Below are 72,089 nucleotides of genomic sequence, written 5' to 3'. Positions count from 1 at the left end.
TCTCTATGTTAAGGGTGGCAGTACACTTTAACTAATGACAGATATGAACACCTAATTCTTACTTATCTCCCTTATGTTTCAGGGCAACCATGGTATAATTCTGTGCTTACATATTTTCTGTCTGATTACAGTGGTAGTCAGTGATACTAACTCAATCCAGTATACTCACATGTTATTAGTGGTACTAAGGAAAGTTGATCTCCTTAATATTGGCAGACTATTGCTGGGCACTTAAGAGGGATAATCCTGAGGCAAAAACCACCCATTGCACATTTCATAAGTGTAAAAACAGCCTTATATATTTTAATGAAATAGATACATGTTATAATACTTTTTATAGAGAATCATTTTTAAACATTCTGTTTTTAGAATGTTTCTTCCATGGTTTTGGGGTTTTATGATATATATGTATATACAGTTTGAATAAAAAAGGTCAAATTGTGTTACCCAGTGTTTTTTAAATGTGTGTGCCTGCTAAAAGCAAGCATGTAAATATCCTGTGTAACAAATGTAAACTTTACTTCACAAACAGTGTTTCTTCATTTCTTTCTGTCTATGGAAGCTTAATAAATATTGCATTTAGTTTGCATTTAGCCTTTGTTTTGTTGCATTTACCCTTTGTCATATTTATTTTTTATAAGGCTTAACAGATGAGATCAGTCAGCAGTAAACAAGATAAGTATTTGTGTTTCTGTTTATGGAAAAAGATCTAGGGTCTCTGGTGGGAAGTGTGTCCTTGTGGTTTCACTGTCATGGGTGTGTAAAAAGAAAAGCCGATGGTCAGTTCTGTGACAGGAAAATAGTCAAACTATGACACATACACACACCCACACACTCATATTGGGCTTCTATGTTTTGAGTACGCTCTTGATACACGAAACATATTAATTGTTTAATGATGACTAAAATATACTTTTTTCCCCCTAATAATACAAATCTTTATTTGCAATTCTGTTTTATAACAGAATTAAAAATCTATATTTTACATGAGATGAACACATAAATCAGTCAACGTAAGAGTGTTTTATGTTGATGACCATTAGAACTGTTACTCTTTGGTTATGTGTCACTTATAAGTCTGAAAATATGCTGGTCCGCTGTAGTTCACCTCATTGGGTCTCACTGTGCACTGAACAGCTTCTTCCTGTCTCTCATTCAACAGGAAATGAAGGGCCACTTTCTGACAACTCCTTTTCTGTTATGCTCCACTCACACCTTCACCTTATAGGGGCATTTGCTGCTGTTATTTGACCAGCAGCTTGTGGTTTTTGAATTATATGTGAAAGCAAGACCTCAAATTTTATCTGATCCTCTGCCATTGACACACTGCTTTCCCTTAAAAACAAAAAATAATCACCATTTAATATGTGAATTTCAGATCTTGCCTGTGCTGTCTGGATGACAAGCTATATTTTTTATTGTTCCATTAATCTTAAATAATATATAGTAACACATGCTGGGGATGCTTTTATGTCAGTGCATGGACTGCATTTGTTTTTGTATTTTTATTATTATTGTTTTTTTTTGTATGTTTTTGTTTTTTTTTGTCAAAGGTGGTGAGACACACTCACCTTGACATAATGACAGGAAGAACTGGGAAAAAAATCTGGAATTATGAATCTATTGTGCAAATATTTTTTCTGTATATTCACTGAGTGAATACATTCCTGTGCAGGAATAATGTGTGCATGTCCCTGTCCATGGTCCTGAAATTCCCTCCTGTGAAGCTGTGGTGAACAATAATTTAAAAAAAAAAAGCTATGGAGCACAATTCTAATAAATTTGTGTCCTCATCAAAAACTGATTAGTGAACTTTTCATTTTGCTTTCATAGATTGGAAAACTTTTGTGTGACATAATTTGTTACAATTTAGAAGAATTTAGTAGAATTTAGTAAGAATTCTCATACTGATGCATTTTATTAGAGACAGTTCTTAAAATCTTATCCTTGGCACCAAGCAAATATGAACATAATTTCATTATACTCCAATTCTATAGTAGGCCTATGCTTTAAATTGTCTCCCTGTGTGAAGTACTATACAAATAAATTCACCTTGACTTGCCTTGCCTCTGTACACCAAATTAGGATAACTAAAGTTTAAATATATAAACGTGTTTATTTCCTTGTTTTAATGCTTTGTGAAAGGCTCTCTGCAGATCCTATACCACAGAGATGTTTATCTCTGAGGTTTATCTCTCTTGTCTTTCCATTACAGTTCACACTTACTCACAGTTCACAGTTGAGTTAACTCAAGATACATATGTGACTAAAATAAGTCCAAACAGGAAGCATGCATACCAGTTCACCACTTAAAGACTTTGTATTAAAACATTCTTTGGACTGACAAACTTATTAGAATTCACCTAAGCCTTCCCTAAACTTAATAAATGCCTTTAAACTTTCCTCTTTATAGATTTTTCACTGTGGATTTTTTTTTTTGTGTGGTGCTCAGCTACCCTATTTTTTCCTGCTGTCACCAGCAGGGAGTGGTGTTTGGTGAGAGCTCTATAAACCTATATCAGTCAAGCCTGTCCTCCCACACCTTGACTACTTTTCTCTCTTCAATGTGTTTACAAAAATATATTTTTTAAATGTGATATAAATGGATTAAAAGGTCATAAAGATGTGAAATAATGATATAATAGTTTGTTACAATGACAGATGCTAAAGTAATATTTAGCAGTAATATTTTAGGTACAAACATGTGTGAAGGTTCTAAACCAATAAAATATTTGAATGCCAACTCTAAAAAATCAAGCTACCAAAAGAGTGTTGAGTATGGTTAAACTCTAAATGCAAAACAAAAAGCATCATGTTTCTCCTTTGAGATGTTTTTAATTTAGTTGGAGTAAACAAGTCATTGTATTTTGGTCTGTGGTTATGGAAAGAGAAACAAAGTGCACTTTGTGCTGTAGCATGGGGTGTGAAAAAAGTCAGGCCTGGGCAATTTTGTGGGTGGAAACTCAAACCAAGATGCCCTCTCATGCAAGCCTGCATGTCTACCCATACAAATGCACATCTGCAGCCTGGGCCTTTGCTTTGTGTGTGCAATTGCATGCAACAATTTAGCTGGATGAATTAAACAGTGGAGAGATTATTATGATAATGTCAGTAATAATAATAATTCAAGTTCAAGTTCGGTTTATTCGTCAGATACATAGTCATACACAGTATAACGTGCAGTGAAATGGTGGAGAGTGCTCTGTCCAAACTGAGGAAGAGAACAGGGGTGCATAGAGAAAAATATATATATACAGATAAATATATATATTCTATGTATGTACAAAAATATATTAACAATGTATGTACAATATATGTATATTATGATTATATATATATATATATATATATATATATATATATATATATATATATATATATATATATATTAATAATAATAAGTTTTGGGAAAGTACACAAGTCATGTAATGATGTGTATTTGGAGATATCAATCAAAAGAAGTAACTGTCAAAAAGTAGCCACAGTATTTATAATCCCTGTTGATTGTACAAAAGTAAAAAGCACAAAAATACTTGCTTTTAAATGTCCTTCATTATCACAATAAAAAATATTGTGTATTCTATTATTATTGTATTATTCTATTTAGAGGACCTTAAAAATAAATTATTTTTCCCATTCAATAATTTAAACAATTTCTGATTTAAAGCCAAGAGTGGAGCAGTGTCCACAGGCGATACAACCTTAGATCTGTGTGACATTTTTCTGACCCTAAACCTGTTGATGTATGGTTATATAAAGCTTTTGAGCTTCAACATGAGAGCAACAGGTTGCTTTTATTGGCCAACTAAAAGATGCACTGTGCTATTAGTGGTTCAATTTAAAATTTCAGATATTTTAGATAATCCAGTCTCCCTCACCTTACGGTAATGAGGATGGATCCATGCAGCAGAAAGTTGTGGATGCAAAAACAAAAAAATATATTTGTGCAGTAAAATGAAAGCAATTCCAAATGGGAATACTATTAACTTTTAAAGTAAGACAGTTAAAAACATACTTAAATATGCCAATATGTATTTTAGTATGGTGACAAATATAATAATAAAAAAAAAAATCCCAAACAATCAAACAAAGTTACTTTCACTAAAAGAATAATATTGATAACAAGGCCTGTTTTTATCATAACTGTCAAAAATTGTCAAAAACAATTGTGAAAATCAACATTTAAAAATAATGTAGTTATTTTCTGATGACTGGTTACTGGTATACCTCTCCAATAAATCTACTAGCTGTTGTTCAGCTCAGCGGTTCTTGCTGTACACTGAACAGCTTCTTCCTGTCTATCATTCAACAGGAAGTGATGGGCCACTTTCTGATGCCTCCTTTTCTGTTAGGCTCCACTTACACCTTCGTTGCATGGGGACATTTGCTGCTGTCATTTAAACAGGAGCTTGTGGTTTTCTAAACAACAAAACCTCTGCCTCTATCTAATTGATCTTGAAAATAAAAATACTTAGTCTGACAAACAGAATATATATATATATATATATATATATATATATATATATATATATATATATATATATATATATATATATATATATATATATATATATATATAAAATCTAAAGGGAAATGTAAAATAGTCTAAATACTCTATACATAAAACTTAAAAAAATACTATTAATAATTTTAAAATACTCTTTAAAATGACAATTGTAGTCACTGAGAAATACACTCCCCCATGCTTTGTTTCTGCAAATAGATGTTTTGCAAGTCATGGTGAATTAAATGAGAAAATAATTTGTAGTTTTATTTTCTATCCATGACATAGAAGTGTCAAGAGGTTTTTGTTTGTTTGTGTATTTAGGCACATAGCTTACAGGTGTTATTCTGCAAACACCATGCAGCAGGAACAAAAAGCCAGCCTGGAGAAATGGAGCATAAAAAAATACCATAAAATCAAACAACTCCATTTGCATTATTATAGCATGTGGCAGAAAATGATCCTGCATTATGAATGTGTTGTGTAAATCATGCGCATGTTCAGAGAACTTTAGATGGTATTTAAGAGGCACTCTTGTACAGGAGTAGATTGCATATGCCTCTTTCCCATTCTTCCTGTCCCTCACTCTGCAGGAAACCACAGCTACATTCTGTCACCTAGTTTTCAGTTATGCCACTCTCCCTGCCAAATTGTATTGTCATGTGCTGCTGTCATTTGACCCAGAAGCTCGTAGCTTGTGGTAAAACTTCACAAGGCTTCAGGCCACAGAAAGGTCTTCAAATGCTATCAGAACTTTATAATGCAGTATGCACATGTTTGTTTGCTTGTTTGTAAAAAAATATCTTATATAGAGTTCTCAGTAGATTTGTTCTCAAAAGGTTTACTGTCTCTCAAAAAAGAGGAGGATAGTTTGTGCTCTTGAAAAGACATAAAAAAAGAGAACCAGAGATTTCATTTAGTTTCAGATTTCATGCTCAGTCTGAATTCAGGAGCATATCATAACCTTTGGTTCACCACAGTCAGCAAATGAAGTTGATCTAACCCAATAAAATATGTGACCATGCAACTAATTCCATCTCTCAATTTAAACAATATCAGTATCCTGGCAGGAGGAAGAAGAAAGCCAGCATGACAGATTGGGTGTCTGCCAGACCACTTCAAATAATGCCATGAATGGGGATGGCTCTTCTACTTTTTCAGATATCCTAGCGAAGGTCTCAAAGATGATTTGCCAGAATGCGTAGGACATGAAATTTGCTAGAATGTGTAAGACATTTCTAAAACATGTGCAGCAGAGAGGCTAGACCTGCCTGCACTCTTCACATGTGGGGTCTATGATGGCATTAGAAAGTCTGACTTTAGACCAGTGCAGATGGTATAGAATTTTTTATTTGCCTAACAGCATTCCTTGCATATATAGTAGTCAGTAGAGATCAAAGAGTGAGATTACACCTCTTCTAGACCAGACAGCAAATGCCTCATCTATGACTGATGGAACAATGTGAATGTTTGCAGTTGGTGCTGCTTGCCACAAACCCCTAAGTGAAACAGATTTTCTACCCTTCCAGTGCAAATACTTTGTGAATGGCAGGTTAGTACACAATAAGCATGCTGTAGAAATGGACCAAACAGATGCCCCTTCCAAAATTGACCATTCAGTGAGATCATTCTTTACCCAATATAGCAATGCTCTTATATCAGCTGCCTGTCATGATTGACCACCCTCCTAGCATCCCTGTCTCTATGGTTTCCCTTTCTTGTGTTTTTGTTTTGCTTTACTTCCTTGTTGTGGTTCCATTCCATAGTTTGATTTTCACTGCCCCTCGTTTGGTTTTCCTCACCTGTCATTACTTTCACCTGTTCCTCATTTCTAACCTTTTTATGTTCAGTATTTAAGCCCTGTGTTTGCCATGTTTCAGTTCTGGTCATTGTCCTAGCTGATGTCATGTACACATGCTTTGTTTATTCCTAGCCTATTTGTTTTAGCCAGCTTCCCTTCTGTCATCATGTGTTTTGTTTCATTTAGTTTTTCATGAATTCCAGAACTCTACATGTTGGTCAACTGACCTTGGACTAACGACTCTCAATATGGATTTGCCCATAATAAAACTTGCTCTTCTCCGCACTTGGCATCCGCCTGCTAACCACTCAACTTTACACTGCCCAGAAATAATACTGAAAATTTGAGAGTGCCATCTGTCTTATCATACAAGGATCAATATACGTCTTTTAATGTTTTTTAGTTCCAAATAAAAGTTTATATAAAATTATTTAATTTAGAAAATGAAGATTTTCATCTGTTTCTTTTTAGAAGAAGTTGCGGTCTTTGATACTCATAAATCTCATCTGTTTGGGTGAGCCCACAACTCCCGTCCTCCCTTCATTCCCACCAAGCACTCCCCTCACTCTCTACCTATGTTGTTTATGCCCAAGTCCCCCACATCACCTTCACAGGAGTGTAATGGGTAGCACCATGTGTTTTGCACCACACTACTTTGCTTCAAATCTTGTCCTAGTTGCCTCAGAAGGGTTTTAGAATTTATTGAGGATTAAAGAGATAATCCTACTTAGTACTTGTTTGACGGGATTTAGATTTTTAAGGATTTTGATGAAAATTATTTTTCACAGACTGACAGCAATAAAGGGGGAGGGTGATCTGCGAATATTTTGAAGAAGTAACTGTGTGGTCACTGCGATTTACCACTTTTCATATATTTGATTACTAAAGCTGTCTCCATAGCCAAGAGGTCTTTCTCCAGCCGAGCAGCTGTCCCCAGGCCTATAGAAGGTTCATGCTAAGTTTTAAAAAATATTCCAGTGAAATATTCCAATATTTCTAATTTTTAGGCATGTCCATGCTTTTTGAGTCTTGCACTTCATTGATTACTTGAATGAGTTGATTGGCAATTGATGAGCGAGTATCTGGCCAGCTTTTTCACTGTGTTCATAGGACCATGATTTAGACATAATGTATTCAGCCTGTCTTGTTGACAGGAGATCAAATTTGGTTTGCAGTAACTTATTCTTTTCCATTGTATCATGTGATGGATCATGACTATAACCTATCAAGCTCTTTAAGGCATACAGTGCTTTTTTGATTTGGGCAATTATGATATATGCATATTGGCTTTGGCATCTGCCATACAGTTAAAGAGGACACCACTGGGGTTTCATTAATATCAAGAAACAGCACAATCTCAGATATAAAGAAATTAGTGAAAGTTTCCACTGACAGTAGTAGCAGACTGAATCTCCTAGAGTGGTAACTGGACTGTGTATTATGAATATATATGTTCACAGATAAGGGAGAATGAACTGAAATAACTACGTGTCCATAATCACACTCATTAATGTGGGGTAGAAGACTTTATCTAAATGGGAATGGAGCCTATGAACATCCATATATCAGCTATACCATATGATTTAAGGAAAAACTTGCATGTGCAGATTTAGACAGGGAGATGTTCTTGAGGAAACTATGATCCAATACATGAACTAATACATGATCTAATACCCTCTTTAGTGTTGATTTATTAGAGTCAATTTGCAACAGGACCTGAAGCATAGGATGTCATAAATTGGATGCCTACACCTAGTTTGCCTGCATTAAACTCTAGCCCTACTGTAAATATATTACAGTACAGCTAAGAAGAATCAGCTGCTTGTAAACAAATCTCTTGCTGCACGTCTGATACAAAAACCATGCCTCTCAAAAATACAAAAAGCAGTTTGATTGTCTAATGCTGATGTAGAACCCTGCAAACCACAGCTCAAATATGCCTCTCCTTCCATCATGTGTACTTGTACTCAGTGGAATTTGTGAGTATATATGAAATATTTGTATTTATATCTTATTCTAAAGTATTTTTCTTTTTACCGTCATTTACTGTCATTGAAAATGTATAAGTTTAAGTAAAAATGAGTAACAATGTGTGTACAGCTATTCTTTTTTCTGTTATATAATCATGTCTTTAGCCTGAAATACTTATTCATTGTCAGCTTTACACTGGCTGATAAGGTTGGATATTAAACATTATCAATGACAAATTGTGAGAACATGATTATGAAGTTATCAAAGTATCTGTTTTCATTGTAATTCTTTATGGCTTTCAGGCTTCATCCTTAAATGGACAGCTCAGACCTTTGCACTTATGGTGAATTTTGGACAAAATGCAACTTTTACCTGTGCCAACATTTTAAGAGAACCAAGTTACCTAGCCTGGTTCAAACAGACCAATGGCTCTCTCCCAAATTGTATTGTAACTAAATATTATCACGATGAAACAACTGCCATTTATCTGAATGGATTTAAAGAAGAACATTATAAAATGACTCTGAAAAACAAAAGAACATCCTTGAAAATCATGAAAGTGGATTATTCTGACTCTGGCCTTTATTATTATGGAGCTTTTTCACGGGATTACATGGAATTCTATAATGAATCACATTTAGATATTAAAGGTAATATTGCATGATAAAAAAAAATATTTATTCAGAAATATTCTTTGATCTATGATATTCTATATGATCTATGCCTCTACTGTATACTGTATTATGTGGTTTTGTTTTACGGTTTGTCAACATACCTATTGTCCTGAGTACCTGTAGTAATGCATGTGATGATTTTTCATTATGATATCTTTATAAATAGATCATGATTATATACCTATAACTACACAGGAGTGTGGTGGTGATGACATCTTTTTCAAACTAACACTGCTCTTGAGTGGAATCATCATTATTTTCATCATGGCCCTGGTGGTACTGCTACTCCTCAGGCTAAAAAAGAAAAGCAAGCAGGCCCACGGTAAACTCAAGAATGACAGCTTATACATGTTACAATAATAAGCTTTCCAGAATTCATAGAGAATTTAATGTCAAAAAAACTGCAATCATGTTTTTATCTCACACAAAATTCTGCTGTCTTTGGCTAAAAACACGTTTATTTCTTGTTTCCTTTCAGATGCTCCTGTCCAAACCCACTGTCACCAGGTAGTGGTAAAATTGGTTACAAATTGACATTGCAGTGTATACCTGCATATTTAAACACTTGTGGCTTCTGTTTCATTTGCACCAAAAAATAATAACAAAAATCCAGTTAAATCTATTTTCAATTTCATAGTACAAGATCCCAATTGTACTAGGTAATTTGTTGACTTTAATCCAAATTGTTATGTGATGTTACAAGACACAAGTATTGTACAGCAGTTACATTAATAGTAACGTAGTAATGTAATCCATCTGCAACATTGTGTTCACCTGTAACCATGTAGTTTTACTATAGAAGCACATTCGCTCTAATACACTGGTATTGAAATAAGGCCACCAGTGTTTCACGGCAAGAATTTTCTTGCCAACCAATTAGCCTCAGTAGGCATGCTTTGTTCTTTTTTTTGTTCAATCACACAGAGTTGAAATATTAGCCTACAAAAGTAATTATCCTGCAAAAATAAAGGCTTTCAACAAGGCCACTCTACCACCATTTCAAAAATGGTGAAGTAACTGTTGCTGTAGTCAACAGTAAATCTAATCAGTAATTTAGCTATAGGTTGTGACGTAGGCAGCACAGAGGAAGCGAGAGGCAAGGTCGAACTGATATGTTCTTTATTCTCCATATAATTTGAACAAACACTAAGAGAAGTCTTGTTAAATCTCCTGGAGCAGAGTAGCGTTGCACCGAAGGACACTCGTGGTCTCGTCCGCTAATGTGCAGCATTTTCCCTCCGAACCTGTACGAGAATAAATAGGGAGATATAGAATGAGGAGCAGGTGTCTCCTTTTAAAAGACAGGTGACTGAGAGTGGGGCAGGTCCCTGTCTGGAGTGGGCGTGTCCCTCCCGGTAGGGGACCAGGCTACCGTGACACAGGTACTTTGTATATAGACTTTATATAGATGTGTATAAGGCTGACTTCCCACTGCATACATCATGATTTTATATTGTTGTAAGCCAAATCATGCATGGTGTATGAAAATCTTTGCTTGTGAGTTAAGATTGGTGGACATATAATGCATAGTGTGACATACTCCGTTTTGGCCAATTTAGTGCTTTTGAGACCGAAGAGGGATGACTTTTCAGTTCTGGTAGTGTCAGAAATTTAGAAAATCACAGTGAGACTGCTCCTAATCTACAAGCCACCAAAGAGAGGACATCATTGGGAGACGTGAAACCCATGGGTCAACTAAAATACTGGCTATAGTGGGCTCATTGATGATGTATGCTGAATGAAGCAATTTCATTTAATTTAATCTATCATTAGTGAACCTTTTTATATAGTCAGCTTGTAATGGTCAGTAAATTGCGTACTGTCCCCTTAAGTTACGTTTTTCGTAAAAGGCCACGCAGAAGAGTTTTTGGTTTTATACTGTACATGGCGGATCGGATGTTGCTGGACCCAGCTCTTCATTGTTATTGTTTATTTCTTTAGTAACACATTACGAGCTTTGGATATGTTTACAACTCATGTATGAGCTGTCTACTATACTCCAGGAGCGAGCCTATGTCACATGGTGAATAAACCAAAAGGTTTATATTAACTGAGTGAGTCCAGCTTGCGTCTCCACTGCATGCTTCATTGGCTTCTCTCTACCTGTCCCAAAGCCCTGCTCATCTGGGTTGGAGTGCAACTTAAATAGCCCTAACTCCAAGTGTTACAAACTTCAAAAACAATATCACACTGTTTGGCATAGAAATTTTTTTACTCGCATCATCTTGTACAGTCTGACATGTAACACACTTATAAAACCAATGAAATCAGACAGTGTAAACCTGGCTTAATGCAAATACACACAGTAATCAAACAAATAGAAACCCTGACCTTATGTGAGATATGAGCCTTCCCTTATCATTTATATATTTATAACTACAGATGCAACAGCAATTCCAATTCCACACATGCTTTGTATGTGTTGAGCATACTGAGAATTTTCTGAAATTTGAAAAACTGTAAAGACAGCATCCTAAAAGGTATAAAACAAATGGTCCAGGACCAAAGACAAATCATCAAAACATTTCCTGTGGTAGATGTGGCCCTTAGAGAAGTTGGCTGGCAATTTGCAGACAACATATGACAATTAGCATTACCAGTTCAGCCACACATGCCTGTACATTGGAGGCAAATGTGGTTCAATGCCATAAAATTATATATATATATATATATATATTGTGTGTGTGTTATTTCATGCTAATTTTAATTTCTTAATTTTCATGCTAATTTTAATTTACTATTACCAATTTTGATGTAGGTGGAAGATCCAGGAGTACTGAACTACTCCTCATTAACATTTTCAAAAAGGAATAGGAAGAGGACAAAGGGGAGGGAAGTGGTTTCAAATATTGTATATGCTGCAACAAGATAAAATCTATGATCTGACAATACGGTGTATATGTGACAGTCACACAGCCCTCCAGCCCTGTAGCCCAAGCCAACAAGCAAAGCACTCAGGGCCCATACCATTTCCAAGAATCTCCATGTAAGTCTTGAGGATCTTTACACCCAGCAATCACCGAATCAGATGATGTTCTCAGCATCATCTTCTCTGGAGTACTGATTGGATCCACCTGCTCCTCATTTATATGTATAATATTATATTTGTATAATAAATCTGGGTTTGTTCATTGACATTGCAACCTGTGGCCTTGTTATCAGAATTTTTTGTGTGTGTGTGTGTATTGTTCCCATTTGTGTATTGACTCATTTTGTTTCCCTTGACTCTGTTAATGTATTCTGCCAATTTGCATTTGTTTGCTCTTTGGATTGTTTTTATTGGTTTTCATCCAGAATGTCTTTGACCCTGCTCCCAGTGTTCCTTTGGTTTGGTAAATATACTCTTCTGGTTTGACCTTGGCTTGTCTGTTTCTAGTTTATATGTCTCTAATTAAAACTATGTTTTTGGATTATCCACCCTTCATTAAAATGTCACCCTCTATTATCTGAAAGCATCTGGCTGATCCTGCCTCATTACATTATATTTGACAGTCATTAGTTTGGATCAAAGACATTCACTTAAAATTAGCCTGCAAAATAAAATGTATGTGTATTGTGGGTGAAGTAGAAACATTTCACAACTTTGATATTTTAATCTTCATCTGATCAATATTCATCTTCTTCTACACTTAAATTATTTCAGAGTTGCAGAGGAAATCTGGTGAGCAGAGAACCCCATGTGTCTTCATCCACTTCCTCCATCTACTCCTAGAGGATCCCTAGGCACACCTGGGCCTGCCAAAGAATTTAATGCCAGGGGTCCAGGGTCTACATCAAGACCTCCTTCCAGTTGGCCATGTCTGGTATACCTTCAGTGGGAGGTGACCACTGGATCCTTAATAGATTCTCAAATGATCTTGAATAGCTTCGCTTAACGTGGAGGAATTGCAGTTCTACACTGAGCTCCTTCTAGATACTTGAGGTCCTCACCCTATCACTGGGCATGGGTTGCAGTACCCACTGGAGAAAGCTAATTTTGGCTACTTTTATCTGTAATCATGTTAATGAACATAAGTGGGGGTGGGGACATAGACATACATAAATGGAGCTTTGCTTTATAGCTATTTACCTTGACAGGCCAGTGCTGTAACTGCATTACTGCAGCTACTACACCTAACTTGTGGTCAATTTCATGATCCCTCTTCTGATGACTCCTGAATAAGACCCTTAAGATATTTAAACTCCACTTGAAGGTGGTTTCTCACACCCTATACAGAGGATTCGTGCTATCCTTTTCCAGGAAATAACAATGGATTCAGACTTGGAGGTGCTTATCTTTATACTGAGTGCTTCACAATGAGCTGCAAACAACTCAAGTGTGTACTGAAGACCTTGATACAAGGGAGCCAGAAATACAACACTGGCTTAATGCTGAGAATGTGTAACAAATTACACCGTGAAAGTAGAAAAATCAAATGGCCTACATCAGTGACCCAGACACCCTGTACTCCCAAAACACCTCCCACAGAGCATATTTGGACACATAGACATACGCCTTCTTCAGATCCACAAAACCATATACACCAATTACGTTATTAGTTACACCTGTTCAACTGCTTGTTAATGCAAATATGTAATCAGACAATCACACAGCAGCAATGTAATGCATTTAGGCATGTAGACATGGACAAGATGACATGCCAAAGTTCAAACCAAGCATCAGAATGGGGAAGAAAGGTGATTTAAGTGATTTTGAATATGGCATAGTTCTTGGTACTAGACAGGCTGGTCTAAATATTTCAGAAATTGCTGACTTAATGGAAATTTCACACACAACCATCTCTAGGGTTTACAGAGAATGATCCAAAAAAGAGAAAATATACAATGAGCCACAGATCTCTTGGAAACAAAATGCCTTATTGATGCCAGAGAACAGAGGAGAATGGCAGACTGGGTTGAGGTTATAGAAAGGCAACAGTAACTCAAATAACTACTCGGTACAATGAGGTATATAGAAGAGCATCTATGAATGCACATGTCAAACAGATTGGCTACAGCAGCAGAAGACCACACTGGGTGCCACTCCTGTCAGATAAGAACAGGCAACTGAGGTTATAATTCACATGGGCTCACCAAAGTTGTAAAATATAAGATTGGAAAAAACATTGCCTGATTTGGTAAGTCCCAATTTCTGCGGTAACATTTGGATAGTAGGATCAGAATTTTGTGTAAACATAAAAGCATGGATCCATCCTGCCTCGTATCAACATTTCAGGCTTAGGATGAACCTTTATGCCACCTTAAGACCAATTGAGCATAATGTTAACCATGTCCATCCCTTTATGATAAAAGGGTACCTATCTTCTGATGATTACTTCAAGCAGGATAACATGCCATGTCACAAAGCTCAAAATATCTCAAACTGGTTACTTGAACATAACTGTGAGGTCACTTATTCAAATGGCCTCCACAGCTACCAAATCCCAATGTAATAGATCGCCTTTGGGATGTGGTGGAACAGAAGAGTCACATCATGGATACGCAGCTTTATGATGCTGTCATGTCAATATGGACCAAAGTCTCTGAGGAATGTTTCCAGCATTTTGTTGAATCTATGCCATTACATTTACATTTATGGCATTTAGCAGAAGCCCTTATCCAGAGCAACTTACAAAAGTGTTTTTTCATTTACTCATAGAATACCTCCTAGCCAGTGCAGCAGGTTAGAGTTTAATATACAAATGATCTAGAATACTGTAGAAATACAGGGATCACTGCTGATACCTAGAAGTAAAAAATACACAAAGTCTCTCTTAAACAATGATAAGTGTAATTAACAAAAAGTGCTAGAGTTTGTTAAACAACATCAGTGTAATAAACAATCCCTACAATAAGTACTAATTTAGTCATTCAATATGGGAGCAGGGTCAGTTGTCATTTAAATATTCCATGAATAAATGGGTTTTCAGTCTGTGTTTGAAGACTGCAAGGGACTATGCTGTCTGGACAGCAAGTGGCAGTTCATTCCACCATCTTGGAGCCAGGACAGAAAATAGTCTTGATGCTTGTCATCCATGAGACCTGAAGCAAGGTATTTCAAGCCGAGCCATACTTGAGGTTCGAAAGACTCGAGGTACAGATCGGGCTTTGACCATTGACCTCATGTATGGAGGGGCTGGTCCATTTTTGGCTTTGTAGGCAAGCATCAAGGTTTTAAATCTGATATATGCAGCTACTGGAAGACAATGAAGGGAGCGCAGCAGCAGAGTACTGTGTGAACCTTGGAAGATTGAAGACCAGCTGCTGCATTCTGGACAAGTTGTAGAGGGCTGATGGCTCTCGGAGAAAGAGTGGCAAGTTGCAGTAGTCTATCTTTGAGATCACAAGAGACTGCACAAGCACCTGCATAGCTTCCTGTGAGAGAAAGGGCCGAATCATTTGTATGTTACAAAGGAGAAATCTGTAAGACCAGGTTAGATTTGAAACATGAGTTGAGAATGACAACTGGTTGTCCGAAGTTATGCCCAGGCTACAGGCAGCTTCAGATGGTGATAGCATGGAGTTCTCAAAAGAAACTATGAGTAAGGGTTGGGAGTACCTGGGATGGTAAGGGTTGGGAGTACCTGGGATGTACACAAGCTCAGTTTTACTGGGGTTGAGCTTCAAGTGGTTGGCTATCATCCATGACACAATGTCAGTCAAGCATGCTGAGATCTGGAGACCTGTGTTTCAGAGAAAAGAAAGAAATAATAGAGTGTCATCAGCATAGCAGTGGTAGGAAAAAGCATTAAACATTAACGCAATTAAGGCAAAAGCAGGTCCAATCTGGTACTGGCAAGGTGTACCTAATAAAGTGGCCAGTGAATGTGTACTGGAATGTCAAATTCCCCTGCTCCTCAACTATCTAGGAGAAGGTAAAGAGCTGGTCCACTGTTTCATGAGAACCGTATCATTGTCCCTCTTGAACCCAAGGCTCAACAATCAGATAATACTTTGCCTCGCCATAGACTTTCCTAGGAAGACTGAGAAGTGCTACCTCTATTGTTTACACAAATTCTCCAGATCCATTTCTTAAAGATGGTGACCATCACCCCTAGACTAGTAGAAAGCATCTAAAAAACAATTAAGCCCCACCTATAGATGAACTAAATTAGCCAGTAGATGAACTGACGTTGCCATGTCAGAAACATCCCACCCACAGACCCACTGGTATAACTAATGCTCCATCGACTATGTTTGGGTGGGCTCCCTTGAGTCTTGGTCCTTGCAAGGTTTCTTCCTTAATTCAGCCCAGGGAGTTTTTGCTTCCCAGTGTTGCCTCTGGCTTTCTCATTAGGTATCCGGACCCAGCTTTGTGACATGTTGACAAATGTCTTATATAAATACATTTGTCTTTGACTTTATTGTGAACTGGGACAGGACTAAAATGTGGCCTTTTGGGGGGGTTTCCAAGGTCTAGAATGGGGAAAACTGTTCTACGCTTATTAAATAATGAGAAATTAATTGGAAACATTACAGGACATGCAATCAGCAATTTGGTGTGGAGAGAGTTCAAATGACATATCTAAGGAAAACACTATTGCTGGTGCATTTTATGCTGACTTCAGATCAATATTGATCATTAATACTGTTATAGTTTTATAATTATCTGCAAATCACTCCATTGTTCACTTTGTCATAGTGCACCAGGCATCCAGCCCGAGGGACATGCCAACAGCCACACGCACTCCCACACACACCATACCTTCCGCAGTCTCCTAATTATTGATTACATGCACCTGTCCCTCATTTATATTTTGGTCTCTCTCTATTCAAGCCCACAGGAATGGTTAATCAACTGTGGCCCAGTGCCTTGAGAGTTTATGCAAGTGCTTTGCTTCTTTTTTCATTCACTCCTCTGCTTTGTGTTTGTTGTATTATGGAGAATATAGACATTCTGAATGTGGGCTTGCATCTCGTTCCCTCCCTGCACATGTCACACACTCGATCTGACAGTAGTACATCCTGTTTCTACACAGACTATATTAAAACAGAAGCATGATGTTCTATCAAGACATTGAAGTTATATTTTATATCTTGCTATTTAAACATCATTTTAACCCTCGTGTTGTCTTAATATTCTGTATACACACCATGTCCTAAGGGTCAAATATGACCCGCCTTCACTAAACCCCTAAAATAAAATAGCTGAATTGAGTTTTAAACCCCCAATCTACTTCGCTTGAAGAAGCAACCTTCATACAAGTTTGTCTTTATGAATATTTGAGTTTTCTCTTTTCACATTGCAGAAAGACTGCATTTAATCAGTGGCCACCACTAATTTTTTATTACAGTACACCTGCTATATTCTTTTGTGTACACTAAAGTAGAGATGCATTATCATTTTTATTTAAGGTTCTGCATAGGTGTAAACATTAACATTTTAGTAAGAGATGGCAATTATATAGCAGAATGTGCAGAAAGTAGTTTCTAATGCATTGTACTGAAAGGAAACAATTGCAGTCATCAACATTTTTTGTCAACATAGTGATATTTTCTTATGCACCATACAGTGAGAAGTTCAACTACAACATATCAATCTCCCATTTTTCTCCCAGCATTCGTGAAAAAAGCGTGAAACACTTTTAGTGGCATTGCGGCATGAAAAATCGCCGGTCCACTCTCTGCGTCCCAGAGACTAGATGTAGCCTCACCTCATGACCTATAAACACCTGCTAAAATTAGCAGCCATCTGTAGGCTGGCAGGTCCATTTTTTTTCAGATGTCCCCATATTTACAGAAACCTTCCAAATTTATCATTCCAGGATGATTCTTTTTTGATCACTGGTGTGATATACATGTAGAATGCTGAAGGGATGTCATGGGCATGAGCAGCTGCATATCTAGTGGGCCCTGGGGTCATCTTTATGACAATTTGAGCTGCCTCCCTGCCATGTATGCCATATGGTAACAGGGACCATGTTATTTTGCCATTTTTTTGACAAAAATGTCTCTCTGTTAACTTGGGGGATTTCTTCTTCATCTGAAGATGATTCATCATGCTCTGGGTTGTATTCCTCCCCATCCTCTTCTTCAGATACCTTTTCTAAATCATTGAGCTCTTGTTCTTCCTGAACATCTGAAAAAATCAGATCTATGAGCTGTTGGGCACTGAAACGTGTGGCTACTGTCAATTGCTGTACCTTTTATAGCCTTTCACTGCATTCCCCTTTAGTAAACAATGCTTTCAAGAAATGTTTATTTTGTCTGAAATTTAGTTTATTTTATCTGAATTTGTTTTTATTTAATCTCTGAACTTGATACTTTTGTGGGGTCATAGCCCCTCTTGCACAAGAAAGTTGTAGAAAGTTAGAAAGTTCTATCAGTAGCACATAATTTCAATTTCTCATTGTGTATGTGTGTGTGTGTGTGTGTGTGTGTGTGTGTGTGTGTGTGTGTGAACATGCTTGTGTGATTTTGTAGTTTTTGTGAAATATAAATGATTGACCCTAAAACAATCTTTGTACCCTGTAGGTGTACAGCTTTCATGGAAATATAAACAACAATATTTTTCACTTCTTCCAATCTTGGAGACACTGTAGGAAAAGTCATCAAATTTCATGTTGAAAAAAGATCATTAAAGGGGTTTTCTCTGCAGTTAAATGTGGTGGCGGGTCATTTTTGACCCTTAAGACAACACAACGGTTAAACACTGTAAAACTTGAAAACTAAGTGGCTAGTGAGTATTTAAAATGTTTTGAAACTGTTTTTATGTTGGTTTCATATCAATGAGAATACACACACACAAACATAAAGCAAAGACCTGGGGAAATTAGTGAGAGTGATACATATGCTGAATCAACATATTTATATACTGACTTGTGAACTCTAAAAATTAAGCTGCAATAAAAACATTTTTATTGTAAGGAATTTTATGTTTTCATTTGTACAAGTGTATTTGGACAAGTTTTACCAGATTTGTAACTGGTGTATTTACATGCTTACTTATAAGGAAAATCAAACCTACAGTTTTCACAGTCTGACTTGTGCATATACAGATTTGTCTTTAATGGGCTTTGCTCTTGATTTTTTTGAAGATGCCGGATCAGGAGAAAAACTTAAAGCAGCATAATTCAAGGAATCCTTCTCATCAACCTGCAAGAGCAATAAAATAAAAATAAAATTCATAACAACGCAAAAGTTTAGTTGTCAGATTTCAAATGTACATTCTGTGTCATACAGTGAGAGACCACTTTTTTTAAAGTAGGTTTATTGATTGAGAGATTTGAAAAACATCAATTTAATTCTGTGGCAATTCAGAAATTAACACTTACCTGATTCACTTGTATTGTTTGAGCAGTTAAAGAGTCTTGAAAATAATCAGAAAGTATAATTAACTGTAATTTCACATTTAGAGATACTGGATATTTATGTTCAAATATATAAGAAAACTTGACAACTCCATACCTTTTTGTCGATACTTTTGTAACATTCTGATTAGCATTATAACCACAGTTACAGTTATGATATTTGATGATGCAAGTGCTAAGACAGGGAATTTCCATGTCTCCATTTTGGGTTCTAAAAAAAAGTTCAGTTAAGATACAGATTTCAACAGAAAATACTATTTTTCTACATGTCTGCATTTAGGAAGTTTGATTTTGCTCTCAGGGCATACTTCTTATTCTGATTATTTCTGATTCACTGACCTGCACAACTAACCACACATATAAACAACCATTGTTGGCTACTTTTCTTAAGTGATCTAAGTCCACCTTTTATATTTTTATTTGACTGGTGCAGAAATACTTTCAGTTGATGCTTGTGGCAATGTATGAAGAGTGACTGTGGAATGGTGAAAACAGGAAGACTTCTGAGAACTCAAGCTAAAGTGCAGATGGCATAGAAGAAGGAACTATGAGCTTATTTGTGTTTATTTAACCTAGGGGCACTCAAGAGTGATCGGTTGGCAGGTACTTAGTGGCACAAACTTCAGTGGACTGGACTTTCAAAGAGCAAATTTTTAGTTAGGCATCTGATAATATATTGCTTTTTTCCTACAGTTAACTGTATTTCCATTTTTGGACATGCAGAACAATAGTTGCATTTAAATAAATTTCCAACTTTATCCCTACTCAATATTTTACAGTAGTCTATAAATATCTATAATTTTTTAAAGTATGCTATATCTAAGTATACAATCTAATATCTTTAATCTATCTAACATGGTGTTAAAACACCAAGTAGTAGTAATTGGATGTTGATCTAGGGTTTGCTTTTTTTCACCTGACATTATATTGCAATCCTTACCATTGAAGAACAGTGTAGTTCCATTCCCAAACAGTATCTCTCCACAAAGAGCCACAGCACAGTAGTAAGTCCCAGCATCAGAGAGGCTGAGATTCCTCTTTGTGAGCTCATACACACAGCTCTCTGTAGGAGAGTCAGCCGCAGAGCTCTTCTGGCACTGACCCTTGCTGTGTCCATTAATATAAATAATTCCTGGTTGAGACTCTTCTGAACCATGTCTGAACCAATAGACGTTGTGTCCGCCGGCACAGATCTCAGTGAGGACTGTACACTGCAGAGTCACAGAGTTTCCTGGATGAACTGGCTCTGACATAGGCTGCTGAAGAAGTGTGTGGCTGGAATAATGTGCGCCTTAAAAAGTAATGCATTAGAAGCAATAAATAACTTTAACAAAGAAGTAATCAACTAAGGTGTAACATAAAATATTACCAAATAAAATGTCCTTGATCCAAAATGTCTGAAAATAAATATCTGCAATAATATCCAATTAAAATTCTTATTTCTGCATTAGCATTTGGGTTGAAAGTGTGACTAACCTTCAGAATCTTTGATCACCAAAACGGTTCCATCTCCAAAAGTAATGATATTCATAAAAGCCACAGTACAGTAGTAGGTCGCTGAGTCAGACTGCTCTGTTTTCACAATGCTCAAAGCACAACTGCTGTCTTCAGTTTGTACAATATAATGGTTTTTGTCAAAATCATTATAAAATGTGGCTTCTTTTGAGTAGCGCTGAGAGTCTGCAACTAGTAGTGGTCTCATTCCGATAGTCTGCTTGTACCATGAAACTGTATTCATAAATTTGGAGGAATAATTACAAAGAATTGTCACATTGGCTCCAAGTTCAGCCATTATTAGAGGGTCCTTTTGCATAACCACGACCACCTGACATTGTGCATCTGAAAATGCAAAGAGAATATATGCATAAAAATTAAATGAAAAAGACACTGTAATCATATCAGAAACTAAAACAAAAAATCTAACTTACAAAAGCAGTTTGAGTAAAGGTATATAATCAAGAACAGGAACCTCATTTTTCAATGAAATCTGGAAGAAAAACATTTTTTGTAGAAATATATGTTTATGAAAGTGAATTTATGCCAGTGTGTTTAACAACAAAATCATATTAATAGACTGGTAGAATCCAAAGACAGATCCTCTAAACAGTTTAACCTTAATCTGTAATTTCACTTTTAAAAATATCCACATAAAATCATAAATACTTGATTATTGTGATGGTCACCTTTCATATCATTCCAGTACTTAAGAGATGCATCTGTTTTCAGAGAGGCATGCACAAAACAAATTTGTTCCACTTACATGCTCTTTGTATAAAGATTTGGTGGAATAATCCTTTAACTCTGCCCATGTATTCATTTGCACAGAATAATGACTAGTGAGAACATCAAAGGATACTGACATCACAGTGTTTAATTGGTTGTATGACAATGAGGGGCTGGGTCATATATGTCCTTAAAAACCTAGCTGCTTTTGTGATTTTTTAAATCACTCTCATTTTCTGGTGATTTTTCTGTTTCCATTTCACTAAATTATTAGTATTTAATAAGTATAGTATATTAGTATATTTTCTTGTCAATTTCAGATGCATCATATCAGGTGACAACTGTTGACAAACCAAGCTCCAACAGCTATGGATACAGTGCAGCGATTCTTCACATATTTATTGCACTGAATCTATACATAAGTTTCATTGTAATAAAATATATACAGCCTTGGAAACCCATAGAAAATGATGTGTCTGGTAACACGTGTATTTGAGTGTAGCAGTAATTCACTTCAAATGGTCTCGCATTGTGCTGAATGGCCTCTTCCTGTCTTTTGTTCTACAGAATGTCACTGACTCCACTGAATGTGGTGACTGCTGGGGACTCAGACAGTCTGAGCCAGTGCTTCTCTTATGTACTCCTCCATGGCCTTGCTTCCTAAGCATAACACAGTGGGCAAGCTTGACTGTGGGGAGACTGTGGAATCAGGCAGGAAATCTATAGTACAATCTTCTCTATTAGGTGGAAGAGTCGTGGCATAGATTTTGATGAAATCTACTGAGATAGCAGAAGCTGTAGTATTCTTGCAGCAGCTGAAGGAGTTCCAAAGTATTTGGAAGAGGAAGAGGCCAACCTCGTCCTTGAGGGAGTGGGAGAACCCTCCACACTGACAAGAAAAATCTTAATGTGAAACCAAAAACAAAATGAGAGATTGATGCACAATTCATTTTTAAACTGGCTTGCATAAAAATGTATTGTCAATGTTAAAATATCGTTTAACTGTATAGTTAAGACTGTGAATTTTAATCATTGCATTGATTCTTCCCACAGGAAAGTGATGGGATAATTAGTGTATAAAAGCCAACAGACCATCCAGTCAGAGCAAGCCCGTAGAGGCTGTTATAATTATGGAATTGAGAAAGGTGACTTACCATATCAGCAAGCAGGCTATTTTTATGTTCAGTCCTGTTTCCCTTTTATGTTGACACATGGAGAAGGGAAGTGATATGTATATACACAACTCTGGAAAAAAGTAACAGACCACTACAAAATTATCAGTTTTTTTAGTTTTACAATTGATGGCTATGTGTTTGACCAGGCTGAGCATTTTTGTTTTATTCTATAAAATACTGGCAACATTTCTTTCAAATTCCAGATGAAAATATTGTATTTTAGAGCATGTTTTTTTTTTATGAAAATGACTAAAAGTCAAAATAACAACAGTTACAGAAATAATGCAAAGAAAACAAGCTCATATTCATTTATAAACAACAAAGTACTAATATTTCAACATGGGATGAGTCAAGGAATCAATATTTGGTGCGTCTTGGCGTGCTTTCCACCAGTCTTTCACGTTGCTGTTGGGTAACTTTACGCCACTCCTGGCACAGAAATTCTAGGAGCTTGGCTTTGTTTGATGGCTTGTGACCATCCATCTTCCTCTTGATCACATTACAGAGGTTTTCAATGCAGTTCAGGTCTGGAGATTGGGCTGGCCATGATAGTGTCTTGATCTGGTGGTCCCTCATCCACACTTTGATTGACCTGGCTGTGTGACATGAAGCATTGTCCTGTTGAAAAAAAACAATCAGTGTTGGGGAACACTGTCAGAGCAGAAGGAAGCAAGTTTTCTTCCAGCAGTTTTGTAAGTGGCTTGATTCATGTGTCCTTCACAAAGACAAATCTGCCCGATTCCAGCCTTGCTGAAACACCCCTAGATCATCACCTAATTTCACAGTGCACCAAATTTCACAGTGTGTGCAAAACACTCTGTCTTGTAGGCCTCTCCAGGTCTCTGTGTAACCATTACACGACCAGTTGTTGGACAAAGCTGAAAATTGCACTTATCAGAGAAGATGCCCTTACTCCAGTCCTCTATGGTCCAATCCTTATGGTCTTTTGCAAAACTGTGCAACTCAGCCCAGCCGCTGCATGCCATTCTGTTGTAGATCACTTGATGTCATCTTATGGTTGTTAAGTGACATTTGAATGAGGTGGCATTCATCATGGTCAGTAGAGAGTCATTTTTTCGACCTCTGCGAGTCTGTAGCTGTTGTTGTCCCATGCGGTTGTTACTTCACCCAGTTCTTATAAACCATAATTTATGAAATTTTCAAGATAGAAACAAGCTGACACTCACTGTATCCCTCTAACAGTAAAGCTACAATTGAACCCTTCTTTTCCTCATTAAGGACCTTTCTTTTCAATTCTTTTGGCATGATCTGTAGCTGTATTTTGAGTACACTTACTTTTTGGGTAGTCCTAGCACTTCTTTTCTCATCCAGCTGGTTCTATAACAAAAGAATAGTGATGACAGCAGCAGTGGTTTAGAATAGGATTTTGTTAGTATCTCATTAAGTAGAATGTGGTGAGTCTGAAAAGGAATTCAACATACACTTGAATGGAATGGCTGCTGTACATGTGGAGATGCTGATTTAAGAAAAAAATCAGAGTGGTCTCATTTTTTGTCTGGAGCTGTATATTATATATATATATATATATATATATATATATATATATATATATATATATATATATATATATATATATATATAAAACACATACAGGAAAAGAGAACATGGTGTCCCAGTTCAGCAATCAACTGAGAAATTGTATGCCCAGCAAACAAGAGAGGAAAGGCTGAACAGATAAATTTTGTAACAGCATCATAGATGGCGAACACTGCACCATCAGTTTGAGCAACACTACATCTTTAACCTACACTCAATGTATGTGGGTTGGATAGGCCCCAAGATGTTCCCCCTCCCAAAAAATGATGACATAGAACATTACCTGAAAACCTTTGAAAGGTTAATTCACAAACCTGTAAATGACCTTATAAGGACTGGACTCTAGACTTCATCCCACTGTTGAGTGAGAAAACCCGAGCAGTGTACATCACCATACATCAACTGTGAGCACTCTAATGACTACAAGAGAGTAAAAGATGCTGTTTTACAAAAATACAAGATCAACAAAGAAAGCTACAGACTCAAGTTCCATTCAAAGTTGGTTCCAAGTGGAGAGACATTGAAAAAATTGCATGCCAAAGTGAAAGACCTACACAAGAAATGGATTCCTGTTCTATGCTGACATGAATAGATGTAGCATAGTGAGCTTTTGCTGTTGTATCCCATCTGCCTCAGCGTTCAGTGGTGTTGTGAGATGCTTTTCTGCTTACCATGGATATAAAGAGTAGTTATTTGAGGTATCTTTCTGTCAGTTTGAACCAGTCTAGCCATTCTTGTGTGACCCCACTCATCAACAAGGCATTTCCACCCAGGAAGCTGTTACTCACTAGGCTTTTTCTGTTTTTCAAGCCTAATCTAATGGTCAGGTATTTGGGACAAGACAAGTGGTTAATGTTTCATTTCTATTGGATAGGCATTTGTGGTGATGTACATCAGAGGCATGTACCATGCTGCAAATGTCAGTTGGATAATCCATTGGCCATCAAAAAAATTGGCAATGTACCAATCACCTTTAATCAAGGTCCCCTTCAAAACATGCTTTTATCCAAAGCCACTTACAATTATGACTAGGTCCAACTTGAACAACTGAGGGTTAAGGGCCTTGGTCAGGGGCCCAACAGAGGCAGCGGTGGGGCTTTAACCAGCAACCATCCGATTACAAGTCAACTACCTTAACCACTGAGCTGCCACTGCCCCATTGTATGATTTGGCCATACCAGAGTGTACCACTTTGCAATAGTTTTGCAAAAACTTTTCAGGTGGCACAGCAAATAAAAGGGGAGCACGGGATACCTGTGCAGGGGCATGGCACAGAAACCAAAACACAAAGCATGTGGAACTATAAAAGATTAAAAACAAAAGCCATGCAGTGGCCATGACAGCTAGGCAGAGACTACTAGAGAGGAGAAACCATCACATCACTTATATAAAATCTGCCAAGTCGAGTTATGACTTTGTGTTGTTATAAAGTACATTTTTAATGCTCCATGCCACTAAATACCAATTTTGTGTACTTCCATAATCTTCCATAATCTCTGATTAACAAATGTGACATTGTCCTTGAAATCTAGCTGTAGTTAACATTAGGTTTGGAGATCATATCTAAGATAAATACTTTAGACAAAATATATATGCAAGCCACGGATTGTTAAGGGAATGTCCACCAGCTTGATCACCCTAATTTTAAAATCTTTATAAACTTCCCCCCTGTTCATCTCTGATGTTTTCAGGTCTCATGACATAATTCCTTATATATTACGGTGTATTGAGTTAGACCAAGACCAGCTCAGGTTATTGATTGATTGGTGGTTTATTTTCATACAGTATTCATTGAAAACCATTAGAAAGAATCAGGTAAGCAAATGCATAGCTCTTTTTCTTTACATTTTCATATCCACCACTACTGATCAAAAAGGTTTTGTGGGTTGTGCATGTTTACTAGCTCACAGAGAAATATGTCTAGGAGCCTTAGGTTTAAAATATCTTGTGAACATAACATGAAATTAAGACTTAAATAAATAAGCTGGCATTATAAACATGATAGGATCTGTAGATCTGGTTGTTTTGCTACTGTTTTTTTAACTAAGAGTGTCGGTAAAAGTTGCGTTTCTTCATTCAAGTTGTTTGACAAAGAAACAAAGAAACGGTTGAGCACTGCCTGTCACAATCAGATATTCCGACCCTTATGCTAAGACTAAACATTCAAGATCTTGATTACTGTTACCACCTTCTCATGCTCAAGTTTCCAGACCTGATCATCAGCATCACCCTGCAAACCCTACAAGCATTAATAACATCTTTCCACAATACACACATGGTTTAATGTGGTAAATTAAATTATATGTGTATTGGCAGGATGGAAGGAGGGATGAATGAAAGGATAGATGTGTGGATAGATGAGTGCATCAGTATGAAGAGCAATTTGGTGATTTGGCATAGTTCAGTCAGTACAGCAAATGTAGTTGTTCTATGTTTTCCGCGTAAGGAGTTATAAAATGAATGGGTTCCTATGGGAGGATGAAGGGATGAATGAAAGGATACACTCATACTGAGTGCAGTCAGTATGACATTCTGTTTGGTGCTATGGGTCAGCTAGATTGATGGCTATAGTTTGAAAACTAGTTACACAATGAGTTACACAATCTATGGGTGCAATCTGGTTTGCCGTTGTCTGTGCCCCACCAAAGTCTAAATTTAACATCAGTAAGCATACGTTAATTTGCCATTGTTCTCTTTTCATTTTTTGTCCATAATAGTGTATGTTTAATTTTTCCCCTCATACATTTCTTTAAGCTCAACCCAGAGAGGGGATCAAATGCAAGCAGAGACAAAGTAATGAGCAAGAGGACCAGACAGCCTGTCCGGAAAAGGTCTTTGGCTATCGATCCACATGTCTGTTCCCTGATGAGGAAGCTTACAGAATGTGAGAGACATTTCATCTGGAGTACCTGTTGATGCTTGTTTATACCCTCAGAGTACTTACCTTACATTCATGGGCTATTTTCTCCTTTCTCTATTTTTCTGTCACCCTATTTCTTTTATCAAGACATATCTTAATCATAAATAAAACATCTTAGTATGATACTGTTTAATTAAGGTACTATAACATGATCTGATAGACATGCATGACATGAGGATATAAACAATGTAATCATAAAACACTTGAAAATATTATTAGTATGAAATGTTTCATATAGTCCTAGAGACCTTGGATATATAACCTAAATCAATATAAGATATCAAAACACCATTTTGCATGATTTATAAAGGACCATTTAAGCCAAAAATCAAATTTTCAGAATGTATTCTAGATGTAGTTGATCAGTCAACACATTTGAAGTCCAGGTTTTGCTAGTTTAGTTTAGAACTGAAACTGCAAGGCTAACATTACTATCAAACACTAGAAACCAATAGTCACAAAAGAGCACAAACTGTTTTTATAAAAACACATCACCAAAAAAAAGGAAAAAATATATTTGTTCATGAATTTGGCTCTAGGGTGAGTGGAAAATTAGGTTCATCAAACAGTTTGTTTAAACATTAATTAGTGTTATGAAAACCTATTAATTGAGTTTTGAAAATATTTAGGAGAAATAGGATAAGTCTTGATATTCCAGAAAGTCTTGATATTCCAGATATTCTGCTCTTTTCTATTCTAGGCTCCAGTGATTGTGGAGAAGACAGATCTTGATAAAAATAAAAATTGTGGAATTTTTGGTTGCTGTTGCTGAGCTGTTTTTCAAAGGTTTTAAGTAAAGTGGTCTTTACTTGCTTGTTGCCTCAAATGTTTATCACAGTGTCAAAACAGGACTCTACTTCCCATCCTCTGGGACACCACAAGAGACACCACATCTTTCACGTACTAAATTGTTGTACCTGCCTCTAATTAACCACTGTATTTAGGCCTGTTTCTAGCATTACCTCATTGCGAGGTATTGCCTATGTATCGTCAGCTTACTGAGCATGTATTCATGTACTACCTTGTTTGTGTAATGAAACCTGCTTCTTTGCCTGAGACTATACATTACTGGATTATCTTTTTACACTTTTGCCAGGTAATCACTCTTTTGGTCTGGACTATATAGACTATATAGTTTCCACTTTGGATTAGCCTTCATTTAGCTGTTTGTTTGGATCTGGTAACAACCCCTGCCTGCTGTTTATTTCCATTTTGGATTGTACTTGTGCTCACTATAATCATAAATATTAAATATTTGAAACTAAACATCTCCTAAATTAAAAACCAAAAAGAAATTACCACATACTCTGTAAAATTACTTAGATTAATTAAGTTAATGTCACGGTACGACCTCTCCCCCCCTCGTGTGTGTGTCTGTGTGTGTCTGTGTGCGTGTCTTTATTGCTACGCCCTCTTGTGTTGTGCACCTGATCCTTGTTGTGTGTAATTGTCATGAGTGTATATAAGTTTCGTGTCGTATCGTCAAAGTTGTCGGTGTTTGACCCACGTAGTGTGTATTGAGTTGTGCTTTTTATTAAAACGTATGTTCTGTTTAATGTGCCTCGTCCCCACATCCTCCTTAAATGTTACAGAAACACCAATCGACCAAGGATGCCTGGGAAACGCAAGAAGAAGACGGGGAGGAAAGTCAACGCCCTCCCACAGCACATCCAGCGAAGTCTCCTGTGTTCTTGGGCACCCAGGTGTGGAAGCAGGGGAGTCATATGGAACCCCGGTGGATAACTGGGACTGGTATAATGATTTCCAGTCCTCAGAGTCAGACTCTGTGGACCCCTACATTCCAGCAGTAAGACCTTCCCTCATCCTGGCCTCGCTTCATGGAGCTACCGGGAGGGAGGAACCCGCTGATCGATTTTGGGGTGGCCCTGTGTATGGGCTGGGATTGGACGGTGCGGAGTCCTACAGAGAACAGTCGGACCAAGAGGAGTGGTACTCAGATATGGACTCTGCTGGGTCCTATGACCCCTACCTGGATGATCATAGAGGAGACACAGATTACGGAGAGACAGAGGAGTGCAGTGATGTCTGTCTGCAGTCGAATAGGGGTTCCGATTGTGAGGATGAAGCTCCAATGGAGGTAGAAGAGTACCCTCATAGGGATCTTCCCTCCCAGGGTGACGCCAAAAGCTCAGAGAGCAAGGAGCCTCCAGCACCCAAGGCACCGCCCAGGTCACGCCACCCAGGTGCGAGCAGGCTCACCCGGGTGGGTAGCAGGGAAGCACCATTGTCAGATAAGGACACTCCCTCACCTGAGGCGAAGAGCTCCAGAGTGCATGCACCTACACCGAAGCATCATGCAGGCAAAAAGGCAGCGGCACCAGTACCAGAACCAGGACAGTTGCCGCTACCTAGGCTGGCAAGGGACACTTCCTGCCAGGCTAGTCAGTCTTCGATCCAGCTGATGACTGGGGGACAGTTTGGGGTTCCTTCCCCCTTCCCTGGACTATTGAATGTGTGTGGTGTTGTTCATGTGCCTGTCCCTGTCACCGTGTCTGTCCCTATTATGTTAATGTACCGGTCACCTTGTTCCCCTTTGTATCTGTGCCCGTGCCCGTTAGTGTGCATGTCCCTGTATCTGTCATCGTCTTAGTCCCTGTCCTTCCCCCCGCTGCCCTGCTTGCGCTGGCCCATGGCGGGCTGTCTGGTCCTCCGACGTCACCTTTTGGTGTTGGTCTCAGGGCCGCAGCCCGGTAGGCTGGCGCACCAGGAGTTGCACCCTGAGGGGGTGCTCTGTCACGGTACGGCCCCTACCCCCTCATGTGTGTGTGTGTCTGTGTGTGCTTCCGTATTGCCACGCCCTCTTGTGTTGTGCACCTGATCCTTGTTGTGTGTAATTGTCATGAGTGCATATAAGTCTTGTCATATCGTCCAAATTGTCAGTGTTTGACCCACGTAATGTGTTTGTGTGTGTGTTGAGTAGTGCTTTTTATTAAAACATATGTTCTGTTCAATATGCCTCGTCCCTGCATTCTCCTTAACCCGTTAAACATCACAGTTAATGCCATAGCAGTAGAGTGCTTTAAAAGCAAATGTAATTTTATTGTTTATAGAGTAACACACTGTAAAATGTGTTTAAGTTCTGTAAATTAACAGTGTCTTTGCTGGCAGTAATTTATTGTAAAATTCACAGTAGGCAAGAAAATACTGTAATAACATAATACAGTAACAAACTGAAAATTAGCTACTGTAAACTTACAGCATTTAGCTGACACTTTTATCCAAAGGGACTCACAATTATATCTGAGTACAACTTGAACAATTGAGGGTTAAGGGCCTTACTCAGGAGTCCAACAGTGGCGGGGCTTGAACCAGCAACCTTCCAATTACAAATTAAGTACTTTAACCACTGCTACCATTTTACAGTACTGTACTGGTATCTATGCTGCCAGTAACGTATTGTAAAATGTACAGAATTCTTTTTTACATGTATGCATTTTTGCATTAGTAACATGGGTCTAACCCCCAATTAAGGTTAAGTAAACCTGTCAGAAACAGGTTAGCTTCAGTGCATAAGTTCTCATAGTAACTGACACTCTCTTTGATCTTGGTTTCTGGAATGTAAAATCCAAGATTTCCATGAACTCTGCCTTAACATATTTGGGTTAGTCGCTTAACCAACTTCCTGGAATATCATTTTGGTCAGAAGATGTGTCTCATAATAGCCATTGATTTCCATAATGTTATCTGGACAAAAACAAATTCACTTTAATTGATTTAAGCTTTTTAAATTGTTTTTACTATGCATGACTGAAGGAGGATTGAACATCATGGACATTGGGGCTGTTCACTTTGTCTGGCTCATCTGAGTATTTGAAACAAGGCTAGAATCACCAAAACAGGAGTTCAGTTTTGTTGCCAATTCATGGCCGTCATGCTGCATGTAAATAGAGAGATTAATATGTCATTAAACAGAAAATAAAAAATGTTCTCATTTCAATTTTCTACTGTATTTTAACCTGAGCATAAACATCTGAATTGTTCATAACTAGATATTCCAGAGGTGTAAGGTTTCTGAGCAAATCTAAAAGCTGCATAGTTCAAGCCATTTGTGTCTGTGACCTGACAGAAAACAAAATGTGTTATAAACCATGCAGAAAATAGGAGTATGTGTTATAAACCATGCAGAGAATAGGAGTATAGTAAAATTAGTTTTGGAGTTTTTTTTAAGCCTACTTATATGTGCAGGAAAATTATTATTATTATTATTTTTACCTTATTTGGGTGTCGAGTGACTTGACCTTGTCCTTGACCTTGTAATGATGTTCAAATATATTTTTGAAAATATTATGTTTAAATTTAAAATGACTCCAGTATTATAGATTAATCTTTAAATACAATGTAATTTAACTAACGTTTCTGTTGGTTTTTATATAGCAGTCCACCCAGAACTGTGATGATAACGGAGATCACGTTACATATTGTCAGAACAGTAACAATCCATCTGGTATTTTCTGAAATTATCAAAAGCAATAGGTTAAAAGCAAATTCATTCATAGACAATGGTCTATTTTTCCCATTCATTAATTATATATATATATATATATATATATATATATATATATATATATATATATATATATATATATATATATATAATTAATGTATAATATACACAAATATATAGTTAAAATGTATTACAAAAAAAAAGAACTTATTAGTGGTTTTACACCTTCAACATCAACTTTAGCTCCATTTCCAAAGAGTATTTCCCCACATGCAACCACAGCACAGTAATAAGTTCCACCATCAGAATGTCTGGTGTAACTCCTGGGAAGATTGTAGACACAAGTCCGTGTAGGAGAGCCAGCATCAAAGTTTGTTTTACACTGATCACTCCTGTTGCCATGAGTATAAATGATTCCTCAGTGAGATTTGTTTGAGCCATGTCTGAACCAGTAGACATTGTTTTCTTCTGTGCAACTCTCAGTAACAGCTTGTAGTGAACACTGGACTGTAGAATATTGTCTGTTCTTAAAAAACATTTCAGTTTGAAGCTGCCACTTGATCTTTTCAGCTTGAAAAATTAATAAAAACAAAGTAACAATAGAGAACCATTAATCAGGCCAAAGTAGAAAGAAGCAGAACAGTAAATCTGTGCTCACAATTACCTTGAAATAGCAGAAAGGTTCCAGATCCAAACTCTACAACATTTGCCTTCACTGTTCCACAGAAATATGTTCCTATGTCATCTTCTGAGATTTCATTAATGTTGAGGTCTAACGTTTCATCACCCAGAGCAACACTGAAGTGGCCAATGTCAAATGCTCGAGTAAATTTGTGTTTTGTACCATCTTCAGTTGTTCTTACAACCTGCTGAGGCAACTTTCCTAAACTCATCTTAGACCAAATGAAAATACCTTTGCTATCTTTGATCTTCTTTTGGCCACGTTTAATTGCCACGCTATGTCCCTGTCTAAATGTTTGTACGTGAAGCTACCTGATTGTAGATCTTTTAACTGGAGAGTAAAAAGAAAGTGTTTATTGCCTAGAATGCAAGTTACTTATATGCAGGCAATATTGTAGCATAAACATACTGGTTATTAAAAATATAACTTACCAGTTATCAAGAGGCAAAGAATGAAAAAAAAATACTAAGCATTTCTACTGTTTAGTAGAATCTAGTGAATCAGCAAAAGAGGCTTTGTGTTATTTGAATGGATATTTTAAGATTATAGAAGTTGTTTCTATAATTATAATTCTTTTTTTTAAAAGCTCATTTGATTGGTCCAATAGTTTTGAGGAAATGCTATGTTGTGGTTTCATATTACAGATGATGTATTGCAGTGTTGCTATTTAAAGTAGTAAAGAGGTTTGTCAAAATGAGGCACAGAAAATATTTTTTATAGTTGTCCTATAATGCTGTTACATGAAACCTTCAGGTCAGTTTATTTGGTTCAGTTTAACACAGGGTATTAAGGTATTAACATGTTTAACATGCAAATCAATAGTCTTTTGTTTTACACTGATTTTGACTAACAAACTCTAGTACAAATTCTAGTTCATTGGTATAATGGACTCTAACCTACAATACTGTATAGGATATATTCTTTGAGTAAATGTTTTCTAAAATCTGAGTGTGATATACAGGCTGAACTTATTCCTGTAGGTCAGCATTACCCATTAGCTACTGAAACATGATTCAAACACTGATGAATAAATAAACAATAGCATAGCTCAAACAGAAAACATATCTCAAACAACATATCTTATGGCTAAATCAAAGCCCTGACCATTATTCCATTTTATTGCTTTCATCTGAACCACTTAAATCCTAGGCAACTATCCCAAAATTAAACTATACATTACTATACATTACTATGCAAAACTATACATTGCTGAAAGAAGTTTGTATAGAGAAATACAGGTTACAGTAACTCCTTACACACGAACAGAACTGATCAGCAGATGGAAAACTTGTTTGGTGGAGATTACGTATAGTAACTCATAACTCTTTTAAATTCTGGATTCAACATGCCTTTTCAATTATTGTTTAACATTACATTGACTAAGATGATCATTTTGAAATTGCAATTTGAAATTGAAATTGCATATAATAGCCTTAACAAAAAACAAAACAAAACAAAACAAAACAAAAAAACACCATGTCTTCCAATAGGTTACCTATATTGGTGTATATTTTGGTTTATTAGTATTTTGGAGTACAAATATATTATGAGCAGTTCTACTTTGAAAGGCCATAGCATTTACATTTACATTTACGGCATTTAGCAGACGCTCTTATCCAGAGCAACTTACAAAAGTGCTTTGTCATTTACTCATAGAATATCCTAGTACAGTACAGTAGGTTAGAGTCCAACATTCCAATGAACTAGAATACTGTAGAATACAGGGATCAGTGCTGATGACTAGATGTACAAAATACATAAGGTCCATCTTAAACAATGATAAGTGTAATAAACAATAAGTGCTAGGGTACATAAACAATAACCTACAATAATTACTAAATTAGTCAGTCAATATGAGAACAGTGTCAGTTGGCCTTTAAATATTCTGCAAATAGATGGGTTTTCAGACACTTTGACTGTATACAATATTAGATTTTGTCTTGTTTCTTATAATTTTCTGCTATTCCGGAGCTTTGGATGCATTTATATAATAATTGTCATGCTCCCTAGCCTGAACTCCATCTCCCAGAATTTACCTGTTGCCAGTCCCCTTGACACCCAATACAGCTCCTCAAATCACTTACTGTTTTCAAATGTGTTCATCATCATGTACCTGTCTATTTAAACCTGCCCATTTCTCCATGTCTCTTACAAAGTATTGCCATGAGTATCACATGTGTATTGAGTGTTCTCCTTGTCTGACTCTCTGGTTTTCAACTGCTTTGTTGCTTGATTATCAACTCTTCCTTGCTCCTGCCTTAGTTTGACCATTTACCCTGCTCTCTGATTTTGTACCCTCTGCACTGTTTTCTGGTTTATTATGTTTCACTGTGCTATGTGTACAATTTCAGATATCTAGTGTTAAAGTGAACAAGTACAAATCACCTGATATGGTGTGGACTTGAGTAGGTAAATTAATATGTGTTTTACATATATATAGAAATATATAGCCGCACGTATCAGATTTAAAACCTTGATGCTTGCCTACAAACTTAAAAACAGACCAGCCCCTTCATACATGAGGTCAATGGTCAAAGCCCAATCTGTACCTCGAGTACTTCGAACCTCAAGTACGGCTTAGCTTGAAACACCGTGCTTCAGGTCTCATGGACGACAAGCGTTGAGACTATTTTCTGTCCTGGCTCCAAGATGGTGGAATGAACTCTCACTTGCTGTCAGGACAGCATAGTCCCTTGCAGTCTTCAAACGTGGACTGAAGACCCATTTATTTGCAGAATATTTAAAGGACAACTGACCCTGCTCCCATATTGACTGACTAAATTAATACTTATTGTAGGGTATTGTTTATTATGTTATTTAACAAACTCTATCACTTATTGTTTACTGCACTTATCATTGTTTAAAAGAGACCTTATGTATTTTGTACTTCTAGGTATCAGCATTGATCCCTGTATTCTACAGTATTCTAGTTCACTGGAATGTTGGACTCTAACCTACTGTACTGTACTAGGATATATTCTAGGATATATTCTAATATATGTTCTATATATTCTAAAGCACTTTTGTAAGTCCCTCTGGATAAGAGGGCCTGCTAAATGCTGTAAATGTAAATGTAAATGTTAACTTGCCAGTGCTCTATTTTTATTCATGATAGTGTACGTTTCATTCTTTTTTCCCCCCCATACATTTCTTTAGGATCAACCCAAAGAGGGGATCAAAGGCAAGCAGAGGCAAAGTAATGAGCAAGAGGACCAGACAGCCTGTCCATAAAAAATATTTAGTAGTATAAAATGTTTCATACATTCCTAGAGACCTTATTTTTTGGTTATTTGTAAAGCAGCAGTTTGGCCAGTAATCCAATTTGCGCAATTTACCTAAATTTATTTGATCAGCCAAGATATGTTTGGAGTCCAGAGTTTGCTTCTTTAGTTTAAAAGTGAAGCTGCAAAGATAGTGTTGCTATCAAACACTGGAACAAATAGTTCACCCAAATAGTCACCCAAATAGCTCAAATTTCACTACATCTAATGTGAGTGGAAAATTTGATTCATTAAACTGTTTCTTTAAAAATTATGTAGTGTTAAAAACCCATGCGTTGAGTTTGGAAAGATATTGTATGTGAATATGAAATAAGACAAAAGTCTTGATATTCAAGAAAAGGTTTTTTTTTACTATATGCTTGATTGTGGAGAGGACAGATCTGCATGAAAATCTAAATTAGTTATAAGTGAAGTTTAAAAAAATATTTAGTAATCTTAATTGTTTTTATGCTTGTTGCCTCAAAATACTTATCACAGCAGTTACATAATTAATTTAGTCATCAGAGCTGTGAAGATGGAGTTTCTGAATAATGTAATGTCAGTTGTGATAGTAATTTGCCTGTAAGTATGCAGCAACAGTCTCTTAAAAATAACCACAGATTTTGTAAAATTACATTAATCTCATAGCAGTAAAGTGCAATATAATGCAATGTAGTAATTTTACTGTTTATACAGTAACAGAATGTAAAATTTATTTAGCTTCTGTAAATGTACAGAGCTATACTGAAGTCTTTGCTGCCAGTTAAAAGTAGGCAAGAAAATACTGTAATAACATAATACAGTAACAAGCTGTAAATTATATGTACAGTTCAGATACTGTAAATTTAATATACTGCCGGTAATTGTGCTGTAGAATGTACATGTTGTTTTGCATTTTATGCATTTCTGCATGTGGCTGTAACCCGCGGTTAGGATTAAATATGCGTCTCAGAAAGCGGGTTAGATTCAGAGCCACAGTATGAAAAGGAAGCTCAGTTTTATTAACAGTTCAAGTCTGTCCTACAGAATGTAAATTTAAACATATCAATAGCCTATTGTATTCTGACCCGGGCATAAACATCTGAATTGTCCTTAACTCTGGAAATTCCAGAGGAGGAAGGTTTCTGAGCAAATCTCAAAGCAGCATAGTTCAAGCCATCTGTGTCTTCAACCTGACAGAGAAGGAGAGGTGTTATAAACCAAGCAGAAAATACAAGTATAGTAAAAGTAATTTTGTAGATTTTAAGTATATTTTTATTTGAAGGCCAATTAATTCACAATTTACCTTATTTGAGGGACTTGATTGACCATTAACTGAGCCTTTCAAAAAAATGTAATAATGTTCAAATATTTGTGACAATATCAAAAATGTTTAAATCAAAAATAATTCCAACATTAAAGACAAATCTTTAATTACATTGTAGTTTATCTAACCTTTTTGATGATTCTTATATAGAAGTCCACACAGAGCCATGATGATGATAACAGAGCTCACATTACATATTATCAAAGCAGTAACAATCCATCTGTTATTTTCTGAAATTATCAAAAGCGATAGGTCAAAAGCAGATTCATTCATAGACAGTGGTATATTTTTCCCATTCATTATAGTTAGGTATACAGTTAAAACCCATTACAAAAAGTATCATAATTTATTATAGATTTTACCTTTAACATCAACTTTAGTTCCATTTCCAAAGAGTATTTCCCCACATGCAGCCACAGCACAGTAATAAGTTCCACCATCAGAATGTCTGGTGTAACTCCTAGGAAAGTTGTAGACACAAGTCCGTGTAAGAGATCCAGCATCAGAGTCTGTCTTACAGTGATCACTCCTGTTTCCATGAGTGTAAATGATTCCTGGATGAGATTTGTTTGAGCCGTGTCTGAACCAGTAGACACTGTGTTCTCCTGTGCAACTCTCATTAACAGCTTGTAGTGAACACTGGATTGTAGAATATTCTCTGTTCTTGAAAACCATTTCAGTCTGAAGCTGCCACTTGATCTTTTCAGCTTGAAAAATTTGTAAAAACAGCAAGTAATGAAAGAGAAACATGAATCAGACCAAAGGAAAAAAAGAAGCAGAAGAGAAAACCTGTGCACACAGTTACCTTGAAATAGCAGAAGGGTCCCAGATCCAAACTCTACAACATTTGCCTTCACTATTCCACAGAAGTATGTTCCAATGTCATCTTCTGAGACATCATTAATATTGAGGTCAAACATTTCTTCACTTAGAGAAACAGTGAAGTGGCCATTGGCAAATGCTCGAGCAAATCTGTACTTTGTACCATCCTCAACTGTTCTCAAAATGTACTGAGGCACCTTTCCTAAACTCACCTTATACCAAACTAAAAAATGATTTTTTCCATATTGAACTATGTTTTGGCCACATTTAATTGCCACACCAAATCCCTGCCTAGCTGTTTGTACTTGAACTTCATTGACTGTAGAGGTTTTAACTGGAGAGAAAAAAAGGAAATGTTTAATGGCTAGAATCCACCAGTTATTTATATGTACCATGTACTTAACAGGTAGATTGTTGCAAAAACATACTGTTTATTTCAAATATGACTTACCAGTTATGAAGAGGCAAAGAGTGAAAAAATGACTAAACATTTTTACTGTTTAGACAGTGAGATAGTAAAATCTAATGAATCAGTACCTTGTTCAACTGTTCAACAGCAAAAGAGGCTTTGTGTTTTCTGAATGGATGTTTTAAAGTTATAAACAAATTTGATTGGTCCAGTAGCTTTGAGGAAATGCTATGTTGTAGTTTCAGATTACAGAAAGAGTACTGCTGTGGTGCTATTTAAAGCAGTAAAGAGGCGAGCCAAAATGAGGCACAAAAAAAAATTTAGAAGAGTTATGTTGTCCTGTAGTGCTGTCAAACGAAACGTTCAGCTTAGTTTATTTGGTTTATTTATGTCAGCTTAGTTTATTTAACAAGATTTAAACCACTAGACTTTTGTTTTACGCACGGTGAGCCTTGAAAACAATCATGTCAGGTAATCCATAACAAAGTGCTCTAATTACAAAGCATTTTAAATGTTGAACTAAGATCTGCATGTGATGTGGTGGTTGACCTCATTCCTGCTCAAAGTCCTGACATTAATCCCATTTTGTTGATGTGGTCTCTTCTGAAGCACTGAAATCCTAGGCAATTATCCCCAAACTATACATTTCTGAAATAATTTTGCATATTTGAATGCAGCTTACAGTACCTCCTAACTGGGAACAGAACTGATCAGCAGATGCAGGACATGTTTGGTAGAGGTTACTTATAGTAACTGATAAATTCTGGATTAAACATACTTTTCAAATTAATGGCCTTGCATGTTTAACAGTAGAATGACCAAGATGATCATTTTGACCAGTTTGAAATCGATATAATTGAAATTGAAATTATATCAGTAACTGATTTTTATATAACAAAATAACCCCAACCATGTCTACTAATTATTGATTTATATTAGCGTATATTGGTCTATCAGTATTTCAGATTTAAGAGTATTTAAAAAAAAGAGTAGTTCTACCATGAAGACCATAGCAGACACCTTGACTGTATACAATATTAGATTATGTGATTAAGAATGGACACATTTTATGAAACATTCTCATGTATGTCCAGATGGATGTAAAGGGTTCTCAAAGCTGTTGCTGTGATATGCTGTGGTCATGAGTAGGTCAGTAAAATGTATTTATAAAAGTTATTTATGAATATGGAATGGCAAGATTTGGTAAATTGCAGTAAAAGGAAAAGGGACAATGTGTAGTGAAGTCAAGATGGTATGTAGAAACAGTCTGATTCAGGAATTAAGGTATCTTAGAAAGCAATGAAGGCTTGCATTGGAGGAGGAAATAGAATATTAATACACTACAGAAAGAGTTGAGTGTGCTAGTGCAGCCTTCTTTAGGAATTCTTTAAATTATGTGACCTTATTTAGTAAGGAGAAATAAGGAGTTGAAAAGTATGAAAAAGTTAATTAGCGGGGTATTTTGAGGGTGTTTATAAAGATAACAATAAGTCAAAGGAGATGGAGTTGCCACTAAATATTCCAACTGGGGGTTAAACAGAATAGCAAATGGATGTTAGCCCACCAAAATGGAGTGAGGTTCAAGACAAGGTGTGTCATGCAAAGGCAGTTTCTGCACAAGGACCTAAAGGAGTGCCGTATCAGGTGTATAAAATGGCATCTGAGGTCTTGATATTTTTGTGGAAGATGATGTTCATAAACTGGTAGAAAGGGATTATTAGAGTGGAGAAGTGTAGGAGGTATCCTTATTCCTAAAGAAAAGGATTCCATGGGTATAAAATATTTTCAGCCTATATGTCTTCTTAATGTGGATGATAAGATTTCTTTTAGTGTGAGAGTGTGGAGACTGGCAAAATACTTGAAGAGTTGGTTACATCCAGCAGAGTTGGTTACATCCTGGCTGAGATTGGTAATGGGCATGATGACTGGTTGTTCCAGTTCACCGTTAGCATTTAGAGTGGAGACGGAGGTAATAATTGTAGCCTCGAAGTGGGTTGTAGGTGTGGAGTGGCTACACAACGGCTTCCGGTTACCTTAGGTTAGGGCATACATGGAAGACATGACATGACATGACATGACAACACTGACAACTACTGTGCTGTGTACCTGGTGGTTGCTAGGGAAGATAAATGATCATTTTAGGTGGGCAAGGATGAAGCCTAATAGCTGTTCACCTTCACACTTCAACTGCTTTTTTGATCCAATAGTTAATCGAGGAAATTCTATGTTGTAGTTTCATATTAGAGGAAAAAGTACTGCAGTGTTGCCCTTTAAAGCAATAAAGAGACATTCTGGTTCCTGAGAATAATGACATAGCATATAGTGCTATGTTAAACAAGACTTAATTTCACAAACACAAAATTACACATTATTATCCTCTCATGAAAGCAAATTTATACAAGTAGGTTTTAAGACTTGCCTTATAAGCAGAAATAGAAGAGTCTTGGTGAACAGTAAATGGTAAGGTCTTCTTGGGCATAGACAACAAATACATAGTCACATCTAAGCTTAGAGCATGCCTTTGGAACAGCCAACAAAATCTGTGAAGAAGGCCTCGGGGTTTGCTGCATGGTTGAATAGAATAAATTAGTGATATAAGAGGGAGCTGGTTTGGTAAGTGCTTTAAAAAGAAACAAAAGCATTTAAACTGAATGCTAAACTGAACTGTAGCTAGAAGGTGGAAAATAGGACAGGTGTAATATGATCTCTTTACTTAGTGCTAGTAAGTAACCTAGATACAGTGTTCTTTACTATCTATAAGCTATGCTATAGGGAATGGTTGATCCCAATATATGTTACAGTATCCAATTCATGAAGAAACGATTGCATGAATGACCTCCCGATGGTTGCAGAACACTTAAACTTCACAAAAGGTCTAAATTGGAAAATATTGCTTTTCACCACATAATTGATTTGTTTATTAAATCTGAGATCAATCAAAGAACACACACAATTTTTTCAGTATCATCTTTGCATGGGAAGACAAGATTCATGACTTATGGGGCTGCTATTGTCAGAAACGACCAGAGAGTCAGGATGGAAATATATATATATATTATTGGGCAATATTCCAAATGCATAGACAAACTCTAATCAAAAGGTAGGTTTGTTATGAGCAAACAAGAGTCCTGACAGGCATCCAAAGAGGGTAGTAGCAATATGGTGGGTCATTGCACAGAAAGAGAGAATGGCAGAAAACATGGCTCAGGAGAGGCTCAGGAGACTTCAAAACTGAAGATCTTGACTTAATTAGGGCAGGTAATTTAAAAACAGATGCAGAGGAGGGAATCGCAATCACAACAATGGGGATATAGAATGAGGGAGTTGAGAGGGTTGAAGTAAAGATTGTGACCCTGGCTTCAATTAAGAAAAATGCTGTGATTACATTCTGTGGGAGTTTTGTGACTTTTACGACCACAGCCTCATTTCGGAGTCAGAATCCTTCAGGAACTTCAACCAACAAAGTGGAAGGTTGGAGGAATTTGACGATACACATTTATCCAACAAACAGTTTTGCCATCTGTTGGACATGATAAAACTCCTGGTCCTCTCAAATGGTCCATTCGCTGTTGACAGAGGTTTTTCAGGTAAGAAGATGGTAATCGTGGAGAACCTTAAAAGAGCATTCACTGATTTCTCAGTGGATCATTCATGACCATGTGAATAATGTTGGAGGGCTACTCAACATAGTCAGCATGAAGAATCTACTCCTCTCTGCAGTTGCTGCCAGCCAGAAATATCACATGTATCTTGATAACCAAATACATCTAAAGCAAGATGAGCAGAAAACACAGAAGAGGAAAGGACTAATGGAGGAGATAATTGAGATAAAAGCAAAAAAGAAGAGAATAGAGGAGGATATAAATGTGCTGCTTAAGACTGCTGATGACAATGCTGAGCTGAGTCAGAAGGAAAAGTGTGCTTCGTCTCAAAGTCCAAGGGACATCAAAGAGGTGCAAAAGAAAAAGAAAAACAATCTGGAGGCTTTGGAAAAACAGCTGTCAAATCAAGGAACCGGAACACGCTCCTTAATAGGCTCTGCCCTAGTTGACGTTACCTTGCAGAATTTTGTGGTGTGTTGTGCAGTTTTTGTTTGTTTTTTCAACTGAATGGGATAAAAGCTAATAACATCAACTTAAGTTGATTTGTTTACATTTACGCATCATCTTTCTGAGTTAATGTGAGGTGAAATAAATATTTTGAGTTTATACACTGTATACTTAGAACACAATGTTTTGCCTAACATGGGTTTCACCAACAATGTTGAAATTGTTAACAAGTCAGGCACTACTATTCAAATTGTGTCTATTGATGTGATTTTTATTTTATTTTTTGCATTGTGCTATGTTCATCCTGCTGCCAGTTACCATGTGCCTGTACTTTGACAGCTGACTTGGCTGAAGGTAAGATTTAGCACTCAACAATATACCAATTGAATAGTGGAAAACAAATATTATGGTTATAACAAAGCTATTCTCAGCTTATTGCTTCTTCAACCCAAAACCCTCCACCCAATGAAATGCTACATAATCATATGAATTAAACCAGAACCAGTCTGATTCAGGAATTATGGTCTCTTAGAAAGCAATGAAGACATGTATTGGATGAGGAAAAAGGGTATTAATACACTACAGAAAGAGTGGTGTGTGCTAGTGCAGCCTTCTTTAGGAATTCTTTCAATTATGTTAAAATCTTATTTAGTAATCTTCTTAATGTGGAAGGTAAGATTCTTTCCTACATTGTGGAGACTGGAAGCATACTTGAAGACAAATAAACTAATTGGTATATCAATACAACTGGCAGGCATTTCTGGATTTGCAGGTTGTTTGGAGAATAGTAGTATGATTTGGCATCTGATTCAGGCAGGATAGAAATAGAATAGGGACCTACATGTGGTTTTCTTATATTTAGCTAAAACATTTGGTCCAGTGCTGTATAACTTCTTATGTAAAGCATGTGAATTCTTACAGGTTGCACATAAAATTACTAATGGTTAAGCAAATCCTGGCTGAGATTGGAAATGGGCATGATGGCTGGTTGTTCCATTTTACGTTATTGTTTACAGTGGAGATGGAGCTCTGAAGTGGGTTGTAGGTGTGGAGTGGCTACACAATGGCTTCTGGTTACCTCAGGTTAGGGCATACATGGAAGACATGACAACGCTGACAACTACTGTGCTGTGTACCTGGTGGTTTCTAGAGAAGATAAATGATAATCTTAGATAGGCAAGGATGAAGGTTAAATCTAACAAATATAGAAGTCTAATAATTGTTAATGGAAAACTTGTGCAGGAAATTTCATAATGGAAGGAGAAGTGATGAGTTTAGGTAGATGGTACCGTGCAGCACTAAATGCTAAAGAACAGGTTTGTCAGGCTAAAGGAAGAATTGTTGAAGGCTATTAATAGTACTGAGTAATTACATTTACATTTATGGCATTTAGCAGACGCTCTTATCCAGAGCGACTTACAAAACTGCTTTGTTATTTACTCATAGAATATATTCAAGTACAGTGTAGTAGGTTAGAATTAAACATACCAATGAACTAGAATACTGTAGAATACAGGGATAAATGCTGATACCTAGAAGTGCAAAATACATAAGCTCTATCTTAAGCAATGATAAGTGCTATAAACAATAAGTGCTAGCGTTTGTTAAAAAGCATAAATAATTATATCTTACAAGCAAATTGAAATTGTGGTAGTGGTGTTTCCAGTTTGGCATACTGTCACATATTAGATGGCCACTAACTAATGTGTGTATGAGGTCCCAATTACAGTAGTAGAGAAGCTGTAGAGGATTCTGAATAAATTAGAAATAGGCTGCATTGTTTATGTAGTATAGCATGGTATTGGATGGGAGTGCTGGAGATACCACTGACAATCTTAACTGAGGAACTTAAATGTGCTAAGGTGGCTCTTGAGTTAATTTTTTTTATGGATTGAATGATGTAGTGATAAAAACAGTTGCACTAGTAATGAAATCAGGGAGGAAGTGGAATTCACAACTGGTGGAGCAGTTAGCTAAGAGTTCCTTAGAGTAAAAGGATGCCATTGGATGAGTGCAATGGAAAAATAGGCCTTGGGTCAAGTGATTCCTGAAAAGCATTTAATAAGGCCACATTGCCTGAAAGAAGGTGTATGAAGGATCATTTTAGCAAGAAGAAGATGCATGGTGCACAGCAGAGTATTGCATGGAAAACAAGGCCAATGGATTTACTGGGAAAGTGTGGAGAAATAAATAAAGTGTTTAAAGTATTAGAGTGTTTATTTGATAATAAGCATCTATAAGTTAACACATCACAGAGTGGTAGTAGTAATAAAGCAATTAAGTTTGTGCGAGAGGGGCAACATGTTGGAGAGTGAACGCAAGCTATAAATATGAGTAGATAGGGTGACGTGTAAGACTGGAAATTGGTGGTGGACAGAGGTCAAAACTACAGGTCCCACAGTATTATTGCATTAACTGTGCTGAGGCCAAACATGGTGTTGTACTCTGAAAGTAAATGGATAGTTGATATTCTTGAGTTGATATTATCAATTCCATTTGAGGATTCTGTAGATGAAGCTGGAGATCACTTACCTCAGCTTGTTTTTGGGACAACACACAGTGATGTCCACCTTCACCATAAATGGTCTAGAGGGATCCAGGTCCTTGAGAAGAGGGGCCATTCTGAACCTCTTTGTTAACATAGAGAATGCTTTCTCTGACTCGGGGGTCCAGTCCAACTTCTTTCCCTGCAACATGGAAGTGATTGGAACAGCAATCTAAATTTAACTTTGGATGGACCTGTGGTAAAAACTGATGGACTTTTGGTAAAAAAGGAAGTGTTACAGTGCTTTCACAGAGAGCTTTTTGGGTCATGAGTGCACTGCCTCTATCTTGTGCTCATCCATCTGTATTCCCTCAGATATAATCCAGGAAGGAGATGTAATCTTGTGGGAATTGGCCCTCTCCACTTTTCAGTGGAGATTCCATGCAGTATAGACAGGTACTCAAAGTGGCTTCAGATTGTACTGAACTCTTCCTTCCACTCTTTCCCTTATGAAGATGAAGTTATATATAATGTGCAGGTGAAGCTTCACAACAGTCTATGCATGGCCTTAGAGCAACATCCTTCTTTTTAACAAAAAACCCTGTGGACAAAGGGGAAGTGAATGGTCAAATGAAGCCTTGTTTATAGGCTTCGTCAATGTAGCCCTCCGTGGCCTGAGATTCTGGTAGAAAAAGAGAGGTTAGAACCTAGCCCTAATAGGAATTGTATTTGCACTGAGATCAACTGAAAATTCCAGGGTTGATGTGGGTGCTGAGGTGGCTTTGGTTCTGTAAAGCCATCCCTGAAATCCATGTAGGTTGAGGGAAAGATTGGTCAGTGATTTTTACCTTTTAGGTTATGCTTGCTCTAGCAGACCATGAGTCCACTGGATTTTGTGGTTGATGTTCAATGCAATGGGGTATATGTGATAAAAATGATCAGGTTTCAATTTTTGAATGGGGATTATGTTATGAGGAATATAGCTGTTACACTCCTGGAGTGCTGCAGTGTGCTCCTTATTCAGTTCGGGATTTGGGGCTGTCTGTGCACCTTGTCGCTAGCCCTGCCCCTCGTTGAGTGATTGCTGGTCTTGCTGTGACTTATATAGGGACCCTGCTGCAAGAAAACGGCGTTTGCCCAAGCTCCTTTTTGTGTTAGTGTTTTGCTGTGCTTACCTTGTCTTGATATGCCTAGTTAGCTTGTGTATGTGTAGATTTGTATGTTAGTATTCCCTGTGTTTATTTATGATTGTGATCCCTGTGATAGTTGTAAGGTTTTTCTGTATGTTTACATATAATTACTGATTGTAGGAAGTGGTGCCTGTTGGTTCGGGTTTGGGGTTATTGTCTGTTTATTGTCAGGGAGTTAGTGTAGGATTGTATTTTATTTTTGTCCTGTAAAGTGTAGTTAGTTGTGGTGTTTCTTTTGGTAGTGTGGGTTTTGTTTGCTATGTTGGCAAATAACCACTCCTGAAGCTATTCAGTGTTTGTATATAGATGTGTGTCTTTGTTCACCATTTAAATACACAAATTCACTCACCAGGACTAAAAATGGAAAAATGTAGCATACACTGCCCTGCCAAACCAAATTTCAAACTAACAAGCTCTACCTCCTTTTTTCTTTTTTGTCTTTGAATCTCAGACTTCTTGTGACTGATGCAATGATGACACACAAAACAATGACAAGGGTAATGTTAATGTTAACGTTTACATTGTAGACACTATTGTAGAACATTCATTTTTCTTACCATGAATAGAAGATACTTGCCCCTACACCATTGCCATTACATGTATAAAGTTAGTGTTACAGAGAACCTATTATTAATTCACTTTTCTGGTTAAGGTTATGATGTAGTGAGGTTAGAAGTGTTGCATTTATGATGATGTTCTTGAAAATAAATAGTAGAATCAATCTAGTGTAAAAATGAAGCTTTATTCTACATTATGCTAATAACTATTGGTTTTGGCTAACACTAGAGTCAGAGCCCTGACCTACCTAAACTGGAATAAAATTGAATTACCCATCTCTTCAAGCCTGCTTGATGGCATTACTTGATATAATAATTCATATTAAAATGGTGTGTGAAACTGTGGATGTAGGTTAGTAGTGAATAGAGAAAAGCAAGAAAAGAAAATTAAACCAAAACTAAACATAATGGTAGTTATTAAAACTAGCTTCACATAAATTTACTGGCAGAAAGGTACACAGGCCACATTTGTAGCTGATTCATATTATTCTCCATTTTTAAAAGATCCTATATGTTTTCTAGGTGGACATAAGACATTTTTTCAGTAAGCAGGATGGAGAACAGAGCAGTGTTGGTTTTTCTAAAGGTTTTTTCCTCATGTTCTAAGGAGTTTTTCCTTGCCACTGTCCCCCATGCTTGCTCATTGGGGCTTGAACTCAGACATTTATAAAGCTGCTTTGTGAAAAAAAACTGTTGTAAAAAGTACTCTAGAAATAAATTTGACTTGACGTGACTCATTGATTGTTTTGCCAGACTACCCTTTCTGTCACTCCAAAAAGTAAGGTAAGATCAGATGTGCGTAATGTGGGTGATAATGTTAATTTATCTTATGATAAGAAGTAATAGTGTCAGCCTCAGATGGCCTGCTCACACTCTATTGTTGGTCATCTTGCATGTTAGATAAAAGTACACTGAACAATATCAAATGCGTGACCCTAATGTGGGTATTTTATGCATCATATCGTGCCTCTATTGCTTTTTGTAAATTGTATCAGAAAACACATTACCTGTGAAAACAATAACAGGCAGAATAATTTGCTTAGTGTGTTTAGCAAAAAATTCACAGTACTGCACGTGTTTTCTGAATATTGCAAAATTTGTCAGATATGCTTGTATGTTTCAATTGACATCATGGATTTTTAGCTTGCTATTTAGGTGTACTGGTTAAGTACTCACACATTAAATTAATCTCATATTAAATTTCCTCGTGCAACATAGTAAAAATGTATAGATTCAATATAGTTGTTGCAATATATCAAAGCACCTAAAAGTAAGATCAGAGTTCATTGAGGGTGTGGTTTCATGAATATCTGGTAAAGATTTCACAGAGCAACATTTCTTATTTGGGTGAGCCTCAGGTCTCTGTGCAGTCTAGGCACACTTCTGCATACCACAGTTGAGACTCCTTAAAATGATAGTTATTCCCTGATAATGGTTTCTCACAATGGGCTATAAGTTTATTTACCTATCTTTGAAGCTGTTATATAGTTGTTTACATGAACCATTCAAAGAACTTGACTCATATCATTAAGCTTTCTTAAAATGTAGAGATACCTGTCCATGCTGGTGATGATTTTGATGGATAATCATTTCACTTTAATCTGTATTTCAACATCTTGACTGTCTTTGACTCTGGATATCGCAAAGGTTTCTGTGTAAATCTCACAGCCGTGTAGTTTGACATATCAAAGTCCTCAGCCTGAGGCAGAACAAGAGTCTTTACAAACTAATCACAGGACAAAATACACACAGAGCTAAAAATATAATTCTGTATTTTGTACAAATACATTATTGTGGACAGATCCATGTATATTATTAAGAAAATGAACGCATGAATTGGCATGACAGATTACTCAGTTACCTGATTTATGTGACTTTGATTGTAATTGGAAGCACCTTTATGAAAAAATAGGACTATTAGTAATATTCCTGGTAATGACCTACTAATACTTACCTTTAGTAAGTGTTTACATTTAGCAGATTGTTACAAAATAGCAGTAGTGAAAGAGAAAACTTACCTTTCTGTTGAATTTTAAATAGAATTCCAACCAAAACTAGCATAATAATGTTAAATATACTGGATGTTGCCAGTGCAATAACAATCCAGAGATTATATTCTGAAATCATGAAAAATATTGTGGATCAATATCAATATGTAGGGGCAAAGGTGCCCTCTAACTAAAACTATGCAATGTAGTCATTATTTCGTTATTCTGGGATATCTCCTGTTTTATCAAAATTCAAACCTTCATCATCAACTTTAGTTCCATTTCCAAAGAGTATTTCCCCACATGCAGCCACAGCACAGTAATAAGTTCCACCATCAGAATGTCTGGTGTAACTCCTGGGAAGGTCGTAGACACAAGTCCATGTAGGAGATCCACCATCAGAGTCTGTCTTACACTGATCGCTCCTGTTTCCATGAGTGTAAATTATTCCTGGACGAGATTTGTTTGAGCCATGTCTGAACCAGTAGACACTGTGTTCTCCTGAGCAACTCTCAGTAACAGCTTGTAGTGAACACTGGACTGTAGAATATTCTGTGTCCTTGAAAACCATTTCAGTCTGAAGCTGCCACTTGATCTTTTCAGCTTGAAAATGTGTAAAAACAGGAAATAATGAGAGAGAATCATGAATTCTGATTCATGGTTCTCTCTCATTACTTGCAATGAAAAAAAAAGTAGCCGAACAGTAAACCTGTGCAAGCAGTTACCTTGAAATAGCAGAAGGGTCCCAGATCCAAACTCTACAACATTTGCCTTCACTGTTCCACAGAAGTATGTTCCAATGTCATCTTCTGAGGCATCATTAATAATGAGGTCAAACATCACTTCACTCACAGAAACAGTGAAGTGGCCATTTTCAAATGCTCGAGCAAATCTGTACTTTGTACTATCCTCAGATGTTCTCATAATGTACTGAGGCACCTTTCCTAAACTCATTTTATACCAAACAAAAAAATGCTGGGGATTTTTTCTGTCTTGGACTATGTTTTGGCCACATTTAATTGCCACACTAAGTCCCTGCCTAACTGTTTGTACTTGAATTTCATTGACTGTAGAGGTTTTAACTGGAGAGAAAAAAAAAGAAAATTTTTAATGGCTAGAATCCACCAGTTATTTATATGTACCATGTACTTAACAGGTAGATTGTAGGATAAACATATTGTTTATTTAAAATATGACTTACCAGTTATGAAGAAGCAAAGAGAGAAAAAATGACTAAACATTTTTACTGTTTAGACAGTGAGATAGTAAAATCTAATGAATCAGTACCTTGTTCAACTGTTCAACAGCAAAAGAGGCTTTGTGTTTTCTGAATGGATGTTTTAAAGTTATAAACAGATTTGATTGGTCCAGTAGCTTTGAGGAAATGCTATGTTGTAGTTTCAGATTACAGAAAGAGTACTGCTGTGGTGCTATTTAAAGCAGTAAAGAGGCGAGCCTAAATGAGGCACAAAAAAAATTTTAGAAGAGTTATGTTGTCCTGTACTGCTGTCACACAAAATGTTCAGCTTAGTTTATTTGGTTTATTTATGTCAGCTTAGTTTATTTAACAAGTTTTAAACCACTAGACTTTTGTTTTAGGCACGGTGAGCCTTGAAAACAATCATGTCAGGTAATCCATAACAAAGTGCTCTAATTACAAAGCATTTTAAATGTTGAACTAAGGTCTGCATGTGATGTGGTGGTTGAACTCAATCCTGTAGGTCAACTTTACCTGTTGGCTCTTACAACATGATCCAAAACACATGAGTAAATCAACAATAGCATAGGTCAAACAGAATAACAGAAACATCTCTTATTTGGAGTGGCCAAGTCAAAGTCCTGACATTAATCCCATTTTGTTGATGTGGTCTCTTCTGAAGCATTGAAATCCTAGGCAATTATCCCCAAACTATACATTTCTGAAATAATTTTGCATATATGAATGCAGGTTACAGTACCTCCTAACTGGGAACAGAACTGATCAGCAGATGCAGGACATGTTTGTTGGAGGTTACTTACAGTAACTGATAACTGTTTTAAATTTTGGATTAAACATACTTTTCAAATTAATGGCCTTACATGTTTAACAGTAGAATGACCAAGATGATCATTTTGACCAGTTTGAAATCGATAGGTTGCAGAACGCTTAAAGTTCACAAAAGGTCTAAATAGGAAAATAATGCTTTTGACCACTAAATGTATTTGTTTATTAAATCTGACATCAATCAAAGAACACACACAATTTTTTCAGTATCATCTTTGCATGGGAAGACAAGATTCATGACTTATGGGGCTGTTATTGTCAGTAACGACCAGAGAGTCAGGATGGAAATGCATATATATTATTGGGCTATATTCCAAATGCATAGACAAACTCATGATCAAAAGGTAGGTTTGTTATGAGCAAACAAGAGTCCTGACAGGCATCCAAAGAGGGTAGTAGCAATATGGTGGGTCATTGCACAGAAAGAGAGAATGGCAGAAAACATGGCTCAGGAGAGGCTCAGGAGACTTCAAAACTGAAGATCTTGACTTAAATAGGGCAGGTAATTTACAAACAGAGGCAAAGGAGGGAACCATAATCACAACAATGAGGATACAGAATGAGGGAGTTGAGATGGTTGAAGTTAAGGTTGTGATAATACCCTCCCTCTCTGGAGCAGCCAATGGCAGTTTGTGGTCTCTCTGGAGGGTGACCATTCAGACACAGTGTAGGACATTCAAGGTGACCTGCATGGTAATCCTGAACCAGCCTGACAAACCCAAGCTGATTTTATGTGCTAACAAATATGCTGAGAGAAAAGACTGCAACTACTCCTCTCTTTTTGCTGAAGATGGTCTCAAAGCTTTTTTGAAAAGGCACCACTTAAATATCTCCTTGTGAGAAGACTGTCTGTTCTGGATCCAAGGTTCCTGCTCAAGAACAAAGAGGTAAGTGCCTGAATACACCACTATTCTCCTTGCAGAAGCTGGCTTCAATTAAGAAAAATTCTGTGATTAAATTCTGTGGGAGTTTTGTCACTTTTATGACCACAGCCTCATATCGGAGTCAGAATCCTTCAGGAACTTCAACCAACAAAGCGGAAGGTTGGATGAATTTGACAATGAACATTTATCCAACAAACTGTTTTGCCATCTTTTGAACATAGTAAAATCCTGCTCCTCTCAAATGGTCCAGTCGCTGTTGACCGAGGTTTTTCAGGTAACAAGAAGGTAATCATGGAGAACCTTAAAAGAGCATTCACTGATTTCTCAGCAGATAATTCATGACCATGTGAACCATGTTGGAGGGCTACTCCTCTCTACAGTTGCTGCCAGCCAGAAATATCACATGTATCTTGATAAACAAAAACAACTAAAGCAAGATGAGTGGAAAACAGAAGACGAAAGCACTAACTGAGGAGATAATTGAGATAAAAGCAAAAAAGGAGAATAGAGGAGGATATAAATGTACTGCTTAAGACTGCTGATCACAATGCTGAGCTGAGTCAGAAGGAAAACTGTGCTTCATCTCAAATTCAAAGGGACATCAAAGAGGTGCAAAAGAAAAAGAAAAAAAGCTGGAGGCTTTGGAAAAACAGCTGTCAAAAAAGCTGTCAGCTGTGGAAAAACAAGGAACCGGAACACACTCCTTAATAGACCCTGCCCTATTTGACATTACCTTGCGGAAATTTGTGATGTTTTGTGCAGTTTTTGTTTGTTTTTTCAACTGAATGGGATAAAAGCTAATAACATCAACTTAAGTTGATTTGTTTACATTTATGCATCATCTTTCTGAGTTAATGTGAGGTGAAATAAATATGTTGAGTTCATACACTGTATACTTAGAACACAACGTTTTGCCTAACATGGGTTTCACCAACAATGTTGAAATTGTTAACAAGTCAGGCACTACTGTTCAAATTGTGTCTATTGATGTGATTTTTATTTTATTTTTTGCATTGTGCTATGTTCATCCTGGTGCCAGTTAACATGTGCCTGTACTTTGACAGCTGACTTGGGTGAAGGTAAGATTTAGCACTCAACAATATACCAATTGAATAGTGGAAAACAAATATTATGGTTATAACAAAGCTATTCTCAGCTTATTGCTTCTTCAACCCAAAACCCTCCACCCAATGAAATGCTACATAATCATACTAAATAAACCAGAACCAGTCTGATACAGGAATTATGGTCTATTAGAAAGCAATGAAAACATGTATTGGATGAGGAAAAAGGGTATTAATACACTACAGAAAGAGTGGTGTGTGCTAGTGCAGCCTTATTGCTTTCCTCAACCCAAAACCCTCCACCCAATGAAATGCTACATAATCATACTAGTTAAACCAGAACCCCAAAACTAAAATAGATCTCAGGCAGGCCTGAGATGTTGCTCGGGAACACTGAAGCCAAAACTACAATGGCCACTTCACTCTAATAAGCACAAAAAAATAAAAACAACAAAAGAAAGGTACCTTTCTAAAGTCAGTTCTCTAGGTACAAATGTGAATCTCTCTCCTGAGTAGGATCTGCAACACGCTATCACTCGGCATGCAAGTGCGTCACACTCACTCTGAGCCCATCAGTGACCCAGGACATTATTCAGAAACTACCTTTAGCCTACTAGGCTAATACATTGATATGCTACTTCTCTACCCTAAGTGAAAAAAAAAAAAAAAACTTCCCACAACATACTCATAAGAAATTGTTAGACACAAATGGCAGTTATGCAAAGATTCTCAAATCACCACTGTGCTTTAGTAAATTTAATTTACCAAACTGGAAAACCATCTTGCTACCCACCACATACATCTTCACATTCCTCCCGCTCCAAAAAACTCTTAAAGGGGCGGTTACATATACATCACTATTCATCCCTGGATTACCAGATCATGTTTGCAATACATCAAACCACTACTAAACACATTTTCAGATGGGCTACATTAGTATTACTGTTGCCTTTCCATCAGCTGGAAGCAGTCTAGCCATTCTCCTCTGACCTTTGACATCAACAAGGCATTTTTGCCAAGATAACTGCCACTCACCGGATATTTTCTCTTTTTCAGACAATTTTTAAAAACTCTAGAGAATGGTTGGGCATGAAAATCCCAGTAGATTAACAATTTCTTGAATACTCAGACCAGTGCATATTCAAAGTCACTTACATCCTTTTTCTTCCCCATTCTGATGTTCTGTTTGAAATCCAGCGGGGCATCTTGACGTTGCCTAAATGTTTTCATTTGCTGCCATGTGATAAGACATTTGCAGTAATGAGCAGTGTATGTAATATATATACACAGCATCTAAAACCACAATACCACCACATAAAATGGTATATAAAATAATATTTAATTCAGTATTTTTGTCAGTTTAGATTATTTAATGTCACAAAAGTTATGCATTTAGAGTGACATTCATTTAGTAGAGTGTTTAAAATACCCAAACTTTTTGATCATATAATAGAAATAGAAACATGGTATCAGTATGTGGGTGGTTTTCAAGAGTACATAGCTACTCATAGAAACGTGGTATGAGTACGTGGGTGGGTTTCAAAGCATGAATTTCTTTGGGTGCTTCACAAACTCTAGTATGTAATTTATGTAGGTGCTTAGCCATATTTCTATTCCTTGGGGTTTCGTAGTTCTAGTGTCCTTTTGTGACTTGCTTATGCCTTTGTGTTACCAATTATGACAGCTTCACCACTGATAAGTGCCTGCCTCTGTTTTAACATAAACTAGAAGCATACCAAGCACATTAGCACAATCATGATTTTATTGGAAATATACAGAAAATACATTTTTAAAAAGCACAAACTTATTGTGTGGTAGGACACTACATGAACCTGTACTACATCTAGCTATAAGTTGAAATTAATCCTTTTCAAACCTTAATGAATTCTGCCATGTCTGTTTTAATAACATTTTAAAACTGAAATAATTTGCTGATTACATCTGATTGCGCCACACAGAGTACTGGACTCACATCGTTAACCTCTCTTAACATGTGGGAGTCCATGTCCATGTTGGTGATGATTTAAATCTGTACCCATTTCCCATGAGCTAAGAAACTTTAATCTGTCCATAAATATCTTGACTGTCTTTGACCCGGCATGTTGAGTAAATCTCACAGCTCAATAGTTTAATATAGTTGAGTTCTCAGCCTGACAGAGAACTAAGAGGTGTTATAAACCTTTCACAAGATAAAATACATGTAGAGTTTAAAATTGATGTTTTTTTAATCTGCACTTTTTAGCTATAAATATAACAAATGCATTGTGGATTCTAGGACAGAGCCATCATTACCAGTAGGAACATGAATGTGCATGATGGGTGACCAGTTACCTGATTTGTGTGATTTGGGTTGTAATTGCAAGCACCTTTATGAAAAAACCCCAGAACATTTTGTTCTGTATATTTTTATACTTTGCATACTCTTAGCAAAACTTTAGAAATGTCTACATATAGCAAGTTTTTATATTTGTCAGATTGGTACATAGTAAAGTGAACTTACCTTTCATTTGATTTTTAAATAGAATTCCAAACAAAACCACCATTATGACAACAAGTATTATAGTTAATGCTGCCAAGGCAATAACAATCCAGTGGTTATTTTCTGAAATTATGAAAAATATTTTGAATTAATACCACACAATGTATTTATAGGCAAATGTTGCCCCATACTAAAATTATACAGTACAATGAAGTTCCATTATTCCCAATGTGTCTTCAATATTATGAAAAGTCACACCTTCAGATGCACCTTCAACTGCAGTTCCATTCCCAAAGATTATCTTTCCACATGCAGCAACAGCACAGTAGTAAGTTCCAGTGAGGATGAGGTTCCTCTTGGGGAGCTGGTACACACAACTCTGTGTAAAATAGCCGGCCTCAGATCTCTTCTTACATTGATCACTGCTGTCTACATGTGTGTAAATGATTCCTGGATCAGATTATCCTGAGCCATATTTGAACCAGTAGACACTGTAGTTTCCTATACAGCTTGAAGTATCAGCTTGTACTGAACAATGCAGCATGGGAGATTCTCCCCTCTTGATAACCATTTTAATCAGAGCACTGTGGACATTCTTTTCAGCTTTAAAATGAATTAGGTAAAACAGAAAAGAGCAATCAAAAAACTAAAAGTGGTGTAAAACATAAAATATAAATGTAAACAATGTTGGCCATGGTGTAATGTTGGAGTGAATTATGTATGCTGACACAGCACAACTATATACCTTCAAACATCAAAAGGGCCCCAGATACAAACTCTATAATACTTGTGCTTATTTTTCCACACAAATATGTTCCTGCATCATCTTCTTTAATTTCATTAATGCTGAGATCAAAAACACCATCCACATTGATACTGAAGCGGCCACTGTTAAATGCGGGCTCAAATCTGTACTTTTTATTGTCCCCAAATGATCTCACAATATTATCTGGCAGCTTTCCAAAATTCTGCTTGTACCAGGCTAAATCATTATTTGTGTTTTCTTCAGCCATGTTGAGGTCACACTTTATGGTAATATTGTCTTCGTGCTTTACTGTTTTCATTTGAAGCTCGGGGATGTCAGATGTTTTTACTATATAAAAAAAATGTTAAGTTGAAGTGTTTAAAGGTGAAGAAATGTGTAATGACCTTATTCAGTAGCATGAAACATAAATATATTCAAGCAGAATGACACTCACCTGTTACAAAAAGACAAAAGGTGATAAAGAACCCAGCCATTGTTCCTGCTGAAGACAATAGTGAGGTTTAAAAGATTTCTTGTCAGTTCAGTAGAAAAACAGGCCACATACGATTGGACAGTTTAAAGTAGGGGGATGGATTTGATTGTTTCAGTAGTTTTGAGGAAATACAATGTTTACTTAGAACTAATTCACAAGCCATTTTAGATAAACAAAAAAAATAATATTGCAGCATTTTTAAACCTTATCTCTTCTCTATATATCAAATTTGATACCTTTGTATGTGCTTATAAAAGAATATAAAACCCTTTGACACACTTAATATTAAGCCTTCACAATATTTTAAACAACAGAATGAATAATAAAACTACATAAAATGGCCACCATTATCACTCAGCCAAGCCAAGAAGAGGCAAACATGAAAAATAAGGCAACAGGGATTCAAATTGCACAGGTACGGCAAAGTGAAAGAATCCATAGATTATTTGCCACAGTGAAAGTTTTTAGAATAACAAACTTTAATTTAGGTTTATACATACAATATTAACATGAAGAGCTCAAAGCATGTTTATTTTCACACCTGACTTAATTAAATATAATATACAAGAACAATTTATCAGGACTGCTACCATCTCTCAAACTGTACTGTAAATGGGAATTAAGTGTGTGTGTGTGTGTGTGTGTGTGTGTCTGCTTATCTGGTGTGATGATTGCCTCTAGAAGGCCTGCCAGCTGACTCTATCCAACCATGGGGCCCAGGGTCACCATTGAGCATGTCAATGCTTCTGGACCTATGCATTAAGTCATGTCACAATTTCCTCCTGGCTTATTTCTTGCTTAATGACCATAGACTATGATTTTGGGATTGCCCTAAAAGTAACTCACTACACACTTGAGTCTGGCTTCACTTCTCTACACGTTACAATTGGTGACCACAGGACCACTGCTGGCTAGATATTTTTGGGAAGCATACCTTTCTCAACACCGCACTGACAGTCATGGTACTGGTATGAATGTGTAACCCTAGTAATTTGGAGAAAGCAAGGAGGTGATTTTTTCCCCACAGTTTCCCTGGCATATTTAAACTGTGCAATATAACAAGGTTACTTGAACAATGATCTCTGTTCTAGAATGGCTAAACACATTTTAAAACCCTTACAAACATTTTTTTTCTGCAAACCCAGTTGCAGGCTCATTTTATTTTACAGTTATAGGAAGAGTAGACAGAATGCCCTGTCTGAATATGTAGTCCATACAGGTTACACAAAGACCTAACATAAATGACAATCTAAACCAAGCAAACATTAGAAAGGGATATTTAAACACACTGGCAAATGAAGAGCAGGTAGTAGACATTAACTCAAGGGGGATTAGAATTCCAGTCAGGTCTCCAGGTTTCAGTGGCTGGAGTGGCACATGCCAGGAGCCAACAGAATAGCACCCTCTTAGGTGGCTGCAATGGAACTTCAGAATTTTGCCCTCACATTCTTGGAGCCTGGGCAGTATGTCATAATGAAACTGAAACAAGAAAATAATAATGCTCACTGGGCCTAGGCGGGGTTTAGTCTTTTAGTAGTATATACTGTGGTCTGTGATGGATAGGAAAGGGATGCTCAGCTCCATGGAGCCAGTGTCCACAATCTTCAAGAGCATTTTTCATAGCCAAGAATTCCCATTTTACATTTACTGGATTTAGTTGATGTTTTTCCCCAAAGTGACTTACAATTATGAAGGAATACAACTTGAGCAACTGAGGGATAAGGGCCTTGTTGAGGGGCCCAGTTTCTTTCAGATGTACTAAGCATCCTTGAATAGGCACATAGATACAACTTGTCTGAGGTGCCCTGACATTGGGAAAGCACAGTCCCTGCTCCTGTTTCAAAGGCATCCACCTTGCCTACTAAAAGGAGTGTGGGGTCAAGGTGTTGGATATGGCAGTGAGCATGATGCATTCCTAGAGGTCCTGGAATGTCTGGTTGACAGAATAAGAAAACAAAATCTCTGGTAGTTGAATAAATGGTTGGCCACTTTATCACAGCTGTCTCCTGGATAAAGGGAGGATGGAAAATCTGTTGGACCTTGAGAACTGTGATTTGAATACCTCTGTCCTAGGTAATCCACACAGAGGTGAAGCCCCCCATCCTTCTTCACAATAAAAGAGAGTGGTGCAGCAGCAGGGGAGGGACATCCCTGAGATAGCAGCCCCATGAAATTTGTCTATGGCTAAAATTTCAGGACATGGCCTTGCTAGTACTCAGGCAGAATTTGTACGAGGAATTTTGTTTTGGGACTTTTGGGCAAGGGTGGGGACTTAAATTATGTGAAATACTCAGTGAGCTCCCCTCAGTCCCAGGGTTTTGTTGAGCTAGTCAGGGACATCAAAGAACAATAGTGCTATGCAGGAAATGGGTGATTAGAAAAAATGTGCTTGTGACGCTTGTGTCTCCACCATAAAAGCATAGATCATGAATGTGAAGGGCATTCCTCCCCTTGACTAAGTTTGTTGTGGACCATTTCCATAGGTACAGCTTTAGTAGGGGTGTTGTTCAAAGCAGCTTGTTCATGCAGCAAAGATAGCGGGGCAGCCGATGTTCAGGCGCAAAATATGTAGTCAGCGTGGATGGCTAATTGAATGTACTGAGACAGAGACAGCTTATCTTGACTGGCAAGTTTTAAATGTAGCTCTGTACCAAGACTGCAGCAAAAGGATCATTTCAAAGCAAGCTCACTCCATCCATTCTTAGTGGCTAAAAAACAAAATGTAACTGCATAATCCACCGCAGAATGGCACCCTTGTTTAAAACTTAAAAGTTGCTCACCTGGTTGCTTGCCAGATACGGGGTGATCACAAATGTCATGGTAATTTCATCTGCATCCTGAATGTTGCGCTGGAGGTATGCAGTGAAATGCATGTCACACAGCTGCTAGATGCAAGTACTGCAAGGGAATGTTCTTAGGAATGCATATGAGCTGTTTTGTCAGCCACTGTGTTGGAGACTGGAGAAACCTGCTTAAAGGCAGTGGTTAGGGTTAGGTTAGGGTTATGTGGCCATGATGTCATGCAACTGCTGAATGTGACTGCTCAGGAAAGCATCGTGGTTACCTAGGCTGTTCTCAGCTCTTAGACTCCCACTGAGTGCCCCCTTCTATTGTTTTCCATAACAAAATTGCAAAGGTTTATCTGTGATTGATAGCTTGGCAGTGAGAGATTATTTTGTATTCACCAGACAGAGTTAACAAAAGTACAATACACTCAGTCCATAGGGGAGATCCAATATCAAAAAACCCAATTACAACCCAAATAAAGCAGCAAAACCGATGAGATCGAACATGTAATAAAAAAGCAAAGGCTGGAGTAATAACAGCCTAGAAATACACACATAAAACTTCAGTTCTCATGACAAAAACACTCAGAAATGCATTTTGCAGAGATTGGCAAGATCTCACAAAGGACACAGAGATGCAAAGGTGTATATAAACACCTGGAAACAAGGGAGAGATGAAAGACCTGAACACATGGGAGACTAGAATTCCATTGAGGATTCTCTCCATTGGCTATAGAGGCAGTGGGTGGAGCCGGTGTGACAGTCAGAAACACTTATCATCTGAATTTGAACATAAAGTATGTAATTATTTAATGGATTATTTATGGATGTGTTGCAATTTTTTTGATAAATCAGGTAGTTTGAATCCATTAGAATGTACATTGTTAATGGCTAAACACATTCAGAGGGGTGACTTAAGACAGTATGTATATGTGATAGCATGTACAGCAGTTAGAAACAATAAATTGCTGCCATTATATGTACACATACATGTATAATATCATACAGCTACAACTACTTTGTAGCTGTATGGTAGACCATCCTTTATGACACTTTCATACTGTTACTTCTTGTTACTGTAAGTTACTGTTTATTGTCCTGTTGTCTTGCTTAGAGCCACTTTGCATAATATGCTTTTTTGATTTTAAGTTTAGTTATGAAGCTCCTTATTGTGTTTGGTCTTGCTGCTGTTAGAGTTCTGTCAGTGATTCCAACATATATGTATTTTCTGTTCTAATCTGTAACATGTGGTGGCCCGAGTGCTGCAGGTCGAGGGGCAGGACGCAGAGACTCTCTTGGACATGGACGAACATTTAATTGAAACATAAAGATGACGGCACTCACATGTGCTACAAACAATGCACGCAACACAGTTACCACTGAACAAACACAATTACATTTAACAACGGCAAGAAAAAATGTTACCGTTCACACATTACGGCAACAATAACTGCCAACACTGCACACAATGACAAGAGTTTAAATACACAAAGACTAACACAATACAGGTGTGTGAAGGTGGGGCTACGAACATGACCCTCCTACTGCACGTGGCTAGCCAAACCTTTGCGGGAGGTGAGCGTTCCATGACATAATCTTTCAAAAAAATCTGTTAGTTTATCATGAAATTTTGATAATCAAAGTAGCTTTGTGTGGCATGTTTTGTAAAAAGAAAAAGTGTATAAAAGATTGATAAGAGCCAACCCCAGTAAAATTTGTTTTGAGTTTTGCACCAGTGATACAGGCAAAAGTCTCCTGAGCTCTGGTTATGGACAATCACATGCCAAAAGTTAATTAGTAATGCTTAATCAATTGAGTAAAAACTGTATTGCTTTACTGTATTGTATAAATGATTATTGCATCCTCTAAGCACTACATCTGGACTCCACCTCTCGGCACCATGTAAAGGTCTCTAGTTCTGGTTCTTACTCTCTCCCTGTTATGGCTTGTGGTCCTTCTTTCTTTCTTTCTTTCTTTCTTTCTCTCTCTCTCTCTCTCTCTCTCTCTTTTAAAATAACAATGGATTACAGACCTTTTAGCCTAGCTTTGCATTTAATTTGGTTTGGTGCATATTTGAAGGCTTTGTGAGAGGACTGACCATCACTGACCTCCTGACAATTGTCCTCCACACCCGTGCACATGTCAAGACTAATTCACATGTGTGCAGTGCTCTATAAAAGAATGAAATGTTGAGCACTTAGATACTGCAATATGAGCAGCATGTTTGTGATCAACAAATATAAGGGATTAATTCTTTAATTTTGGTAGATTTGTATGATTCATTTCTGTTTGGTAGATCTGTATGGGTAACCTAGAAATTCTTAAATTCACATTTTTAAAACATGTACAATGCAATGAACCCTGTCATGAGAGTACTTTGAACCTCTTTGATGTAGAAAAGACGTTAGTGGTCACAACAGTGGTTTTTGCACTGCTCTGTGAGTTTGCTCTCTTAAACTAAAGAATGGATGTCAATGTGGCACCTTTATAAAGACACTAAATGAAGCTGAGATAGAAGTGGGAAGAAAGTCATACTAACCTTCTGCATTTATAACAAAATAACTGGCCATCTTGACATGGTGTTAGGAAACCTGTAATGTAATTTAGAAATTGTACTAAAATACAGAAATATAGACCTTACCGATACAATCATCCATTTCTTTTTTTTTTTACACTGAGATGTTCACTTGTTTGAAACTTGAAGCTCTACAGCAGAATAATCTGGTCAGATGTCCAGCCTGTACTGCACTGTACAGCTGTTGTCTTTATTAAACAAATGATGAAACAGGGACATCTACACAATCCAGTTTGTTCCTAGGATGTTGTTTTTTAATCTAGAAACTGATAGCTTTTGTGTTGCTTTTGCCTTTAGGGATAATGTATCTTATGAGATTAAAAGAAAATTAGATTAATTGCAAAACTGTGCAAAAATAGATAGATAGAGTGGTCACTTTATTAGTTGCATGTATTCTATAGCTGTACCTATGTGACATTTTATACAGCAGCAATACACAAGCAATGAAAAATAAGTCTTATATTATTTCAGCAAATAAGGAAAACACTTGTAAAAGAAAAAAAAACAAAACAAAACAAGAAAGTCCACTGAAAAGGCAATGGCTCCAGGACTGGCTACTTAGGCTCTAGCAGAATAAATGTGAAGTGCTAGAGGATGGCAACTGTGGGATAGCAACTTTTCTATAACTAATTAAATACTTTTTTTATGAATTATATTGTTTGCAGAGCTTGAAGATGATTTGAATTTATTTTGCCCTCTTGCTCTCAACGGCACCAGGTAACGTATCAGCAACAAGGAGGTTAATCCTTTCTTTCCAGTTGTATAAAATGCTGCATACTGTCTAAAATATATTGCAAACATGTTTAAACATTTTCTATTAGTTTTCAAAATCAACTAGGGCTTCACATTTTTTTCCTTCAGGCAGTACCTCAGAGGTGAACATTATCCAGATAGATGGGCTGAAGTTTGTTAAGATTGGTGAAGATATTCATCTGACTTGCTCATTTTTATCTAATCTCGCTTCAGTGACTGCATGGTTCAAACACACTCCAGGAGAAAAGCCACTTCTCATTGCCTCTGCATACCATGCTGAACCAGTTTTGTATCACATATATTTTAACAAGAATGGATGGCATAATTCTAAGAGAAAAGTATCCATCTTTACTCCGAGTATATCCAGTGCAGAACCATCTGACTCTGCAACATACTACTGTGCTGTTTCATATTATTCATATATTGGATTGGAGAACTGCAAAGTTTTAGTGCTCAAAGTTAGGTTCAGAAATGTACCATATATATTTATATTACGATCATAATAATAACTTGTCATGAATTTGACATTGCAATAATAATCTGTCAATAATAACCTGATGTAATTATAGAGGGCATAAAAATGAGATATAGTACTTGGTATATAAAAGAAAATAACAGACTTTCCCTCTGTAGATGCACCAGTCAGTCTCTATGCGGTTTACCAGCATTCTATATTAAATTCTGTCATGCAACTTTGAAGTGCACAGTACTCTCAAAGAGGTGTGCAGAAGAGCACAGTGTCTACTGGTTTAGACATGGCTCAGGAGAATCTCATGCAGGAATAATTTATACTCATGGAGACAGGAGTGATCAGTGTAAGAACAGGAAGCCAGGGAAACGGGAGGTACTCTGGTCCGTGAGCATCACAGTACCCCCCTCTTAACGAGTGACTCACAAAGCGCAGAACAAACCAAAGTAGAGGAGCCAGAGAAGAAACCAGGAGCAGGAACAGAACCCAGATGAGACAAAGCAACAGGCCACTCAGAAATGAGCTGAACACGGGGCACGATGAGGGGTAGAGGAACAGGGGCAGAAGCAAAGACAGAGGAGATTATACAGAAGAGATTATACAGAGGAGATTTATAAGTACAACTGATACAGGCACATGAACAAAATACACAACAAGCATGGGTACAGGTACTGGAACAGGTAAGGGAACACTAATGCCACAAGGCAGGGTAACGGGTTTTACCATATTCACACAAACAGGTATAGACACTTGGACAGGAACAAGGACAACAGCAGGAAAAGGAGCAGGCAAAACAAGAGCTGGGGTAACTGAAACAGCAGATATTGGGGCTGGTAAGTAAGTATTTGATGTCAATGCTGGGTCAGTCCCAGAAAAGCCAAGGAACACACACACAGGACATGCTGGATGCCCGTTGCATGAAGTCACAGAAATGTTGTGGTGAGTGGACACCAAAGGAGTACAGGACATGAGCATTCACAAGCAGGCCCAACGAGGCCTGAGCCTTAAGGCCGGGGTCCAAAGACTTGCCGGGGAATTCCTTGCCGGGGTCAGGAGGTGGTTTCGGGAGATCCGGAGGTTGGGCCACAGTGTTCAGTGATGGGACCAGGGGCATGGCCATGACATTCAATGGTGGGTCTGGGAGGTCCAGAGGTGTAGCTACAGGAACAGACCTGGCACAGGAAACAAGAACAGCCTGAGACGCACATCTGGCAACAGGAAATGGCTGGGTGTTGTCTTTACGCCAGGACCTGGCTAGGCAGTGGCTTCCACTATGCCAGGAATAGGACCAGGATGGGCAGAGGCATCCACTATGCCAGGAACAGGAACCGGATCAGGACGGGCAGTGCCTCTCACACTGGGAACAGGAAGTGGATCAGGGTGGGCAGTGTCTCTCACACCAGGAACAGGAACTGGACTTCTGCAGTAAGCACCTTTCATAGTCCTTATGGGTCTTGCCCTACAAGCTGCGAATCCCTGACACTTGCTTTGTGATCTGTAAGGTATGAGCACTTACCAGGTGTCTCGACTACCTTCGTGTCTGATGTTTGCTTATCCTTTGCGGACTTCTTGGACTTACGTCGAGAACCCCTTGTCCCCACAGTGCCAGTGGAGTTAATCTGCCCAGTGCGATCTTGCTGAGACAACTTCACAGCAAGGTGACCACTGACCGGAGAGGTGCGCACTCACTGTGTTCTTAGTAGGTTGGTCATTCTGTAATGTGTGGGAGGTGATGAGCGAACACACTTGTGAAGTGCTGGTGCCTTGGATGTGATAAAGAACGGAACTAACTGAGGATGCCATAAGGAATGGGACTGATCGAATAGAATAAATAAATAATATGTTTGATAACAGAAACAGACTAACAACACAGAACAGAACAAAGAACAGACAGCTAACATATTGAGCGCAAGAACTAGGCAGAAAGGACAAAAACACTAACACGATTAATGGAGAAAAACGATTTGCAATGAAACTAGGACTAGCGGGGAGTACACAGAACTGGGCAATGTAAGAAAAACAAACAATAACCAAGACAAATGACACAGGTAATCAGAACTGAAAAGGAAAACCAGACAACACTAGCATATATAAAAAGGGGAAGAAAAACCTAAACAGAAGCGATGGGAGAACATCTGACAAAGAAAGAAAGCGTAATCAGACAAGCTAATACTAACAGGGAAAGCAGCACAGATGAAAATACCGAGAAAGTAGAACAGATTAGCGAACAGAAAAAAAAGGAAACAGGGAATGCAATATAGAATATAGCTAAAACAGGATTTCAGATAGTTGCATTGTGTTGGAACTGTTAAATTACTACTAGAAGCATTCAGTGAAGACCTGCTGGAGAATACCTAGCATTTAAATGTTAAATTTGCTACAAAAGATATTTTATATCATTAGTGTTCACTTTCTGCAAAATTATTTTTTTCTCATATGTATTGTGACACAAGGACATTTTATTAACATGAAGCTTTGTACTGTGTTAAAATGTATTTGTAATAAAATTAAGATGATTGTTTATAATGCATAGCAAGGTGTCGTTGAAGAGGTCTTAGTTGTAAATAAGTCAAAAGTTGAGATGAAAGTTGAGTGCTATAGGTATTAACAGGTTTAAACAGTTTCCCTTTCTGTCAAGGGTCTTTCTGGCTGTTAACATTTAACTGTGATGTGGTCAGAATCCACAGTAGCCTATGTACTGCACCATATCAACACCATCTACATTGTGGTAATTGTTTTCATGCAAACATAGAACAGAGTTCACAGGAAAGTGCATTTATCAGTAAACTATTCTGAGCATTCAGAAATCTATGATGGGCTGAAAACAGGATTCATAACAGATGTGAATGAAAAAAAAGTCAAAATGTATTTTAGGGCATTGGAAGTGGAAATAATCATGATTGTATGTGCAGATTATGAACAAGTGAGTATGAGTATGGGGTATTTCTCAAAGCTTGTTTAGCAAACTTTAAACTTAACCTTGAACTCCAAGTTGACTTATTTCAGCATGTCATATACAGAGTTTTTGGTTTCTGCCCAACTGAAGATCAGTCAATACTTAAATGGTTGATCCTAACAAAAGTGCATTTCAGTTAACTATAAAAAAGTTGTCCTCAATGGCACACCAATAAGAGGATTCACCATGGCCTTTAAAGATAAAAAAAAAAGAAAAGAAAAGAGCATATGCAGACTATGAGCATACAATACCAGTCAAATGTTTGGACATACCTGACACAATAAATGTTTTAAAAGTAATAGAGGCATTTTAATCTAATGGATTACACTTACATTTGTTTCTAATACAAATATAATTTGGGAAAGGTGTTAGCCTATATATGAATTCATTTTCAAAACATACACACTAACACAAAATTTTAGATACACCCTCAGCAAATAGTTGTCTTTCAGAACTTTAGTTCTTCACCCTACAAGTTCTCTGTATATGTGAGAATGTTTTCAAGACTGATGGGAAAGCATCATAGGTGTCTGCTTCATGAAGCTCGTAAGAGAACACCAAGAGTGTGCAAAGCTATCATCAAAGTATATGATAGTTACTTTGAAGAATCTGAATCTAAGATATAAGAAAGTCATTCATTTATTGCAGCATAATCACATATGTTATTTTATTGGTCTGTTGTAGTCTGTGTTTTTTTTAATGTGGAAATAGTAAAAGTAAACAAAGAATAGGTGTATCCAAACCTTTGACTGGTAGTGTATATTTCAACTTAAAAGCAATACAACAGCATTTTTAAAGGACTGTTCCTTTAGCATGGCACATGTTATAATTACATTTTAAAAACATTTTGTAACAGCCTAATAATTCAATATTTAACAGAAGGATAGGCCAAAAATATTTAATATATTGGTTGTAATATTTGTCTCAATTTTACACATGCTGATTTTTCTTTACATGATTTACTTGATTTATATGTAATACAAGTGGAATCAAACACATGGCCTCAAATACAAATGAAATATGAAAACATTATTCAAAGTAGTATGAGTAGTATTAACTATTTAATGTCCTTAATTGTAACCTAATTTACCATGGTGTATATTTGATTCTGGCTCTATAGCTAATAGGTAGAAGGCTGAGACCCCCAAAACAGGAAGGGGGCTGCCACAACCTTTCACACAGGCAGTGAACAGTAGCCTGCCTATAACCGAAGCCCTTTAGAGCCACAAATCCCCTGTGCCTATGTTCAAGGTAAGTTCACAGCACTTAACAGCACATAAACTATGGAATGGTCCCTCTACTAAGTGTCTGAACATACAGTGATCGATGTTGTGGCAGTGACTGAGCCTCCTGCAGTTGTACTGATCTAAATGCCTCCAGAGGTACATATTTAACACAAAGGATGGCATTTCATTTGAATTTGCATGATAACATGTTTGTGACTATCCTCTAACAGAATGTGACTTGCCAAAATGTTATCTTACTCAAGAGTAATTAAAAGGAAATTCTACAATCGTGTGTAATTTGTATCTAAAGGAAATAAAGAAAGTATGAAACTGAAATAAAATTGTCTTAAAAATAAATGCTTATTAAAGGGCAGATGCTTGAAAGAACAGGGGTATTACAGTTAATCACAGAAATGGTGATTTCAAATCGTGCCTCTGACAATTTTACCATTTCTGTGGTCAGCTACAAGCAAGTGATGTTCCTCTTCAGCATCTATTCAGCATCTTTCCTTTGATGGTGGCATTGTTGAGCAAAACCACACATTATTATAATTTCACATGCCTTCTCTGAGCTGACCCGGAGCCCACACAAGACCAGGAACCTGACCTTGAAGATCCCTATGGTCATCTTGAACCTTGCTCTAGTCCTCCAATGGGAAAGGTTTTAGCATGACTGTGGTCCAGGTTCAGTTACAAGGTAAAATGGTACAGGGTACAGGGTGTCATAACATAGGGCAATTAGGGATACCCTTTGTCTGTAAGCAGGAGACCATCTTATCATCCTGCAATCACATAGATTTGCAGTGAACACTGACTCCGAATCAAGACACAGGTGTCAAGCGTTGGGCAAGAAGCTTATTGAGGATGGACAGAGAATATACACAGTAAGTGTCTTTGCGTAATGAGTGAGTCTCAAAGACTGAGTGGAATCCATTTGCAACATTTAATAATAGGGGCAAAACAAATGGATATTTCAAGAAGACATACACAGGGTCAAAACCAGGCAAGTCACAGATCAAAAATCAGCAGAGGTACAAAAACGGGCTAGGCAGAGGGCAGAGATCAAAACACAGAGAAGGCAAGAGAATATGCAACAGGAATGTAATGTATACTTGTGGAGGCAATAGTTCACACTGAGCATTTGGTTTAGTGTTTAGTAAGTTTAAATAGACTGACCGACGGCATTAAGTAAAAACAGGTGAGATAGTAACCATGGAGACCATACTAGTATGCCAGAGAGGTGGACATCTGGTGGCCAGAGGGGGGATTGCTGACTGTGTGTGTGTGTGTGTGTGTGTGTGTGTGTGTGTGTGTGTGTGTGAGAGAGAGAGAGGAAAAAAGGGAAGTGGTGTAGGATGCAAAGATAAATGTATCAACATGTTATTGACAGATAAAGAACATAAAGAACATGTTGAAATTGATTTTCTAACAGGTGGAAATGAGGAGAGGAGCATTTTCCCCCCAAGAACAGCAAGTACATAATGCTTCACATACTATTTAACAGACAGATGTTTACTCTAGGAGTTTGTTTTTCTCTTACAGAAGTGTTTTTTTATTCTTATAAGAGAGGGCTTTATTCATACAATGCTATCTTATATTGTAACACAATAACAATAGGGAATAAAGTACTCTGAATGGTCAGGTGAAAAACCACACTCTAGGCAAGATGAGTTTGGGGAAAATCCTGACCTACCCACATTTTTCATGTGATAGAAGTTCATCCTATCTCAGTGTATGAAACATTTGCAAAACAAACATGAAAAGTTATTCATGAACAACGTCACATTCAAATAAAAATGAAAAACATATTCTTGAATAAGTTTGTGGTGTTGACAGCCTCAGGATATTAGGTATTAAAACTGAATGATTAACAGAGACAGTATTTACCTCTAAGGCACTATAAAAGCTACACAAATTTATTGACATAGGAGGATAATATTATTTTGTGACATAAATGGTGCTCCTTCAATTCATTAGTCCAAGCTGTTCTCCTGACCCAGGTAAGATTGGTGGAGCAGCTCCTATCAGCATGGGGTCATATTTGTGAGCTCCATCGAGTGACCCCTTTAAAATTACTATCATGAATCCATTGGGGCTGAGAATCTGTTAATACAGTAGTTCTGGTTACTGCAATGACAATTACAGGTGGCCCGTAGCTATTCTCTTCTAGTTTCCTAGGAAGCAAACATTTAATTACAACTCTGTCACCAGGTTTGAACCTTTGAACTACAGCACCAGTGCATGAATGTGTCATACACATAAATACAGTGAAAATGTAGTTTCTATCTTGTAATCCATCTTGTGGGAAGTGGTAGCTCAGTGGTTGCTGGTTCAAGTCCCACCACTGTTGGGCCCTTGAAAAGCCCTTAGCCGTCAATTGCTCAGGTCATAATTGTATGATGCTTTGGATAAATGTCATGTAAATTGGATTATAGTTAGAAATTGTTTTTTTTTTACAAACTCAAGGAATACAACTTCAAAAATTGTTCTGCCTTGCCTTCTGTCTTCAGAACATAAACATTACCCATGTGACGTAGATTGTGGACAACTCAAGAAATTGAACTGTAGATGATGCTAATTGAATATCAACAACATCAAAAAAAGATAAAGTCTGTCAACTTTAAAAGGGCACATCAGAAAGGGCCCTATGCAATACTAGTAATACAAGTATAGTAGTAGGGGGTGCCTCCCATCTGTTTGAGTTGCTATTAATTGTATGAAGAAGGAAAATGTAGATCTGAAGCAAAGAGCTGTAGAGCTGAAGCAAAGAGCTGTAAAATAAGTGCATTTTTGCATTTCGTCTCACACTTAGGACGGCTTCTATCCATTTTGAGAATTGATCAATGATTACAATATATTGATTACAACACATGCTGGAATATATGCTCTCTACTGCACAGTGGCCCTGAGAGTCTTTGCACATGCTTGATGCAGCAATGGGACTCAGTCAGTCAAAGAGCTGTAAAATCAGTGTAGTATGAGACAATGCAGGATTTGCATGAACCTTGTCTGTTGTATTTTTCCCATATATAGTCAATATAGTAAATATTTTAGAATCTTTTGTATTGAAAAGAGAAGAGTTCTCATTGACACTGCATGAAGACATGGAATGACTAATTGCTAACATCTGTAGGGCTCAAGAGAGGTGGCCAGGAGGCACCTGAGGGCTCCTTGCCCCTTTGAATACATGGTCCCAGAGTATGGCACAGACCACCCTTTACTGGGGATGATAGTTTGCCAGGTTGATGCATGGGATGTCACCTTTGGGATGGTTAGAACATCCATATATGCAATGCAAAGTGATACTAGCAGGTGTGTTCCATGGATCTTTGGACCCCATGAAAATGTATTTAATCAGAAACATCTGAGACACTTGGGTTTCTGGTTTGGCAGGTAGTGCCATATGAGTGCCCCTCACATTGAGATCCAGCAACAAATTAATTCCCAGCCAGGCCAGTCACAGCCATTATCCTGTTATCATGTTAATCATTATCATGTTGCTTGGCAACAGTCCAGTCCCAGCCCAGTTGCAGAACTATCTGTTTTGGCAGAGCCATATAAATTATTAAAAAAATAAGGTGTGAATTCATGCTATTACACTGAATTTCATTTTTAACTTGGACTGAATCCCAGCTGTGCAGATATTCAGTATAACAGTGCCCCCTCTCATGATATTGCTTAAAAGATAGGACCAAGGTTGTTGACAGGACCCTGTTCACATTTTTCTAAGATTCAAAGGTTGCCAGAAGAAATCTTGCTATAGCTGTACCACTGATTAAGCTTTAGAAAGAAGACCTTTATTCAGATATAACATTGGTTGCTCATCTGACCCCTTTCTCTGACAAGTGAAAGTTTTCAGTTAGACATTTAAAAAGCTAAGCTAAATTTGTAAGTCGTTAATGTTTGCTAGAATACAATATGCTTTAGTTTAAAAGAAACTAATCCAATGAATGAATGCAAGACCCTGTTTATTTAATTTTCTGCATTAATTACATTTAACTGTATATATACATACAGTCTCTGATTATCTATGAGGCCTGATTTGATAATTTTCATGCTGGCATGTTTTCACCTGAGCAATCTTGATTTGTACTTGCTCCAGTTGTTGGTCTATGAGCAAAACGTAGAAAAACATAATTCAAGGCATCTCTGTCTTCAGCCTATTATAGAATGTGAATACTTAAGATACACATTAATGTAGAGATATGTTTAGATAAATATATGTAATAGAAACTGATAATATTTAAATTTCTTACAGTCATAAGTAAGTCTTATACCAGTACAAAATAACATTCTTTTGCAAGATGGGTGAAGATTATGTATGAAGACTAAGAGACTGCATACCAACCACAACTCATCAATAATGCTACTGTCACAGTAGGCCGGCCCTACAGCAGGAAGGACACACCCACACCTGCACATACCCATGCACAGCACCTGCCCTGGTCCCAATCACCAGCATACTAATTACATTCAATTGTTTCTTATTTTCCCCATCTTATTTAGGTCTATAGGGTCTTTGCCTATTAGCGGACCTTAGAGCTACACAATATGACCAAGCACAACACTGATTCAACGCCTGTTTTCTTTTCTTTTGGTCACTGCTTCACAGCCATTTAATTGTTGGAAAATAAAGACCACTTTATTTCAGTCTCACCTCTCAATCCCTATGTGCCACCACAGTCACAATTTCTAAAGTTCTAAAGCAAATGAAATTATGCCAGTGTCAGTCATTAGCTATTTGTATGTCTAGAGGGGCACACTTTTTTTCCTGTTTAACATTTGAAGTAACAGTTCTTCAAGTATAGGAACATATATATATATATATATATATATATATATATATATATATATATATATATATATATATATATATATATATATATATATATATATGTTCCTATACTTGTGCAGAATATGAGAATATGACAATCCAGTATATGACAATAATGCAAAAACTAAAGAGCAGTACTGAAGTTCTTAAAATAGAAAAAAGAACCAAGTTGTTCATGTGTGCTGAGCAACCCACACCTGAAACAATATTGCACATATCATGATAATTGTTAAATGATCATTTTATCCCACATTTTTATTTAGAAACACAAAGTGGAAGTTTATATTTTTTAAATAAAATCACATGCAACTCACTTTTAATACCCATTTTCACTTTAGTCCCATTTCCAAAGAGTTTCTACCCACACATGGTCACAGCTCAGTAGTAAATTCCCGCATCAGAGGAGTCTCTTGGTGTCTCTCCTGCTGCAGCAACATCGTCTGACAAGGACTGT

At 37.1% G+C, this 72,089-nt stretch overlaps 3 protein-coding genes across 4 annotated transcripts; all 3 read right to left on the bottom strand.

The window, feature by feature from the left end:
* Positions 1-18,571: 18,571 nt before the first annotated feature.
* LOC145643492 (uncharacterized) lies at positions 18,572-21,485 on the bottom strand. Of its 2 annotated transcripts, XM_081694856.1 has the most exons (7): positions 21,423-21,485; positions 21,168-21,226; positions 20,716-21,078; positions 20,180-20,530; positions 19,337-19,450; positions 19,204-19,238; positions 18,572-19,024 (listed from the first exon to the last, which is right to left on the bottom strand). In XM_081694856.1, the coding sequence occupies exons 2-7, from the start codon at positions 21,211-21,213 to the stop codon at positions 18,902-18,904; spliced, it is 1,032 nt and encodes a 343-aa protein (XP_081550982.1). In that variant the 5' UTR covers positions 21,214-21,226; positions 21,423-21,485; the 3' UTR covers positions 18,572-18,901. The 2 variants fall into 2 exon arrangements, 1 of the variants encoding a protein (XP_081550982.1); XR_014115929.1 differs by having other exon boundaries at positions 18,915-19,024; positions 19,204-19,450.
* Positions 21,486-35,883: 14,398 nt separating this feature from the next.
* Positions 35,884-38,709, bottom strand: LOC145643566 (uncharacterized). The gene is made up of 6 exons (XM_081695248.1): positions 38,101-38,709; positions 37,633-37,983; positions 37,190-37,534; positions 36,956-37,057; positions 36,807-36,841; positions 35,884-36,693 (listed from the first exon to the last, which is right to left on the bottom strand). Exons 1-6 carry the CDS (start codon positions 38,138-38,140, stop codon positions 36,574-36,576), a joined length of 993 nt encoding a protein of 330 aa, XP_081551374.1. The 5' UTR covers positions 38,141-38,709; the 3' UTR covers positions 35,884-36,573.
* LOC145643567 (uncharacterized) lies at positions 37,190-49,692 on the bottom strand. Its single transcript, XM_081695249.1, has 8 exons — positions 49,529-49,692; positions 49,053-49,409; positions 48,586-48,930; positions 48,358-48,456; positions 48,201-48,235; positions 47,894-48,038; positions 44,640-45,193; positions 37,190-37,287 (listed from the first exon to the last, which is right to left on the bottom strand). The coding sequence occupies exons 1-6, from the start codon at positions 49,566-49,568 to the stop codon at positions 47,931-47,933; spliced, it is 984 nt and encodes a 327-aa protein (XP_081551375.1). The 5' UTR covers positions 49,569-49,692; the 3' UTR covers positions 37,190-37,287; positions 44,640-45,193; positions 47,894-47,930.
* Positions 49,693-72,089: the final 22,397 nt, after the last annotated feature.

This window comes from Electrophorus electricus, chromosome 13, assembly GCF_041902795.1.
Source record: "Electrophorus electricus isolate QZ-2024a chromosome 13, ASM4190279v1, whole genome shotgun sequence".
NCBI classification, from domain to species: domain Eukaryota; kingdom Metazoa; phylum Chordata; class Actinopteri; order Gymnotiformes; family Gymnotidae; genus Electrophorus; species Electrophorus electricus.
The sequence above is the reverse complement of the archived record's forward strand: the minus strand, read 5'-3'. Positions and strand labels throughout refer to the sequence as shown.

Excerpts from the sequence above, each read along its gene's own strand:
- LOC145643492 (XM_081694856.1), bottom strand. The coding sequence starts at position 21,213 with ATGAGGTTCCTGTTCTTGATTATATACCTTTACTCAAACTGCTTTT. Across the intron at positions 21,079-21,167 it reads CCTTTACTCAAACTGCTTTT|ATGCACAATGTCAGGTGGTC; the intron begins GTAAGTTAGATT and ends TTGCATTTTCAG. Across the intron at positions 20,531-20,715 it reads GGTGATCAAAGATTCTGAAG|GCGCACATTATTCCAGCCAC; the intron begins GTTAGTCACACT and ends TTACTTTTTAAG.
- LOC145643566 (XM_081695248.1), bottom strand. The coding sequence starts at position 38,140 with ATGTTTAGTCATTTTTTCACTCTTTGCCTCTTCATAACTG. Across the intron at positions 37,058-37,189 it reads AACTAAAGTTGATGTTAAAG|AAAATAACAGATGGATTGTT; the intron begins GTAAAATCTATA and ends TGATAATTTCAG. Across the intron at positions 36,842-36,955 it reads ATATAAGAATCATCAAAAAG|GCTCAGTTAATGGTCAATCA; the intron begins GTTAGATAAACT and ends TTTTTTTGAAAG.
- LOC145643567 (XM_081695249.1), bottom strand. The coding sequence starts at position 49,568 with ATGTTTAGTCATTTTTTCTCTCTTTGCTTCTTCATAACTG. Across the intron at positions 48,457-48,585 it reads AACTAAAGTTGATGATGAAG|AATATAATCTCTGGATTGTT; the intron begins GTTTGAATTTTG and ends TCATGATTTCAG. Across the intron at positions 48,236-48,357 it reads ATTTAAAATTCAACAGAAAG|GTGCTTCCAATTACAATCAA; the intron begins GTAAGTTTTCTC and ends TTTTTCATAAAG.